This window comes from Lycium ferocissimum, chromosome 2 (assembly GCF_029784015.1).
Source record: "Lycium ferocissimum isolate CSIRO_LF1 chromosome 2, AGI_CSIRO_Lferr_CH_V1, whole genome shotgun sequence".
Classification (NCBI taxonomy): Eukaryota; Viridiplantae; Streptophyta; class Magnoliopsida; order Solanales; family Solanaceae; genus Lycium; species Lycium ferocissimum.
In genome coordinates this window covers 40501291-40573379 of record NC_081343.1, presented here as the reverse complement: position 1 = coordinate 40573379, position 72089 = coordinate 40501291, and the positions used below count along the sequence as shown (strand labels likewise).

The 72089-nt window shown below is 34.8% G+C and overlaps 3 protein-coding genes and 1 long non-coding RNA gene across 5 annotated transcripts; 3 read left to right on the top strand and 1 right to left on the bottom strand.

Annotated features, from left to right (window-relative positions):
- Positions 1–10397: 10397 nt before the first annotated feature.
- Positions 10398–15570, top strand: LOC132037528 (KH domain-containing protein HEN4-like). 2 transcript variants are annotated; one of them, XM_059428063.1, is made up of 8 exons: positions 10398–10551; positions 11555–12150; positions 12616–13044; positions 13138–13395; positions 13986–14249; positions 14403–14494; positions 14846–14914; positions 15095–15570. In XM_059428063.1, exons 2-7 carry the CDS (start codon positions 11575–11577, stop codon positions 14892–14894), a joined length of 1668 nt encoding a protein of 555 aa, XP_059284046.1. In that variant the 5' UTR covers positions 10398–10551; positions 11555–11574; the 3' UTR covers positions 14895–14914; positions 15095–15570. The 2 variants fall into 2 exon arrangements, with proteins under 2 accessions (XP_059284046.1, XP_059284039.1); XM_059428056.1 differs by having other exon boundaries at positions 10416–10539.
- Positions 15571–37898: 22328 nt separating this feature from the next.
- LOC132037518 (pentatricopeptide repeat-containing protein At5g15280, mitochondrial) lies at positions 37899–41895 on the top strand. The gene has a single exon (XM_059428047.1). It carries the CDS (start codon positions 37959–37961, stop codon positions 41661–41663), a length of 3705 nt encoding a protein of 1234 aa, XP_059284030.1. The 5' UTR covers positions 37899–37958; the 3' UTR covers positions 41664–41895.
- A 2096-nt stretch (positions 41896–43991) lies between these two features.
- Positions 43992–46534, bottom strand: LOC132048047 (casparian strip membrane protein 1). Its single transcript, XM_059438993.1, has 3 exons — positions 46254–46534; positions 46046–46169; positions 43992–44448 (listed from the first exon to the last, which is right to left on the bottom strand). Exons 1-3 carry the CDS (start codon positions 46463–46465, stop codon positions 44233–44235), a joined length of 552 nt encoding a protein of 183 aa, XP_059294976.1. The 5' UTR covers positions 46466–46534; the 3' UTR covers positions 43992–44232.
- Positions 46535–52888: 6354 nt separating this feature from the next.
- On the top strand, positions 52889–53495 carry LOC132048046 (uncharacterized). Its single transcript, XR_009412885.1, has 2 exons — positions 52889–53193; positions 53306–53495. It is a non-coding gene; the product is annotated as an uncharacterized LOC132048046 (long non-coding RNA).
- The last annotated feature ends 18594 nt before the right edge of the window (positions 53496–72089 follow it).

Below are 72089 nucleotides of genomic sequence, written 5' to 3'. Positions count from 1 at the left end.
GGTCTGGTTTGACAGCTTGGAATAGTTTTTATTTTATTATTTTTTAAATCTTTGGACTAAAATGTATTGTTTTAAAACTTGGGGGCTTATTTTGACGCCCCAATAACTTATCTCCGCTTAATTAGCTTTAATTCTAAATGGGGTCCAATTACCTAATAATTAAAATTTGGGGTCTGTTGTAAAATTAAGCTAAAAGAGTAATAATAGTAAAAGATGAAAACAATAGAAATAGAGAGACAAGAGAGGAGAGATTTCTTATTCATCCAAATGTGTTCAAGTGTAAATACATCACATATTATATCTCTATATATACTACTACATAGAGGATAGTCAAAAGGTGCCAATAAACAAGATAATAACTATGAAGGTTACGGGGGAAGGTTACGGAGGTATGGAAATTAATATTTACATAATGAAGATAGGAGGTGGGAGATTTAATAGCTACATCATAGAGAAAGTAGTAGGAGTAACTTCTTAGGAGTTATGGACATCCACCACAATATATATAATATTTCATAACACTCCCCCTTGGATGTCCATAGATAGTAGATAATGTGCCTCGTTAAAACCTTACTAGGAAAAACGCAGTGGGGAAAAATACTAGTGAAGGAAAAAGAGTACACATATCTTCTAATACGCATTGCTTGCTGCCTCGTTAAAAACCTTGCAAGGAAAACCCAGTGGGATAAAACCTCGGCTAAGGGAAAAAGAGTACAACGCATATTATACTCCCCCTGATTAAAATATCTCTTCATTCCGGGAGACGACACAGCCAAATCTTGTATACCAGCTTCTTTCTGTCGAAGATCGTGTCTGGAAAAGAACTTTGACGAAATGTGTTGTATTATGTCTCCTTTGCTATATCCTTCTTTCAATTGAGCTATGCAAGCTTCGTATAATAATATTGTTGAAATCTTCATTTCCAAATAAACATCATACTATTGCAAAATGTGTTGAATTATTGGTCTCAGCTAGACACGTATTCCTGACTTCCTTTGTAAGTAGCTATCACCTTGGCAGGACTTGAATAAGTATCAATAATTGACTGGCATATAGAACGTCATAATGTGCAGTATCCTTACATGCAAATCGATAACTCGCTTTGAAGAACAAACTTCATATAATAATAAAAATAATGTCCTGCATTTTACATAACCAACAAAACCTTGATAATATTTGTTAGGATAAACAAATCCATATTAATAATTTCTTCTGCAGTATGCAATACAATATACTCATCATTAGAATGAGGTCAAAATGATGTTTATTTACATTTAGCGACATCACAACCATTGGGGTACTCAATGGAATCGCTTTAACCTATATAAAGATTTGTTGAAGCTTTATTTTCGTAAACCTTAAATGCTTCAAACCAATTTAAATCCCTACGGATTTTCTTTCGTTGTCTATATAGCCATATTGACAACAATTAATTATAGGCATTCAAAATTTTCATATATTGCCAGACTGATAAGAAACCCCATTGCATCCACCACAGGAGAATACATACATCTCCATACAATAATGTCAGGACTTTTGCGAAAAATCTTTATGCCCCAAGGCACAAGCCGTACTTTATATTTACGGTTTTTATTTCTCATTTTACTTTTCGCACAAGAATCCATTTGTACCCCACTGACATTATACCTTGAGGTCCTTGGACTATAGGTCCAAAACATCACTATTCCAAGTGGAAAAAAATATACTTTAACTGCGTATTTTATTTGGCCAATCATTATATCCGTCCACATTCTTTGACAGATTTGAATTCAAGGTCCTCATCACCATTATAATGTTGAGCGCTACATTATTTCAAAGATACCGTCGACGGTCATTTGATATCGGTTCCAATGGGACATAACTTATCGAGATCTCTTCATTTTTTATCAATTTCAGGTACCTAAACCTTTCCCAAGGTTTTATGAAGGTTATGTCGTGGTGCTCTTTAAAGCAATTGCCTCATTATATGACCATCTTAATCATTTGCTCCTCTCCTTCTTCAAGGAATTTTACTTTTGGAACCGATTGGTCTATCGCTATAGAATATGTCCTTCGAGGATTTTAATTCTAATTGGAGCATTTGCAGCTGGAATATGGAATATAATATTCACTTTTGGGTCAGCAAATGTGTCTGGCAATCGACTTGAATTATATTTTGAACGAGGATCATACCAGTGATAATTCATTACATATACCTTATTTTCCAGCCGCTTATCATCCCTCCCCCTAATGCTAGGTAATCTAACATTTACCTCCCAACCTTATTTGGGACCCATCTATGTGCGTTGTGGTGGAGCAATTAAATCATATACCGCACATTCAAATTTCTAGATGGGAATTACTTGGTTCCTGACCCTGAACCAATTGTGATAGGGGAAGTTATCATAACTTGTTGGCTTGATGCATACAAAAGCTGCTTCATATTAAATAACATATCTCATCCCAATTTCTTTTTGGGAGTTTTGTTCTCTTAACCAATTGTTTAGCTATAATTGGAGGCATACAATTTCTACTAAACCAACTTTGATATAAACCAACATATCAATATACTTTTCATAGTTTGGAACTGTGCTCTTTATTTAATAATTTGAGCAAACAACCTTGCAAAAATCAAATTGCAAGTTGATATCAATGCACATGAGACCATAACATAGATGCATCTATTAAAACCATATAATTATAAACTCGTCCACATGGCAAGTGACTGGGGGCCATATATATATCACCTTTTATACGTTCCAAAATCATGGGATACAATCCCAACCTTAGCTGGTAAATTAATCAATTTGTTATCATGAGAACAAGCAAAGACAAGAGAATTCTTGAAGAATCTCTTTATTTCTTCAAAATATAACCACATAAATTCTCAATTATTTTCACATCACATTTAAACTGGGATGGTCAACAGGTCATGCCAACCTTCATAGCATGTGATTCCATCATGCTTAGATTTATGTGGTACAAATATAGAAACATTTCACATACATTTTGTTTCCCCGCTATAGTTGTAGTAATATGAAGATATTAAAACTTCCCATAATGTATAGTCTCAATATAATTCATTTCTGGCCAATGCCTTTGAAACTTAAAAAGTTTCTTTTGAGACTTACTACAACACCAATATTATGGACAATTTCATTCTTCCGGGTAAAACATATTAGCTTTTCCAGAGCTCCCAATTAATTATGTACACATATTTCATAATACCATCCATATGGTGAACATCTCCTTTTAGGGAGTAATTGACTATAGTCATGGCCAAAACCTTCATAAGCAAGATTTATTTCTTGCTTTTACCCTTTGGTAATTCATGATAAAACACACCACAATATTTGTGACGTACTTGTTATACCTCGCATTTCGCACGTCGGAATATTTTTAAGTTGGTTGCGAAGAATTATGGACAAGGTTATCTCTCGACTTTGTGTTACGACAATTGGTTTATGATTTTGTTGGAAGGAAGCATTAAGGAAAAATTTGGGACTAAGAATGCATTATGGAAAAATTTAAAATTCATGAAATGAAAATGAGGTGGGCCATGGCCACATGGAAGTTTGAAATATAAATGTATGGAATTAGATGACATGTGATCATATAAGTCATCTTATATTATTGTAAGGAAATTCTAGAATTATGAAGAAAAATTTGGAGAAAAAAAAAATAATAAAAGAAGAGAGGAGGGGCACATGACCGGCCATGTGCCCCTATGTATATATATATATGTGAGTTATTATAAGACAAGGCATATTTCATCATTTCATGTTCTAGAGAAATCAAGAGAAAGGAAAGAAAAGATGAAGAAAGAAAGAGAAAGGGGCACGGCCAGGGGTCGGCCGAAATCGCCCTTGATTTTGGTCTTGGAAAAATATTCTCTCCTTGTTTCTCTACTAATTGGAAGGCCCCCGTCGACGTGGAATAATCGTTGAAGCAAGAAAAACACTCCCCTTGTCAACCATGTTCTAGCCGAGAAAGGGAGGAGATGGAATGAAAGGTATGGTGCAATTCTTTTTTGCATGTTTTGTGGCTGCCTTGGACGTGTTATATTGCATGGAAATGGATAAAAATCATGAAGAGTTGTGTGTTGTAAGTTGTGGCCGTATGTAGTATGTTTTGGCCGTGTGAATGTGTTGTTGTGTAGAAGTGATGAACTACTTGTATTTAGCATGTTTTGAGTGTTGTTGTAATGTGTTGAAATGGATGAAAAGCATGAAGTTGTGTGTGTTGAAGGGCTGGCCGAATGGTGGTTTTGTGTGGAAGAGATGGACTAGTTGTATTTGATATGATTTGGTTGTTGAATCGTGAATTCTACAATGTGAAATGAAGGTTTAATGACTTATGTTGATGTTGCAATTGTTGTGGGCTGTTTTGAAAGTTAGTATGGTTCTAATATGTTCTCTTATATTTATGAAGCTAGTGTGGAAATGTATGGAATTGTTGACGTAGTATGAGAATTGGAAAGAAAGAAACGCATTATTGTCGTATTCATTAAGTTGAAGATTTCGGGTTGCATAGCATATTGTTGAGTTGTCTTGAAATATTGTGCGAATTGCTTAGAATGCGTTATGAATTGATTATGGATGTTGTCTTTATGATTATTGGTTTGGTTGTTGTTGAAAATTGGCCGAGTTAAATTCTCGGGGTTGATGGATTTATAGGGGAGGTCTTTAAAAATTTCCGTAGAAAAAGTAATGGCTTGGAATTGGAATCTTCAATGCTTATGGTTAATGTCGGACATCTTATGACATTATTGTAGAACGTAGAAGCTAAGACGTAAGGTTGGAATAGCTCGGAGGGCGACCAAGGTATGTAAAGCTCACCTTTCTTTCTTTGGCATGTCTTAGTATGAATAGGCTATGATATGCTCCCCGGGTAACTTTCTTTCCTACGGAGCATGTCCGTGATTCTTATTTGTTTCTTGACCTCCGTGTGCCTAATGTAGTCAAATTATGGTTTCTATGCCTTTGTATGATTTGAATAAGAATATGCTTAAAAGAATATATTCATAAAACGAAACTACGAACGTCCCTAACTTTTGACTAAGGGCTCGGATCGCTCCGAAACGCTCGTGGGAGGTTCCCTAATGTATAACATCCCCGACCTTCATAAGCGGGCCCGGGTCGGTTTGGTACTTGCCCGTGGGCCCGCAAGACGTTCCGTTGTACAGTTTCGACAACTTGTTGATGTAACTTAATATGGCTAATAATCTAACTTCCGAACATGATTACTTACTTATCTGTTAAGTTTAGAATAAGGATTTATATATATATATATATATGATTCTGATACGTGATTGTGATGCCTAAAAGTTTTATTTGATATGTTCCGAATAATATCCGCAAGAGAGTTGGTATGATTAATGCTATGGGATTGTGAACGATAAATTGTCTGACTATTCATCCGTTAGTGTTTGAATGGCATATAGATCCCATTGTCATCCGTTTGTTACTTCCTCCGCCGAGTCCCGGCCGGTACTATCGTGCGCACATATAATGGTGTTATGATGTGTCGCCGCGCCCTTTTGGCCGGGTATGGTTTTATGATTTGATGTGTGACGGGGATGCGGAGATCGAAAACTTTCGAAGTATGATGTGTTGTGGCGCCCGGGCGGGGAGGGCGACCACGTTCCGTCCGTCGGGTCCCATCCATATGATATGCTATTCTGTTTGATCTGATGATATAATGATTTGACATTGTGGAAATCTGACAATATAATGAGTTTGCTCTGATGATGCGGCAGTCTGGTAAGGTGACGATCTGATGCTACGACAATCTGACGATATGATAATTTGATGCCACGTTATGTGTGACGTGTATATGTAAGACGTAAATGTTTTTCGAAAGAAAAGAAAATTAAGCTAAGCCTTTTGACGTCCTGATTACTAAATCCATTTTCTGTATTTCGCTTATGGTTCCCGAAATAATATGATTATGATATGTTTTGCTCACCGGTGTGTGTATGTTCAGGATAAGTGCTGCTCAGGCAAGTTATGACTTTCCAGTTCCTATACTTGTTTTTCGTGGTTCTCCTTTCCGTTATGATTACGTTATTGGATTTCTTGCTTTACATACTCGGTACATATTCCGTACCGACCCCTTTCTTCGGGGGTAACGTTTCATGCGCGCGGTACAACCCAGGTGAGCTAAAGATTTTAGCAGATGATGTTCCAGCGGAGTTGGCGAACTCCAATTGCTCCGGAGTGCTGCCGAGTCAGAGTCTGTTCGCGTTATGATATCCGAGTCATGTTAGAGACTTTGCAGACAGGGTCGTGTATATAAGATGTCCGTTGTGAGCGGCTCCATAAGCCGTAGTATTGTTATATGTGGTTTTACAGATATTGTACGGTTATAGGTTTTGTGTAATTTGAAAATGATATAAAGTATGTTTGGTTGTCGAAAATTTTATTATGTATTTATGATTTGGTCAAGGGCCCAATGAGAGTACGAGTATTACGATAGTCTGAGGGTTCGCTCGGCCCTAGATAAGGGTCGGGTGCCCATCACACCCTATCGGAAATTGGGGTGTGACAGTACTAAAAGTACGTGACCAAATTAAATGACCATTTATGCCAAAATATTTTCTTTTTATTTCTCTCAAACCTTCCGTAGAGGTGAGTTGTGGTATTTGTTCAACCATACATGAGCATGTCCTTATCCATAATTTTTATCGCATCTTGACGGAATCACTTTCACGATGCTTATTACAAGTCACATTCTCGTCAAGGAATTGACTATAACCATTTGTTCGTGCTTCATAAATTTTCCTTATAAAGCCCATTGTCATGCCTTGACATTTATCATATATATGTATGACTCACGTCGACATCACTTTAAAATTGTATTCCTTTCTTTTGATGGAGGATTTATAAAATTTTATCAAATTAGGTCACAGACAACCTCGTGTCCAATAACCTTTCATACCACATTGAGGCAAAAGTTACCTTCACCTTTGGAAGGACCAATTTAAGGACTCATAATGTTCTTCCTTTTATAACTACCAAAATGATGATGATTATTATTTTGTCCCTCCATACCAACATTTAACCATTTGTCTTCTTTCAGACTTATATACACTGCTACAACACTCCTTTCAGTGAACGGAGCAAATTCAGTGTGACGAGCTTCACAATTTTTCATCAAATGCACATTATTTTGCCTTAGTCATCATTACATCATCAATATAGTGCATCGGGACTCAAACCCAACGTCTTATCCATACAAAGGCGTGTTAGGCCGTAAATCGATGGGACTTGAACCCAATATCCTTATATTATCATCATAGTGCATCAGGATTGAAACTCGATGTCTTATCATCTTGATGTGACCATACGTCTTAACCTCAATCAATGGCATAATAGGTCAAAGTGCAATAAGACTCACCCACGAGCCTTAAAAATATTACCACTTTACATAACCATGTGGCCCTTCGAGTTCTTTGCCCTTGTATTTACAGAATGAACTTCTATAATTAAGGATTCAAATCTTTGAAATCATTTTCAAATAAACCAACTATCTACAATAACAACAACGCAAATATTATTAGCATAAATAACATAAACAACTTAATGATCCATGATGCAAATGGGGGAAACGAAGGGTTACAGCAACCAACGATCCCACAGTTGGTGTGTATCAACATATGGAACTCCAATAATAATTATACAACATCAATTAAATGAGTATTGTTGATAACATTATGCAACTTTTAGAACTAAATGAGACCATATCTTTAGTTGGAAAAACTGTTAGAAAAGTACTGCATAGACGACTACTAGAAAATTAATCCCATTACTTTATGCTTATACTTTATAGAATTCAATATATGAATTAAGTTTAAACTATTGTAACCTACCAGCAAAATTAAAGTAAAAATAAATTGAGATCACATACCTCATACTCCCTTTATAATAATACTATTATTTAATAAGATCCATACCAAATGCTCAAGCTTACTACTAAACTGATCACGGCCCAAAAAGGTATAAACAAGCAGTGAAAGTTAAAAAGCACCTATCACCGTTCTTGACAAAGAGTGAGCATTTCGTGTTGATAACGTGTTGTAAAATTAAGCTAAAAGAGTAATAATAGTAAAGGATGAAAATAATAGAAATAGAGAGACAAGAGAGGAGAAGTACATCACATATTATATCTCTATATATACTACTACATAGAGGATAGTCAAAAGGTGGCAATAAACAAGATAATAACTATGAAGGTATGGGGAAGATCATGGAGGTATGAGAATTAATATTTACATAATGAAGATAGGAGGTGGGAGATTTAATAGCTACATCATGGAGAAAGTAGAGGAAGTAACTTCTTAGGAGTTATGGACATCCACCACAATATACATAATATTTCATAACAGGGTCCAACTTCCTAATAAAAACTTGCTTGGGGCCCTGTCACCGCACTGTCCCAAGTTAGGAGAAGCTCTTTGTTAGTTTATTATCTTTAGAACAACCAATCCAATTCCTGAAAGATGTTTTTGGTGTCCTTCTGAAAAGTTAATTGGATTGGTTGTTCTAAATACAATAAACTAACAAAGAGATGAATGAACGACAAAAGAATTCAAATTATAATAACGGGGAGAGAAAAATAAGCAATACCATATAATACGAAAAAGAGGATAAAATTAAAATGGTATTCTCTACTCAGAAAAGAATAACTTGGATTACGAGAGTCAGTTTTAGGATGTGTTCGGTATGAAGGAAAACATTTTTCGAAAAATATTTTTCAATTTTCTCATGTTTGTTTGGTCAAAACTTTTGGAAAACATTTTTTTTTTGGGAAAACGTGTTCCTTAAAAATGGAGAAAATGACTTCCTTAATCAACGTAAGGAATACAAGTCCATAATTGACATATCACCAACCACCTTACCACCCCTCAACCACCAAACCCCAACAACTCCCACAACCCCACGCACATCCCCCACCCAAAGATCCCCACCACCCACCCTATCCCCAATTTTTTTTTTTTTTGGGTTTTCTCCACCACCCATCCCGCCTCCAAAAAATATTTATTTTTTCTTTAAAAAAAAGTTTTAAAAGGTTTTTTTGTTTGGTTTTTTTATACCACCCACCCCCTTTGGTACTCCCAACCGCTCCTCAAAAAAAATATTTTTTTAAAAAGGTAGTTTTTTTTTTTTTTTTTTGGGTTTTCTACGACACCCCACCCCTCACCCCGCCCCAACACCCCACCACCCCCTCCAAGAAAAGTAATTTTTTTTTAAAAAAAAAACAAAGTTTTGAAAAGCTTTTTTAAAAAAAAAAAAAAATTTGGTTTTCTACGACACCCCCCCGCCCCCGGCGCACCCCTTACCCTCTCCCGAATTTTCTATTTCATTTTTGATTTTACCTTTATAGATAAGGAAAATTTGCGTGGTTAAATTTGGTGTGGGGCGGGTGGTGGTGGGGCGGATTTATAAAAGTTAAATAAAATATATGAAGTATTTAATTTGGGAGGGGGTGGGTGGGTGGGAGGGTTGGATAGAATGGTGGTGTTGGGCTGGGGTAGGTGGTGGTGTGGGGTAGAGTGGGGGTGGAATTTGGTTGGCGTGTGGGTGGGTGCTTGGAGTGGGTGGATGGTGGTGGGGCATGGGTGGTATTTTTCGGAAAATATTTTCTACCAACCAACTGAACATGAAAAATTAAGTAAGAAATTCACTTATTTTCCCACTACCTAACCGAACATGAGAAAATAAGTAGAAATTCACTTATTTTTCCAGAAAACATTTTCCTCCATACCGAACACACCCTAGTCTTAATTCGAAAATAAATTTTAACACTAAGCTCCTGTATGGCCATAAGTATTTTTCATTTTTTTGTTCAAAAATATTTTGAAAATATTGTTTGGTCATAATAGCTCCTTAGTTTTTTAAGAAGGATTTCAGAAGTTTCAAAAGTGATTTAGACTAGTTTTTCAAGTTTTCGAAGCTTTCTATTCACAAAAATTTCGACTTCTTTTCAAGTAAAATGTATATTCATATAATTTCAACTTTCAAAAATTATTTTTCATCTCATCTTCAAAAACTCTTTTTTTCAAGTTTCAACCAAATTCATGTCCAAACGCTAGCGAAGGGTTCTTCATCTCTAGAAAGATAATGTCCGATCGGGTGATCTAAGCTTTTAAAATGCAATTTATCTATTTAAAAACTAGATAAAAGATAACTATAAATAAGATATTCAAACTGTATATGTAGGAAGTTAAGATAAAAAAATAAAGTTATTTGATAATAATAATAATCAAGATATTCAAAATGTATATGTAAGAAGTTAAGATAAAAAAATAAAGTTGTTTGATGATAATAATATATAATAATAATAATAGTGATTTTTTTTTCCTTGCATATTTGCTATTTTGGGAAAAGAAAAGGAGGAAAATCCAGCAGATATTAATACATACATACACGACGTGGCCCGTTAGAAACGAATAAAGGAGCCCTTAACCCTGTTGGGGTCAAAAACCCTAGCGCTATTAATCAACAAAGACGACCACACTATTCTCTTTGCTGGATTCTACTCTTCCATACCTCCTTACCAGTTTTTTCCCAGGTTATTTTCTAACAAATCATGTACTGTTAGCCTATTACATATCTTATTATCTCTAAATTGATTCAAATCTTGTTTTTCTTTGTTAAATTGAGTGTTGAAATTAATTGGGGTAACCAGAATGGATACAGAGGATTTGTATGTAGTTTGGATTTGTACATAGTTATTGTAGTTCCATAAATCTCTGAATTAGAAATCCTGTTGAAATTAATTTTCAGATCTATGTTTTTTCGTTCTTTGTTTTTTCCTGAAGATATTTTTATACTTTCGAGAGATTATTCTAGAATAAAGTAACTATTTTGTCTTTGGCGCAATTAATGTATTTGAAGAAAAAAGAAAAAAGGGGTTTCTAGAATTGACCATGTACTCGATCTAGATTTTGTGAATTGGTCACTTGTGTATATGCTCGGATGATATGTGTTATCGGTTTGAGTATCTTGTGCTTCCGTTGTGTACGAGGAATTCATAATTTTTAGTCTGATAAGGAACTGTACACGCATCCAAGCTATGTTGCTCGGACTTTCCAAAAATGCTGCCACACCATGTCGGATCCTCCAAAAAATGTACTACTTTTGGGAGGATTTGACACACACCCGGCTACATTTTTGAAGAGTCTGAGCAACATATTTTCTTGCTGTCAGAATCTCTTTTTTTATTTCCGTCTAGAAGAACTTTAGAAATTTGGAAATCCTGCTGATGTATGATGTATATGTAGAACACATTGTGTCATGGCTATATGCCGAGTATTTGAGGAAATATGACATGAAATTGGATGAAAGTTGAATAATTTTTTTTTTGATAAGAAAAGTGATGTATCTCCAAGTTTTCAACTTTGGCATTTATAACGTATTCTAGTTTCTTAGGCTGGACTGGGATAGGGTTACGGGAGATGACACACTTGTGATGATGGAAAGCTATTTTGTATCTGAATTATTAGAAGTTTTAGGAAGTGGATGTACTCTTTATGGATTTATGACTTTTGTTTGCAATTTTTCAATGATAGCAGTGTTTAGTCCATATTTTGTAATGGCTGGTCGACGGGATAGCTACGGGAAACGGTCTCATTCTCAGTCAGATTATGGTGAAAACGGGTCAAACAAAAGGAGAAGTACTAGAAATGATAAGGATCCTTTCTCTATTGGCCCCGATGACACAGTATATCGATACTTGTGTCCAGTAAAGAAGATTGGCAGTATCATAGGTAAAGGTGGGGAGATTGTTAAACAATTAAGGGTGGACACTAAAGCAAAAATTAGAATTGGTGAGACAGTACCTGACTGTGATGAGCGTGTTGTCACCATCTACAGCTCAAGCGAAGAAACAAATGAGATTGATGGCTCTGAAGATCGTGTTTGTCCATCTCAGGATGCCCTTCTTAGAGTATATGATAAAATCATTAACGATGACACTATGGACGAGGACTCTGACGGAGCAGCACAGGTTACTGTTAAGCTTCTAGTACCTTCAGATCAGATTGGATGTATTATTGGAAAAGGGGGACAGATAGTTCAGGACATTCGAAGTGAAACTGGCGCTCAGATTCGTATTTTGAAAGATAGGCATTTGCCTGCATGCGCATTGAGCTCAGATGAACTTGTGCAGGTAATGCAGGATCACCTTCCTATCTCTCCACTTGTGTTGCTTCTGCACCATCAAACTTGCAATGTTGTTTCAATAAATTTCTTGGTTAGTAAGCTTGATTAAGTGCTTGTTCTTCATGCTTGAACTTGCTGGCTATCCCATTTTAGCCTAATTACTTCGGGAATCTTCTTTTACAAATTGGTTGACTGTCTGATTTAGAATTTAAAGGGATTAATCATGCTGCACTTCTATTTCACACTACCTCTTGAAATTTATTTTTGACGGCCCATATTGCATGATTATACACACACGCATATGGATGGCTCAGTTTCTTTAGGTATAAATGTATGGCCAATTTTCTTCGTAGTTGTCGGTCTATCAAGCTGAGACTCAATTTTTTTATCTCATTGCTCTTAGCAGTGGCGAATTGTAAAATAAATTTGGCTGAATTAACGTCATGGCTGATTTTTGGGTACTTGGTTTTAGATATCTGGTGAAGTTGCTGTAGTGAGGAAGGCTCTCTATGAAATTGCAACTCGTCTTCACAATAATCCATCCCGTACTCAACATATTCTAGCCTCTGATGCACCAACCGTCTACTCTTCGAGCAGTTCACTTATAGGTCATGCTGGTGGTGCTCCAATAGTGGGAATAGCTCCGTTAGTGGGGCCGTATGGGGGTTACAAAGGGGAGAGTGGTGACTGGTCAAGGTCTTTCTATACAGCTCCAAGGGATGAATCATCTTCAAAGGAATTTTCTCTTCGTCTAGTGTGTCCTACTGCAAATATTGGGGGTGTTATTGGGAAAGGTGGTGTTATAATAAACCAAATTAGACAAGAGTCTGGTGCAGTAATCAAGGTTGATAGTTCTAACGCTGAAGGTGACAATTGTGTGATTTCTGTTTCTGCAAAAGAGGTACACATTTTCTATCTAAATGGATGTTTATTGGGATATGCAACTTGAGGATTTTTGTTCTCTTAGTAAAGATGCGTTTTATGTTTTGACTAGTTTTTTGAGGACACATATTCTCCCACAATTGAAGCAGCAGTGCGCTTGCAACCAAGGTGCCGTGAGGAAGTGGAACGGGATTCAGGTCTTATATCATATACCACAAGGTTGCTGGTTCCGGCATCTCGAATTGGCTGTCTTATTGGGAAAGGAGGATCCATAATTAATGAGATGAGGAAAATCACGAAATCTAATATTCGCATTCTCTCGAAAGAAGACCTTCCGAAGGTTGCATCTGAAGATGATGAGATGGTTCAGGTATATTCATTATTAATAGTTATTGGGTACTTTGTCTATGTCAAGGATATCCGTCACTAATCAAAAGAGTAAAAAAGTCCGTCGTTTCTCCCTTCCTCTTTACAAATCCGGCTAGTGAAGTGTGAATGAGGGGTCTCTGATGTAGATGTTGACATATTTGAAAGGCATAAGTTGCTTTTGCCTTTGGATCCGTATCTGTTCTTGATTAGTTCTGGGGCTATGGGTCTGCGTGGATGGAACTATTGTTTCATAGGGTTTTTCCTTTTCCCTATTTGTTTTCTTCTATCCCTTTGCTGTACCCATGTTAGCCAAAATAAAACCTCCAGAGAGGGGGTAAAAAGAAGCAGAAAGATCAATATGTCATTATTAAAAGATAAGGATGCTGATGCAACTACTTTGTATAGTAGTTCCTTTTCTTTCTTGTCATTCCTGTTTATTTATACTATCATACTTACTCTCCACATTTTCTCTATTTTATTTTGGAACTTCCTTCATGCTCTTTTATTTATTATACTTGTTATTTTACTGTGAAGAAGTGCTTTGTTATTTTTCTTAACTGAACCCAATTATATACTTCCAACATTCATCAGATTTCAGGAGATCCCGACGCCTCAAAGGATGCACTCATGCAAGTAACATCACGTTTAAGGGCAAATTTTTTTGAAAAAGAGGGGCCCATGTCTGCTTTTGTGCCAGTTCTTCCCTACCTCCCCATGTCAACAGATTCAGATACCTTGAAATATGAAAACAGAGATACTAGGAGACATGCACGTGAACATTCCTACTCAACTGCGTATGGTGGTGCTAGTGATCTTCCACATGCTGATGGTTTTGGAAGTTATGGTACTCTCCAGGTAAAACCTTGTTTCATTGGTTAGTACAAAGGAGTTATTGGAAGAGGCAGTGCTCTCCAGAAGTCTGGGATTTGTTTGTTTCTGTTGCTTTTTACTACTTCTGTGGAATGTCTATGTTCAGCTTTCGTTATTAATATCTAATTCCATTTGCAGAGTAGTAGTAGTGTAGGATATGGGGCATATGAAGGATATTCCCCTGCTTATCCAAAAGAAGGATATTCCCATGGGCGTTCCGGTGGATCTGGGTGAGTTCTTCTTGCCTTCCCTTCACCAATCTTGAGTAGGTTTGGTGTCCTATGTACTGGTGTGATCATGCTGCCTCTAGATTTTCTTGAAAGAAAAAAAATAATGAGCTCGTAGTTTCATTCTTTCTAATTGTAATGCTTATCAAGAAGCTAAATGTTTTGGTCACGTATTTGGCTTTTGCACGTTTATGTCTGGCCTAACAACATTCTGGTTTGAAGTTGTTGTCGGTGATTTTGTTCTTCCCATTTGTTGCAGAGGATATCTTATTTAGCTCGTTTACTTTCAACTGCTCTAAAGAGGCCAAACTTGCTTCTCCAATTCTATTCATTATGTTAATTTCATGTTACCAGGTCTTCAAGGCAAAGCTCTGCTCCCCGGAGAAAAAGTTATGGTTACTAGAGCTTGTAACTGGACCACAGGTAGCTCATGAATTATATTTCTATCGCATTGCATTTTTCATTTGATTCACTGGTTTTACATACCTAGCCCCACTCATACAAATATTCTAAACATGTTGGTAAGATGACCTTAACCGATCTGCCAATTATGAAACTAATGGTATTCTTTTCCCTTTGTTTCCTTTCCCTCCCTACAAACAGCCGAGATATCTGAAGCCTGAAGCCAGCCTACTGTCACCTTTGATGAAGCCTCATGCCTAAACCAGATGACCAGATGAATGCGGACATTGAAAATCATTGCCTACCTTGATGTTTTCCCTAGCAGGACCATATCCGAAGATTTTACCTACTATCAAAATTTGCCATGCCCTGATACCATATATTTCCGAGCTCAAACCAAGAACCTGTGTCGCCAGCGGCCTCATCCTTTCTTCCCTTTTGTAGTTGTACTATAGATGAATTCAACTCTCAAATCTCGGCCATGTGTCCTGATGTCTTGCTTTCAGTTTATTGTTATTTGTATGAATCTACTGTTAGTTGGACTTGCCTTTTTGATGTTCTAGATGCTAGACCTGGTGCAGATTTCCGAGTGTCTTTCTACTTTTGGTTATGATGCAATGTTGGACAGGAGCCCTTTCAAAATATCTTTAAACTATTGCTATGTTGCTTACTAGAAAGCCTACATGTTTCTTTATTATCTGTGATAATATTCAATCATGATTTTCTGTGTGTCCTTGTCATTTTATTGGCAAAAGTTCTTGCTCTTCTGAAGAGGATGTCGTGGATATGGAATGTGCATACAGCTTAAGCTACAGGGTTCCCTGCAGTTCTCTGTAGACCCTGGATCTTCAATGCAATGATCTCTGTGATTTAGTAGTGCAAGATGTATCTGTATGCCAAAATGCAGTTATATAATTTTCACTGCCAAATGCCAATCACTGTGGAATCTGATAGCTTTTGGGAGTACTGGTTGGAATTAATTGAAGCAGGTAAAATCTTATGGTAAGTCTCATATTCTTGTCATCACATGCTTACTTTTGTTGTATGATTCACATATCAAACCCCAAAAAAAAAAAAAAAAAAAAAAAAACAAAAACAAACTTTTGTTAGATGATTTAATATGCAAGCTCTTATATTATCGCCAATGAATCAGCATGTTTAGTGGAATTTACTCGTGTATGCTAGGAGGTTGTATTTTCTTTGCATTTGTTTGACGGGGATCTCTTCTTTGTTCCATTGGATAGTGTCTTTATTTCTTTTGCTGATGCCTTTTCTTATTGCTCATCTTATGCAATGCTCCATTATTTGTTCGTTCTTGTTGAGAGTGGTGGGGGTTGAGTTGAAAGGGTGGCTGTGTCTTGAAGAATAGTGTGGTTAAATGGTATGAGAGGATACTTGTTTACAAAGATAAATCAATCATGGGGTATGAGGAGTTGATCTGGAGTTGGAATTGGTCTTTTATAAGTACTTGCACCAAGTTGAGACTTAGTAGATGTTGATTTCCTACAACTAATCACGTCAAGTTAGAAGTTGCTCTCCTATTGCATGGAATATAGATTTTGTATTATTTGTCATGTGTTACTTCCCACACCCACATCAAACAAACTGGTGCGGTAAATTGCCCTCCTTATATGATCCAGTTTTTTTTTAGGGCCGTAGATCTTTGATTTTTGTAAATATTTTGATATATTCATCAAGTATTTGTAAATGTGGCCATTTGGACGTAGTAACTTGCCTAAGATTGGGAAGTTTTGTTTCCCTTAAAAGAGGCCTAATGACAACAGTATCTAATTTCACGGCATTATCCTATATCATCAGAACTTCCGTTGTAGGCAAGTTATTACCTCATTCTCGAAGATAGATGTAGAGCCCGTTTGGCTTAGCTTATAAGCCATTTTGTGCTTAAAATAAACCTAAAAAAATAGTTAGGCCGGTTTGGCTAAGCTTAATCCCAACTTATTTTTTTTTTGACTTATAAGTTGTTGTCAGCTTATAAGCTGCCTTTTTTAAACCCATCCACTCGACTACTTCACGGTTTACTATACGTTGTTTGGTGATCAAAAATGGTTTGTGGAAGGGACCGTTGAACAACTAAAAAATAGATAATTAAATTTTAATTTTTCTAAAGCTTGGGCTCTGATATTTAGAAAATGACAATCGATTAGTGATCCTGAATGGTTTCGTTTTGGTTTAATCGATAAGAAAATACTTCTCTATAATTTTTCGAATTTGGTTGACTCCAATCGATTACTCATCCTTTTGCTCAAGCAATAGCTATACATGATTAATTGTAATTGGCTTTAATTTTTAAGTGACATATTTATGTAATTGGCTTGAGAAGATGTCCATTATAACATCCTTTGGGAGTGCTGTGCAGTTGATTATCTTCTCTGCTTTGGAAGAAGATGATGATAAAGCCCTTCTTGATTTTGACGTTTTGAAGGTTTTCTTCTTCTTCTTCTTCATTTCTTTGTGGTGTTGCGTTCTCTGTTTGATGAAAGAACTATATTTTTCAGCTGTGATTAGAAAGTTTAGTTAATAAAGAAAACTGAGAAAATGACCAAAATAGTATAGTATTATCTTTGGTTTAGACGTAAAACTATACATGTTCTTTTATTTGGAGCATTAATATTCCATTATGTTTGCATAAGTGGTGCGCTTTTAATCAATTACCGAATATTTTATAAAAAATTTAACGGAAAAGGGCAAAAATGTCCTAGAACTATTAGAAAAGATTTAAAAATTCCCCCATTCATTTATTTTGCTAAAAATACTCTTCAGTTCAACTTTTTAGCTCATTTATGCCCTTTGACTAACGGTTAATACTAATTGTTTTTAAAAAAAATTTAAATTTACACATAGCAGTTTATTACTGAAAAATTAATTTTTTTAAAAAAAAAAATCATATCAGGAAAAATGATTTTTGAAAACTCGTTTAAAAAAAATGAAAATGGAAAACGTGATTTTTTAATTAAAATATCTGGAAAAATGTTTTTTTTTTTTTTAAAAATTAGAAAAATTGATTTTTTTTGACCTAAAAAATTTAGATTTCATGATTTTATTTTTAGGACACTTAAAAAAAAAAGAAAAAGGAAAAAGTGGATTTTTTTTCAAAATTTGAAAAACTGAATTCTTATAAAAATCTGGAAAAAATGATTTTTTTTACAAAAAGTGTGCAAAGACCGTGTAAAAAAAAAAAATCCAGAAGCCAATTTTTTTAAATCTAGAAGAAAATTATGGAGTACTAGTTTTTCACATTTCACTTAAAAATTTCAGTTTTCAGACTTTAAAAAACCAATTTTTTTTTTTAAAAAATAATTCAATCTTCCATATTTTTTATTTAAAAAATGGGTTTTCCAGATTTAAAAAAATTCCACATTTGTTAATGAAAATCCAATCCTTATTATTTTTATTTTTTTTTAAAAAGGGGGGCTTACCACATTTAAAAAAAAAAAATAGTTTTTCCAGTTTTTAGCAGAATTTAATTTTTCAGATTTAGAAAATCGGACTAGTATAAAATGCCATGTGTAATTTAAATATATATTTTTTAATTTAGTGTTGACCGGTAGTCATAGAGCATAAATGAGCCAAAAAGTTAAACTGAGGGTTTTTTTTAGCAAAATAGATGGATGAAGGTATTTTTAGACCTTTTGTAATAGTTTAGGGACATTTTTGTCTTTTTTCGTTAAATTTTTAACAGAATGTTTAGGAATTGACTAGAGTGCACTACTTATGCAAATATAATGGACTCTTAATGTTCTATGTAAAAGAACATGTACTATTGGTACAACATTCAATCCAAACAACTAACAAATTTGAATTTTTAATTTTATATAACTTATGTTTTTGGCTTTTAGGTATGTACAGCGATGCAGTTGGTTTTGGTGTTATTCATTGTGCAAGGATAAGTTTTGGGTTTGTAGCGTCTATTCATATACATGTTGGAAGTATCAAGTCAGATTTGTTTTATGCCTTGTGAAATTTTACCAATCGTCATTGCTATATGAAGGTTGGGCTAAGGAACGAAAACAAATTCTAAGTTATATATAAAGTGGGCCAAACTAGATAAGAAGGTAAAACATAGACCAATTTTGATAGCATTATTGCTTCGACAGTTAGAGGAATTTTCCCTAAGGAATTTCTCATAACCAGATAGAATAATTTGCCATAGGCAATTTTCAACTAATAATAGATGAAAAAAATATTTTTTTTTTTTATATTTGGATTTATAAAAATCAACGGTAATGTCATATATAATATATCATTAAAAAACTATCGATTTACCTTAAACAATTCTAAATTGACACTTCTAAAGGACGATGCTTGCTGATGTATTTTTTTTAATTATAATTATATTTTTCCACTTGGGGATATATTTTCCTTTTGAGAAAAATAACATAGGGTACCTATTTAAGACTCTTTATTGTAAAATATACAGATAGTTTTCTTTATTGAAAAAATATAACGATATTTTAAGAAACATGATGGATCTTTATATTTTTTCGTTTTTTTTTTAAATAATTTTTTTTAAAATAATTTTTTAAATTTTATTAAAATTAATTTTAATTTTTTTTTAAAAAATTGCCTTTTTAATTTGAAGAAATTAATTTTTTTTTAAAAAAATTTATGAAAAAATATAAAAAAATGTGATGAAATTTTAATACTTGAGTGAGATAGAAATTTCATACCATTTTAATACATAATTTTGATAGAAATTTCATACCATTTTAATACATAATTTTGAACAAATTTTTTAAACTTTGAATGAGATACACTTTTCATACACTTAAATTAAAAATGTCATTCACCCTTTACTTTTTTAGTTTTTTCTTATGCGGATATTAATTATTCTTTTGATGCATTTTTCTCTTTCACATAAAATATTATGTCACGTTGCTCAATATATAATATTATACAATATTACTCTCTCCGTCTCAATCTATATAACCTTATTTTTTTTTAGTCAGTGAAAAAAGAATGATTCTTGCTATAGTTAGTAACAATTCAAGTTTAAATTTATCGTTTTACCCTTAATGAAATTATTTTAATCCAAATAAATTTCTATGGTTTGTTTTAGATCACAAATTTCAAAAGTCTTTCTTTATTTTTTAGACTTCGTGTCCTATCAAACTCCCTCATATAAATGGGACAGAGGGAGCATACAACATTATACCTGGGGAAAGCATTACATATAGTAGGCGTTTGGCCATAGGATTTGGGACTCCAATTTCAAGTTTTGATTTGAAATTAGCATTTGTTTATGAAATATGCACAAAACTTCAATTTCAGTTTAAAATCCTAAATTCTCCAGAAAGTAGGATTTCAAATTTCAAGTTTTGATCTCAATATTTTTAAGATGTAAAACTTCACCAATAAGTTTATATTTTATAAAAAAAAAAAAAAACTATCATTTTAAATTTTGCGGAAAAAAAAATCACATTGTTGGATGTGAAAAAATTGTCCGTACAAAACATGCACGATCATAGGCTTGCGAGAGGTCTAGGAGAGGTTTGAGGAAGTGCACAGATAGCCACTCTCAGTACTTTTATTTAAAGTAAATTTCATAAATTTTCGTAGATCGAGCAATTTTAAAATCAACTTTAAACTTCCAAATCTAAAATTTCAAAAACTTTAGTAAGTCTGAAGTTCACTACACATGTACTAATTGTTCAAAAGATCATTCTAGATTACTGTAAACAATTTGCTTGAAGTATAAGTTTTGCGTAGGGATGACAAAACTAGCTCAAATTCATTTGATCCGCCCAATCCGTTCAAGCTTTGATGGGTTTGGGCTAGAGCGATTTTAAAGATGGGCTGGTTTGGGCTAATTCAAGTTAACCCATCACTCATAAGTATAAAAGTTACAAAACATGATTCACTTCTTTTTTTAATTATTATTTAAATGTATTTTTGTAATTAATTTTATTTTTTAAAATGTTTATTTTTAACTTTTTTAGAAAAAGATATGTTTATTTTTTATTCTTTTTAGATTTTTAAATTTTTTTACTAGTAATTTTTTAAGTTTTTATTTTTTTTTCCTGAGGGTTATGCTTATCCATTTTTGTTTAACCTAATTTTTAACTCACCCATATCCGGCACACGTTTGACACTCTTAGTTATGTACAAGATAACCATAAAAATATTTAAATAAGACAAGAGATAAAAGAGAGGAACCTGACAAAATCACTTTTCATTACGTCAATTAACATTTAATTTTATTTTGGGAACAATTTCGGATATAATTTATATATTGGGTAACTTATGAGGAAATATTTACGGTGAATATCTTTAATGTTTTGAGTAAAAACATACGCTTGAGTTTTTTTATATCCAAAAAGTATTTAAATTTGATTTTTTAAAACACTGTCTATTTAAAAAAGCATGAGCGAGAGAATATTTGCAATCAAAGAATATCGATATTTTCAGTTTCTCAAAATGTTGAAAAGGTGGGTTAAGTTGGGCAGTTCAGGGGCGGATCCACCCTTTAGGGTGGGGGTGGTATGGCACCCCTTCGATTAATAAATTTTTTATATACTTATGTTGTAATTTGCTTAAATTAGGCTAAATATTTGATCCTGCCACCTCCAGTCGTAAATTAGACAAAGGTGCCACGGCTGGTAGACACAAGTTTGAATCTATCTTGAATATTTTTCGACTTCCTTTTTTTTTTTTTTTTTTGCGCTTTTTACTTCCTTTGTACAAGTAATTCTCTTTTAGGCCCTCCCAATTTTCTATTTATCTTTTTATTATTTATATTGTCTTTCCTCTTTTTTATTATTTTATTTGAGGAGAAATCACACAAATAGAAACTTCAAAATTCCTTGCATTTCTCTTAATCTCAAATTTGTGAGTATTTAAATTGAAAAACTTAGGTCTCAATGGGAATTTTAGATTGAGATCAATTTTTTTTTAAAAATAATTTCTTTTGTTTATTACTCTCTCTACCCATGTTTACTTGTCTATATTTGACGTGGGGCACTCTTAATAAGCAATAAATAAAATGAGAAATGAATTAGAGTACTTAATAATAAGGGTAAAATAGGTATAAAATGATAAATTATGTCTTGATTTTTCAAACTATATAACTTATAAGTAAAAGTAGACATATATTTTTAGTATATTGGACAAATAAAAATGGACGGAGGGAGTGTATTATAAAAATTTATGCTATTTTATAATTGTTAAATTCAATTTAAATCACTTTACTACTTAAATTTTGATGAAAATTTCGTAAGCACTGCTTAGAAAAAATATGAAATTTATGATTTATTTTTGAGATTTCGTAGTTTATCTAATTCTAAAGAACTTGTAGTTTATCTAATTCTACATCTACTAATGGGGTGTATTTACCTATTGAAGAGTTTTTCTATTATTTTTCTTATTTTGATTGGTGTAATTCCCTTATTGAAGATGTTATTTTACTTGTGCAAATTCGTTTTTTAATATACATAAGAGATGCAAGTCCTTTAGTGGAAATGTTGATTTTACTTTTGTTGTTAATAGGAGTTAATGAGTGTGATTTCTTGTTTAAGATGCTAATTATGTTCGTTTCTTGATTTTTGAGATGTAATTTTCATATTTTCAAATTAAAAAAAAAACTTATTAAGTTGACCCGAATAAACTAAAAAGGGATGGACCCGACCCAAACACACGTTCCTAACAAGATATACATTGAAGAAAATTATGGCACCTACCACCTTCAAATCCTAGATCCGCCTCTGGGGGTTGAGTTATGACCTTTCATTTAACCCATCTTAGCCCAATGGGCAGGGTTGGGCTTTGACCTATCTATAGGCTTAACTTATCTTGATTCGCCCCAACTTTAGCCCAAATGGCCAATTTGCCACCCTTAGTTTTACGCAAATGTCTGCAATTGGCTGCAACTTCTACTCAGTTCTTATGCTGTATGTTTCGATCTAACCGTCCTCAAATCTCAGAAAATTACGCTCGATGACCTTGATAATTGGTGGTCTTGAACTTGACCCCCACTTGCCCATGCACAAATTTTCAAGGTTAAAAGTGCTGCCTATTTATAAAATTTGTTAAACTTGAAATTTTACCCTTGGGACAAACGATATCAAAAGTTCAAGACACCCACCTTCAAAATATTTTTACAGATCACCACTCAAATCTTGTTTACCCGGAAAACGGTTCAGTTGAATTTATGTTCGTTCAAGGGCACGTGGATCAAATTGACCAGTAAAGCAAATATAATACACTATTAGAATTGATATAAACGAAATATAAGCAAAGTAAAGTCAAGAATAGCTTGAGCTTTGATGAAGCCTGATGCTTATTCCCCCGACCAAGCTTGTGATCCGAAGCGTAATATAGTAAAGAAGAACTTAAAATGGAGCAATTGTGTAATGTATGCTATGTATTTCTCTTAGATTTAGTGTCCTTTACAATGAAATGACAAGTCCTATTTATAAATAGGATATGGGGTACACATTCATGAATTGTGCCCCTGATAATAATGTGTATTAAAATCATAATAATGATAGACAATTAAGACGACAATAAAGCTTACTAATGCTCCGTGCAAGGCGTAGAGCCTGATATATAATGGTTGACCGTTCGTCTATCTTCCGGAGCTGTTCCAACGGACCTGGTTGTATCTTTGGTAACCCCATGCTTTTTGTATGGAAGGTTGCCTGAAGCAATGCCGTCATTCTATTTCTCCTAAGGCATTCAACTGTAAGTTAATTTGTTCAACTGAACGTCGCTATTTTTCTATTTAACAATTCTCTATTTAAAGTTAATGTAACTTATTCTATGACTTATTATTTTTTAACAAATTCTTATCAGATGAGAAGCTAATGAGATCAAGCTGCTTGGATGAATGTGCAACACGATATTGCAAGGGCATGTAAACTTTTAGCTAATTAAAGCAAAGAATTACAAGCAAATTAGAAAAGATGTTCTATCTTGATGACTCCATTTGTAATCAAGATTTATACTTTTAATGAAGTAACATTTTTGTGACAACTCCGTGTTTTTGATTTTTCGCCTCCTTTACCCGTGTCACCTCTGATTAAGAGAAATTAGTTAACTTATATATTAATGCATGATTTGCTCTCTTTCTAAGAGGCTAGATATCTAATATGGTGTCGATCAAACTTGATGCTAAAAATTAGGCAACAAGCCTCAGCTGATGTGAATTTGGATTACTTAGAGTCTCAAAGAATGCACCACGCACCGTGTGAAGATGTTTTTTGAAAAAAAGAACACGTGTTGGTCAAACTTGATGCTAAAAATTAAGCAACAAGCTTCAGGTGACGCGAATTTGAATTAATTAGAGTCTCAAAGAACGTACCACGCACCGTGTGAAAATGTTTTTTTTTTTTAAAAAAGAACAAGCGTCTTATTTCTTCTAAGATTTGACTAGACTAAGTTGACTTCTTAAATTTAAGATACATATCAAATAAAGATAGGTATATTAATTTGGTCTATAGGAAAAATCAATGTTTGTTTGTGATGGTAGCTGAATTGGAAAATATTGCTATGACATGATTAGTGTTTGAGAAATGTTAAGGTGGAGAAGGGTTGAAATTATTGCATTGTTCTGCCACTTTTGTTAATTATTAAATTTCTAGTGTATAAAATAAATAAGAGAGCTGAATTATATGAATACTGACATAAAATGAATCAAGGTCCCTAGATTTTCATTATACATGTGGCATTGTGGCTTGTATCTAATAACAGATTGAGAACATGAAATTACTTGAGGTGGTTCCATGCTATTTTTTATCAACAACATGGCGTCACTAATTAATAGAATTTCCTTTTTATTCTAGTGTAGTACGTAGTTATTGGAAGCGTGTTAGACGGATAGAAGGAAATATTAATTAGAAGAGAAATATACTATTAGATTTCACAAGACAAGACAAAATTTACGTTTATCTACTCCACAGCAATAGAGAGAATAGTTTAACAACAATAACAACAACATATCCAGTGAAATCTCACAATGTGGGGTCTAGAGAGAGTAAAGTGTACGTAGATCTTACCTCTATCTCGGAAGGTAGAGAAATTTTTAAAAAGACATTTCTACCGAAAAAGAGAAAGCGTGACAAAAAAAAGTTAATAGAGAGAATAGTTTTATTATTAAATAAAGAAGAATGTTGATGGGATATATGATCTACAATTGAGGAGGGGATACATGTTTATAGCCGGAGGGAGATCAACCCAAAGGTTCCTCTAATTAGATGTGAATATGCAGAAGAAAAGTTTGCAAGGCATCACAATTGTGTGCCAATACTTTTTTTTTTCGGCTGATTACATACATAGCCCCTTAAACTTGTCTGAATTTTTCATTTAGATACTTAATCTTGTTTCTATTGAATCCCTGAACTCAAATTAAACTGTGTCTATTAGACACATATTTTGCATCTCCAAGCAAACTAAAGCCTTCTTCTCCATTTTTAGTTTTCCTCGCACTACAAAAAATAGGCAAGTTTATAAAAGTACCCTTGAAGTAGCATCAATCTAAGCTTGTGATAATGAGCACCAGTCAGAAGCTCAACTCCAAATAAGCAAACGAACAATTCTACCATTCGTCTTCTCTTAGTTTCTTTCGTTCTACAACCCCAAGAATGGTAGAATGCTTTATATCGATACAAGTTTATAAAAGTTCACTTGAAATTATAAATTATTAATTAAGAAAAAAAATATAAAATACTGTCAAAGGTCTTCACTCTGATTTGAATTTCATTGTAAAGGAGAGCTCTTGACCAACAAAAAAAAAAAAACAGTCGGAGTAAATCTTCCCAATTAAAGTCGTTAGGTGCCTCAAGGGGAAATCAGTGCATCCTCTGTTTTACAATATTTCGGCTTTCAAAATCTATCGAAGCGCGCTGGCTTGTATGAGATAAAACCTGCAAATCCTATTCAAAGTGCTTTACTGGCTACTTCTTTGTCTTCATTCTAAGAGGAGAACGAAAAAAATTATTAAAAGAAAGTGTAGAAAATGGAGAAGGAATTAAAAAAGAGCAAACACAAAAGTTTCAACGCGCAGATAAGGAGTGGAAGATACGCACTTTGCCAAATCAGCATATCGTGTCTAATAGACGCAATTTGATTAGGTGCTCAAGGTTGAACAAAATTAAGTTCAAATGTCTAAATGTAAAATTCGGACACGTTTAAAGGGGCAGCATATGTATTCAGCCGTTTTTTTTCTTTCTCTCTCAGACTTTGCATTCTTATCTGACATTTACTTTCTTTATTGGTCTTCCTCTCTCTTTGTTTTTATTTGTCTTTCTTCCTTTTTTGATTTCTTCTTTTCTTTGTCTTTTTTCTTTTAGTTGAGGAGTACTAACTGACGTGGAGGGCATTTTTTACATATAAATTCTCATGTTCTCTCTCTAACTATTGACATTATAAGCCCTGTAAGTGAGTATGATCAGTTCTGTATCAATTTCTTATTATCACGAGCAGTTTAGGACCATATCAGTCTCATATGATCATGAGAATTCTATAGTTTTTGCATTTATTAAATCATATTAGTATTTTATATGAGCAATCAGGCATCACAATAACAGTGCAACTCTTAGATGATGTTTTAAAAAAGTTAACGAAAAATTATTGAACCACACTGATACTGAAAAAAAAAAACCGAGAAGATTGTAACGGGTTTGAAGAGTCTAAAATTATGCATAGTAGAGTAATCAAAAATCAGCAAGGTATTTTGTACAAAAATTACTGAGCGAACCGTACAATTAACTCCCCCACTAGCGAGGGGTCCAAAAGAAGGGTCTGCTGAAAATTGCAGAAATAATATTTACTGGCCATTTCTTAACCTTGTCTTTGAAAAATAATACTTTTTCCATCTAAATTTATGTGATGGTATTTAATTAGACATTAAATTATCAAAAGATTTTTTTTTAAAATTTGTGATTCAAAATAATTTATAGATATTTGTGGAGCTATAAATTATTTTATTAATGCTAAAATAGATATTTTAAAGTTAAATTGTTACTAAACATAAAAATATATCTTCTGTTTGGAACTAATCATTGTAAAGTTTCAAATAAATTAGCATAATTATAGGAAATTGAAGGAAAACTTACATGGTGTAGCCACTTACTTATACATTGTATTTATCACTCATAGCTATACTTTTAGAAAATCACTATTCGTAGCTATATTTTGAATTTTATAGCAAATCCACCCAAATTCAATACCTAGCAGCAGTGATAAGAATTCAACAAAAAGCTTCTTCAATTCTTACTGACCCATCGCTGTTGAACAAGTCCAGATTGAGAATCCATTCTAGTTTTATTTACTTATTCATAATTTGGGCCTTCATTTCTCCACTAGCGTGCAATCGATTCCTAGGAGGAAGCCAGCGAAGCTTGATGATGTTCGATCCAAAGCGAGTTCGCATAAGTTAACTGAGCAAATAAACTCACCGAAATCCGACCAGATCTAAAAGAATCAAACATCTGTAGATCTGTATGAAATACAATGTATGTTTTGAGTTGATTCTTCATTTTCTTACTGTAAATATAGTGTGATTACATTATCCAACAAGACAGCATTTGTATGATCTCCGAGGAAGTTATTGCAGATGTGTATGAATTGCAGATGTGTATGAATACAGTGTGTCTTACATTTTTTTTTTTTTAAAGTAAATACAAGGTATTTTAAAAGGATTTGAATATATTCTTTCATTTTTTTTTTTTAGTGTAAATACAATGTTATTTTGCATATATTTAGCCGGAGATCCGACCTATTTTGATTGTATTCTTCCTTTTTTAAATACAGTATATTTTGTATTTTCGTAGGAGATTTGATCGGTTTTGACTGTATTTTTCATTTCATCATATTTTTAGCGTAAATACAGTTGAATACATTCAAACTTGCGACGTCCGCAGTGACCTTGCTGATTGGAGCTCGAATACATTCATATACATCCAAAACAAAAGGATAGATCAATATATAAACACGCTAAAATACACAGCTCCGTCATGTATTTAAATGCATTGGAATACAATCATTTTGAATACACATGTATTCAGAGAAACTAGGGTTGCATGTATTCAAATATACACGCGACATCAGATAAGATTGAATACAATTAAATAGTGTATTCGAATATACTCAAATACAGCAAATTGACATTAACTAGCCACAAATTGTAAATTAAAAAAAAAAAGGTAGCTACGGATGGTTAGAAACTCCTAAACTATAGCTATTTGTGTAAGTTATCCAAAATTAAAAGTAAAATTTTCACAAACGTACTACCTTTTAACTCTTTCTAACAACCTATAACTACATATTCTATATTTACAATTCGTAACTAGAGGAGCCTATATTTATCTAGTAGTCGGGTATACCAAAATATAGCATAAATATAGCGGAAATACGTACGCGAGTTTTACCGACAAGCTATATTTATGGAAACAAAATCATTTCAATTTTAATTAGAATCGGTTATATTGTTCCCCGATTCACGCAAATATCCTCCCATTCCATATCTCGATTCCATATCTCATTCAAACATGCCTAACAAATTCAAACAAATTTGAATTCAAACAAGACAATCATATTTTTAACCAAAAATAAAAAGGTTGAAAAACCTTTGAAAAATAACAATATCAAAACAAGGAACATAGCTTGATTATCACGACGAATATATATTTGATTTCATCAAGTTGAGTTCATAATTGAGGTAACGATTTTTTCGCTGCAAACTTTTTTTTTTTTTTTGTTCGTCTTTTCCGAAATTGTTTTAGCTAAATTGAATTTAACACATTGCTGTATTCGAAAACAACAGGATAATGACAAGCGTAACTGCGTTGATCCGTCATTCTGGTTTTTGGAACGATCAGAACTGTTTTGTGAATTACAAAATTGATGCTGTTGTGTTCATTGATAATTGCAATTACGATGAGTTAGTTTGTACGATTATAAATCAATTAGGCGTGGATACTGTTAGGAAAACTATTTCAATAAAATATACTGTTGAAGGCGATTTTCAACCAATTGAAATACACAACGATATGGGAGTTCGTGTGTACGTTGAGCTTAAGAGAGAAAACAGAGTTTTGGGGATGTATCCGATGTGCGTTAGTATTCATGATTTGGATGTTGAGGATTGTGCAACGGTAATCGTATTATTGGAGATGATGTCTTTAAATTGGATATAGCGAGAATCGGGATGATATGAAAGTTTGTGATTCTACTGTAAACACTGTTGTTTTGTTTGGGAATGATAACAATTTGATAATTTCGAAGAGAAAGGAGTTTTTGTCGATCAAATTTACCAGGATAAGGAAACTTTGAAAATTGCGATGACGAAATACGCAATTCGTGAAAGATTCAATTTCAAAACAGAGAGATCGAATGCTATAAGGTATGATTTTCTAAATGTATTCGCATCGAAAGTGCGGATGTATTTTTGTTATATTTGTACCGTATTTATATGATCTCGTTAACTTATTTAGCACACCGTTAATTTTAAAAATGTTTGATGCAATATATTCGATATATTTTTTTTATATATTTATACCGTATTTAATTGATTCAATATGTACTATTTGAATTGTATTATGTAGCTACACTACGCCGGTCGCCGAATGTAAATGGAAATTCGAGCGTCGAGAATTGGGGATTCGAAATGTTCGAGGTTAGAGCTTTCGATGACGAACATACATGTCCGTTGAAGGACAAGGTGTATTCACAAAGGCGAGCAACAAGTTGGTTTATTGGAGAAGCGGTTGTGAAGGCGAAAATAACTAACCATAAAAGGAAGGTCACACCTGGGGATATAATAGATGATGTTAAGAATGAATTCGGCGTAGATGTTTCTTATATGATGGCATGGAGAGCTAGAGAGAAGGCTATAAAAGATTTCAGAGGTGATCCGGCTGATTCATACAAGAAGTTGCCGGCATATATATACATACTTGATAAAACGTATCTGGATCGCTCGTTAAAATGCATAAATCACCGGAAAATGAGTTTATGTATTTGTTTGTAGCACTCAAAGCATTCATAAAGGGATTCGAGTGTTGTAGATCAATAGTTGTAGTGGATGGTGCACACCTTAAATCAACGTATAATGGTACATTTGTGTCGGCAAGTACTTTGGATGGAGCAGGTATGTGTAATTCTATTCTACGAATGTTTTTTTTTTATAAATACAACATTATGCATATTGATTTGCAAATAAAGCTGCTAAAAACATACTCTGGATGTATTGCTGGTGTAAATTTGTGAATATTATATGATGAAATACACTGTAAATATGAGGTAAATATATTGTAAATATATACCGTTGTTTTATAAATGATGGTGCTAAAAATACGGTGTGAGATCAAATTCGCTTGAAATATGTTTTGAATATAATATAAATATAAACCGATTTTTGTAGGTAATATCCTACCACTAGCGTATGGTGTGATAGATTCGAGAATAATAAGTCGTGGACGTGGTTCTTTGAACTCGTTCAAGTGCTTATGGTGTTAGGCAAAATATGTGTGTCGTGTCCGATAGACATGAAAGCATAATACACGCGAGCTTTCTAAGGTGTATCCTATCGTTCCTCATTTGGCTTGTGTATGGCATTTGTGGAAAAATGTGACAAAGCAATACACAACAAACGAGTGAGGTGTTGAGTCCTATATTTTATTCACTAGCGAAAGCATACAGGCCAGATGAGTTCGATAAATTGATGGAGAAGATTGGGAATGTTGATATTCGGGTAAAACGATACCTAGAAGATGCTGAAGAGATAAATGGTCTAGGCTTTATTCACCCGTTAATAGAGGATGGACAATGACTTCGAATATAGCCGAATGTATTAATGGAAAAGCAAGTTTCTTTAAGAGAGTTACATATTTTTGATTTCCTTGAAGAAGTGAGGAAGATGTTTGGTAGATGGAATTGCACAAATAGAAAAAATGGTACCTATACATTCACAACACGATGAGGCGGTATCAAGAGATGTTGTCGATCAACGAGTACAAATCAATACGAATGAGGGTAACTTTGTTTGCAACACAAAAATTTAATCTACATTTTTACTATATGTAATGTATATTTATATATATTCCTAATATGGTAAAACTGCTCGGTAATGCTTGTTTATTTGTTAAATGGTTCTCGAAGTTGAAGCGTCAATCGAATATGTGTACACAAAGAATGATGGACCGAGGCGTTTCATAATAGATTTGAAGAAGAAAACTTGCAATACCGCAGGATGTTCCAACTAGACGAGATACCGTGTTCTCATGCATAGGCGGTATTGAAGAATAAAAATTTGATTTGCCGATGTATATTGTTCGATTTATTCAAGCCGAAAACAGTTGTGAACACATATGATGTGCCGCCGATCCTCTTCCCGATGAGACCGAGTGGAATGTTCCTAAAAGTATATTAGATGAAGTTGTTATGCCACCGATCTATAAGAGACCCCCCGGGAGGCCAAAAAAGAAGAGGGACAAGCCATTACGAGGAGTTGATGATTGGTAAACGCAAATTCGTGCGGTAAATGTGGACGTCTTGGTCATAATAGGCGTTCGTGTGATAATCCGCCGCTCAATAAGAAGAATAAATAAGTCCATTTTGATTTTATTTGTTAAGACAATTCTACTTTAAATTTCGATTAAAAATAAAAAATGAATTCATCTTGAATTCATATCGTTCTAGTATGATTGTATTTCACATCGTTGAACATCCGATGTTTTTCAATGTAATGCTATATTGGTGGTTAAATGGCATTTGGAAAGTCTACTCTATGTTAACTTATTAGACCTTTTGTTTTGGATTTATGATTTAATAGTTGTATTTCGTATATATTTTGGCTATATTTTAGTTGTATTTTGTATGATCTGGTAGATAATACTTATTCTTTCTTTTATCGTTAACTATATTTGATATATATTTTACATATATTTGAAGTGTATTTAGTTGAAATTTTAAATTTTGTAACAAACCGTAATTTTAAAAATGATCTTATGGAATATATACGAGTTATATTTTACGTATATATATCGACCGTATTTAAATGGTTATATATACTACTTTGTTAAATTAATACATTTCACGTATAATGAAAAATGGAATTTATGCATTGAAAAGATAACATACTTGAAAGAAACAACAATATAAAAACCATAAGGTGGTGTTCAATATTAATCATCCTAAAAAAGATTGCTGCACATGAAACAACATATTTTTGCACGGATTGCCCTTCTTTTTGGGGTGGTTTTTAAATTTTGCCCCTCATATTTGTGTTCTTTAAGTTTTGCCCTTCGCTTGGATACCGAGGTTACCGGGTTCGAACCCCGCTCGGCATAAAATAAAAAAATAATTTCGCAAGAGACAAATGGCTGGGGAGAGTGTATGCCGGATCCAGCATACAATCCTTAAGGAAAAACCAAAGTTATGCCGGAGGGGGCAGACTTTGCCTTGAGACATTTTTTTTTTTTTTTAAACTTTTTAAGGCACACTTTTAGTTAAGGCATACTTTTGGTTATGCCTTAATTAAAAGTATGCCCCATAAGGCATAGTTCCTTAAGGAAAAATTTTGCCCCATAAGGCAAAACTAAATTATGCCTTGAGGAAAAGTTATGCCCTCCGGCATAACTTTAGTTTTTCCTTAAGGAAGTTATGCTTGGGAGGGCGACTTTGCCTTGAGACATTTTTTTTTTTTTTTTTTTTTTTTTAACTTTTCAAGGCACACTTTTAGTTAAGGCATACTTTTGGTTATACCTTAATTAAAAGTCTCGCCTAAAGGCGAAATTCCTTAAGGAAAAGTTTTGCTCCATAAGGCAAAACTAAATTATGCCTTGAGGAAAAGTTATGCCCCTCCGGCATAACTTTAGTTTTCCTTAAGGAAGTTATGCCGGAGGGGGCAGACTTTGCCTTGAGACATTTTTTTTTTTTTAAACTTTTCAAGGCACACTTTTAGTTAAGGCATACTTTTGGTTATACCTTAATTAAAAAGTCGCCCCCATAAGGCATAATTCCTTAAGGAAAAATTTTGCCCCATAAGGCAAAACTAAATTATGCCTTGAGGAAAAGTTATGCCCCTCCGCATAACTTTAGTTTTTCCTTAAGGAAGTTATGCGGAGGGCGGACTTTGCCTTGAGACATTTTTTTTTTTTAAACTTTTCAAGGCACACTTTTAGTTAAGGCATACTTTTGGTTATGCCTTAATTAAAAGTCCGCCCATAAGGCATAGTTCCTTAAGGAAAAGTTTTGCTCCATAAGGAATAACTAAACTATGTCTTGAGGAAAAGTTATGCCCCTCCGCATAACTTTAGTTTTTCCTTAAGAAGTTATGCGAGGGGCGACACTCCCTCCACCGCCTTGCGAAATTATTTCTTTATTTTATGCTTGAGCGGGGGTTCGAACCCAAAACCTCGTATCCAAGCTAAGGGCAAAACTTAAAGACCACAAATATGAGGGGCAAAATTTAAAGACCGCAAATATGAGGGGCAAAATTTAAAGACCACCCCAAAAGAAGGGCAATTCTGCGAATTGCCCATGAAACAATATGTCCAAAATGAAAAAACAGCAACAAAAGTCGCAACCAACTATGCTATTGTTCAACATGAAAATGAAAAAACACAAATGAATTGGTGGCCTAATCAAGATCCTCTTTATCAATCGCATCATAATCAATCTGCCGGTCTAATTGGTCTTGGAGGGTCGCTCGTTATCACTTGACGCATTGTTGTTTGACTTATCCCATGCATAGTCGCATAAAAGGGCGCCGTATCTCATACGGAGTAACTTTGCATCGAATTCGGTTGGGATGACCGCACTTGAGCTCGGTATTCGAAATGGCGGCCACATACACACCACAATCCCGGAACAAAAATGATCAAAAAATTTACTTATCAAAAAACCACGAAAAAAAAGATGTATTTATTGTGTTTTTTATTGGAAGAGATTCTTACATGCTAGATGGAGCTTGTTGCGGGAGATTGTCTACATTCACAATGTCAAAGTTGTCGGTTTGTTCTCTATTTCGTAAGAAGGATGTGTGGCAAAATCTATATCCGCCTTCTCTCATGTAAAATCGGTCATTTGTGAATTTGTGTGTCACTAGAGTAGCCAACATTTTCACTCCGACTCTAACGACGATCATGCCTGCTGACTCGGTATGAGTTGTATACGTAGATGGACCCGTTTGTAAAAAAAGAAAAAATAAGAAAAAAACAAACATATAAAATTTGTAGAAAAATGAATGATCTTTTCATTGGATGAGAGCAGACTGCCGTCGATGAATGATATCACAACCAAAATCCAAGTGATTTTCCTCTTTTATGTTGACGAGAATTAGTACGTTGTCAACAGTATACCATGGTACATTAGCCAACAGCCTGTGCCCGTTAATGTACTCACACAGTTCACATGTAAATATACTTTTCATAAACAAAATCATTTTCATCAGATACACAATCTAGCCCAGTGATCAGTGCAAATTCTCTAAGGCCAAAACGCAGAACTTTACCATTTATTTCAAATGTAAAGCACCTATATACTTGCCCTAAGTTCTTTGACCATAAAGCACCGAAAAATCTGTCTTGCTTGTACATCCAATTGCTTTGCATTCGAGATATTTACCAAAACAAGAATTCCTAAACATATCCATCTGTGGATCTGTTAGTTTGCCTCTAATATCTTGCATTACATTAACATTCGTGTATCTACACATAGATGGTGCCACAGTAGGGTGCTTGGTAACCAAAAATTTAGATACCTGAAACAACATGCCAAAAAACACGTATGATTAACATATATTGACTAAATGTACTTAAAAATATACACAAAATAACTCACAACAAAATAATAACTGAATGTACTTAAAAATCTTAAAAATCACTGTAATAACTGTCAACAAAATATACACAAAAATAACTGAATGTACTTAAAAATCTTAAAAATCACAGTTATGGTGAAGAAAAATACGCACGAAATAACTGAAGAAACAAGTGTAAAAAAAAGAGAAAAGACATCATTTCCCCCTGGAACTTGGCAGCAAAACTCACTTTAGCAACTAAACTTAACTGGTAATTATTTACCCCCCTAAACAACTTAACTGATAATTATTTACCCCCCTTAACGGGTGACGTGGCAAGAAAGTGTACTCAATCTCTTAAAAGCGCGTGGGAGGAAAAAATAAACACTAAAAGTGATCCCAACTGTACAGATGTCATCTTCTAATTGGATGATATATTAAGATTTTCTTAATATTTTATTTTCTATTTTAAATTAACTTTTTCCTTTTCTTTCTTATTCTTTTCCCTTCTCTTTCTGCGTTCTACTTCAACAGTTCCCACTATTTTTTCTTCTTCTTTGTTTCTTTGTATATAGATTTAATTTATGGGTTTGATTTGACACAAATAAAGAGATTAAATTTGTTGAGTTAACAAACCCAGTCAAATTCGACCCACCGTGAAACGCTCATTCAAATGCATAAAGTTGACATTTGCATAAAATTGACATTTGCTTTGTTCTTTGTGTTGGTTTCTCTCTCTAGTGTTGTTCGGGTTTTGTTATTAAGCTCTAGTTACTTTAATTTCTTATTACATATTCAAGGAACAATCTTCACTGTCGAAATTACAATTCTTGTCTTCCGAAAAATATTATTGTTATCAATTGAATGCACCCACCGTCCGTAAGAAGAGGGGCGGGACAGGTCGCTACTATTGTTATTTGTGTTAACAATAACAATGACAATTGTTATTGTTATTCAAACGGTGGATTTGGAATTATGGGTTGCATTGTCTCAAGTCAATTCATACTTATGTTAATTGTTGTTAATTTGTAAACCGAGATTAAGCATGTGAGTTGGAACATTATCTCGTAAGAAGATTAAAATGCAAGCTCGATCCGAGGCATACTTTCTTAGAAATGCAAGCCGAATATCTTTGGAGGGGGCGACTTTTAGTTATATTTAGTTATCTGGATCCGAAGAGACTTTTAGTTGTGTTTAACTAAAAGTCCGCCGGGGGCGACTTTTAGTTATGTTTAGTTATGCGGGGTCCCAAGCGAGACTTTTAGTTGTGTTTAACTAAAAGTCTGCCGGAGAAAACGTACTTTTAGTTATGTTTAGTTATGCCCGTCCGTTCTCATATCGTTTCTTATATTGTTGTATTGTCGGTTATTAGTATTAGGAAAACTTAATACATTGATACGTGGTGATTTTCGAGGTTCAAGAGGAGTTGAGTATTTTGGAAAGGAAAGCATCACGATAGAGGAAATAACAAAAGAAAATATGAAAATGCGGGGAGTTAGCCGTATATCCTTGAATGCTTATTGTTTGGGCTCCTTCTACTCGAAAGTTAATTATTTATTAGATTAGCTCATTGTGGAGGAGAAATGAATCTACTCACTCCCCTATACTTCCTAAAGAACAAATGTAATGGAAGTTTGTACAATGAAACGTGCTTTCACCACAAGGATAGTTGTATTTCGTTCTTTCACCGTTTATGGCATTGCTAAAGAAGACAGCTTAATGTACTTGCCTCTGATATCCTAATGAAATTGTGTGTATATGAAGGCTTCAACCTAATCAATTTCTTGTTTGACACCTTAAACGGTGAAGTTCTGTGATGTAATACGGTGGACTTCGACTTCAATATGGTGGTGGTGGTGTTCTTCAATAATGAAGAAATCACAATGCGGGCGGGGTGGGGGTGGAGGGCGGAAGAAGGTGGGCGGCGGCGGTGTTGGTGGCGGGCGGCGGTGTTGGTGAGAATGAGGAGAAAGTAAAGAAAGAGAAAAAATAATAAAAGAAAAATAAAAAATGAAGAGTTGGTAATTTTTGACGTGGCAATGACCGGCAATGATGTGGCAATGACGTGGCGCGAGTGTAATACACTCAACCGGTCCGGCCGCTAAGGGGGTAAATAATTATCGCTTAAGTTGTTTAGGGGGGTAAATAATTACCGGTTAAGTTTAGTTGCTAAAGTGAGTTTTGCGCCAAGTTCCAGGGGGAAATGATGTCTTTTCTCTAAAAAAAACACAGAAAATATACTTAAAATGCACACAAAATATAAATCTGTTTAATTCATAGATCTGTAATAACTGAACAAAAAAAAAAAAAGAACTAAATATACTGAAAATACAACAAAAATATACCTCTTCATCATCATCCTCATCCACATTACGTTTGGCTTTAGCAATTTTCTTGCCCTTAACATTAACAACATTGTCACCACCTTTCTCTTCTTTTGTTTCTCCATTTGAGAAACATTTTTCAATTTTCTTGTTGTTTACTCTTCGAATCAACATATTCCTTATAACGCCTAGGATCGTTAATTCTTTTTGAACGATTCTCGCATAAGAGCCTCGCAATGGAAGTTTCATGTTGAGAAATTCCCAAAGAAAAATTAGGAATCGCACATTCGGGTTCTATACCTGTATTTCTCATCGGAGTAGCAGCTTTTTTAGTCATTCCAATTGAATCTAAGAAAAAACAACCAAGAACAAACACTGATAGTTACTTACTTAGACTTGCATTCCCGATTCAAACGAAAAAAAAAAAACACCCAAAATATAGGTTAAATACAAGGTAAAAAATAAAAATCTGTATAGAATCTTACTTTATTTTGGGAATTAGATTTGAAACGTGAGAGAAATCAATGAGTAGTTAATTAGAGATAAAAAAGGAAGTTGAATAATTAAAAAACTGATTTGAAATTGGATGAAAGTAATGGATATGGTGAATAATGGCGTCTATTTAGGATGAAGGAGAGAGACACGTTTTTTTTTTTTGCTTAAATTTAGGGAGTGGGAAGTTATCGATGAGTGGTAAAAACATGGTAGCTATGTGAAGTAAATATGATATATTTTAGCTATTAAATATAATTATTGAAAAGTTTAGTTATGTTCCATAAATAGGTAATAATGGAACCTATGCCAAGTAAATTTTACAAATTAAAAATAGCTATTTATGAGCCACTAAAATTTTGAGGTAGGCTTTATCACCTTTCACAGCCCATAATCATAAGCCCACAAATCATACAGGACCTTTAAAGAAGCCCAAAGACAACAGCCTAGATCAAGAACAGAACTAGGGGAGTATCATCCTCAAACAGGTCGAATGCTTCAAGCTCTCCTTAATTCCATCAAACACAAACCTCAAATCAAACAGGTTGGTTCACTTCTCTTACATCTTTCTTCTTTTCCTAGAAAATTTCAACTTTCTTCATACTCTACAAAAGCAACAATATATACTAGCCAATATTCATCTGCAGCTATAAAATCAGGGAGTTTAAGCTTGTTGGTTAACAAAGGTGAGATTTTGCACAACCCCATCATTAAAGATTACCTTCTTAGTCTATCTGAGATCTCCCCTGCAACTATTCGTAGATTTTGGAGAGTTTCTGTATTGAATCCTAATGATTTTCTTGAAATATTATTCGGTTTTCAAAATGATAGTGGAAATATTGAGGTTGAGGTTAAAAAGATTAAATCTTTATGGGAAATTTATATGTGGGCTAGTAAGCAAAATAAGAATTTTAAGCATCTTACTGAGGCCTCTAGGATCATTGCCTCAATGCTTGTTCGTGCCGATTTATTTAAAGAAGTTGAATGTTTGGTTTCATTGTTGGATAGCCAAGGAATTTTCTTGGATAATCATGAGATTTACAGTAATCTAATTGAAGTGATTGTGGATGATCGTCGATTAGATAAAGCTATTGCATATTATGATCGAATGAGGATGCGAGGTTTATCCCCATCGATTTCATGTTACAGGATGCTTGTGGAGTTTTTGATTCAAATAAATGAAACGCGATTGGCATTTCAAGTTTATGCTGATGCTTTAGATACTGGCTTGGGGAGGAGTGTATCTGAAGGGGGAATTTATGAGGGTGTCATTAGACTGTTATGTGCTGATGCTAAAGTTCAGGACGCGAGGGATCTGGTTAAGAAGGCCCTGGCTTTTGGACTTGAACCTAATTATTTAATCCTCAATTCTGTTGCTTCTGGTTATTGTGATAAAAGAGATTATGATGATTTGCTGAGTTTCTTTGTCGAGATTAGTTGTATGCCTGATGTAACCATAGTCAATAAGCTTATCCAGTCTGTCTGTGAACAGTTTGGTGTTGCAAGTGGGAACTCATACGTGCTGAAGTTAGATCAACTCGGATTCTATATGAATGAAATAACATTTGGGATTTTGATTGGATGGGCTTGTCGTGAAGGAAAACTGAAGGATGCGTTCTTTTATCTCTCAGAGATCCTGTCGAGAAATCTAAAGCCCCATATATTTTCATATGATGCTATTCTTAGTGGGCTTTTCAAGGAGGGTATGTGGAAGCACTATCGAGACATTCTTCAAGAAATGGAAGATCAGGGAGTAGAGCCCGAATTATCGACGTTCAGGGTTCTTTTAGCTGGATTTTGTAAAGCTAGGCAATTTGATGAAGTGAACACAGTGGTTTCTAAGATGGTAGATCGTGGCTTGATCCAACTATCGCCTACGGAAGATCCACTTTCCAGAGCATTCAGATTCTTAGGTCTCGATTCTTCTGCTGTGAAAATCAGAAGAGACAATGATATAAGATTTCATAAAGGAGAATTTTTTGATAATCTTGGGAATGGGCTTTATCTGGATACAGATGTGGAAGAGTATGAGAGAACTATTGACAAAGTCCTTCATGATGCCATGCTTCCTGATTTTAACTCCTTTGTATGGAAAGATTACATGAAAAAAGACATGAAAAATGCTGTGATGATGGTGGATCAAATGACTTGTTGGGGGCAAGAAATATCTCCGGGTGTTCTGGATGCCTTATTGAAAGGGCTGTGTGTATCCAGCATTTGTATTAAGACCATTTCTGGTCTATTGGAAAAAGTTCCAAATTTGACATGTCAGCTTGAACAAGAAACTTTGAATATGCTTGTTCAGAAATACAGCAAAAAGGGAACTGTGGACAGGGCAAGAGCAATTTTGCATGGCATGCTAAGAAGAAACCTAAGAATTGACAGTGACACTCATACTGCTCTTCTGATGGGCTTATGCAAGAAAGGTGATCTCAGAGGTCTAACTTCCCACTGGAAGCTTGCACAAACTAATAGCTGGTTACCTAATTTGAAGGATGGAAAAACACTTTTCGGTCGCCTATGCAGGCGAAGACGGTTTAATGAAGTACTGGAGCTTTTTAATGCCTTGCTGGCGCTCTACCCTAATGAAGTATGTGATGCTTTTCATGTGTTCCTTGAAGAGCTCAGTGCCAAAGGATTCACAAGCCTGGCCAAGGTTCTGGCAAAGGAAATCTTAAGCCAGGGCTGTATTTCGAGTCGGTTGGCTCATCGCCATCTTATTGAGGAGTTTTGCAAATGGAAAAGTTTTGGAGAAGCTGCTGTCATCTGTGATACCATGCTTGCTAAGGACTGGGTCCCACCCTTGGATGCGTCTCTTCAATTAATTCCTCAGCTATGTAGATCTGGTAATTTTGACAAAGCTCTTGAGCTGAAAAATATTTGTTTAGGAGACGAGCCTTCTGCTTTGCTTCCTTTACACTGTGCTTTAATTCACGGGTATTTCAAGTCTGGGAGGATCGGAGAAGCAACCAGTCTCTTCCAAGAAACAATGGAAAACGAGCCATTTCTGAGTGTTGAAATTTGTGATGTTCTGTTTCAAGGATACTGTCAAGTTAACAAGAGGAAGAAAGTCGAGGAGCTACTTGGTGTCGTGATAAGTAAGAACTTAGGTATCAGCATTGCAAGTTACCGCAATATAGTGCGGTTGATGTGTACAGAAAGCAAGGTATCTACAGCATTACACCTGAAAGAGCATATGCTTAAACAAAGAAACCCTCCTACTGCTGTGATATATAATATTTTGATTTATTCCCTTTTCTCAATTAATAAAACATCAGTTGTCAATACGCTTGTACATGAGCTCCAAGGTAAAGGACTGCAACTAGATGAGGTGGCTTACAACTATCTCATTCAGGGGTTCTGTTGGTGTAAAGATTTGTCGTCTGCCACTCGATATCTAAAATCTACGATGGAGAAAGATTTGAGGCCAAGTAACCGTAGTTTGAGAGAGGTGATCAAATGCCTTTGTTGTAATGGGGAGCTTGAAGAAGCTTTAACCTTGAGCAAAGAAATGGAGTTCAGAGGTTGGAGTCATGGTTCTGTTATTCAACACAATATAGTGGAGACCCTTCTTTCTCATGGTAAGCTAAGTGAAGCCGTAAACTTTTTGGACCGGATGGCAATAAAATGCCTCATTCCTAAAAATATTGATTATAATTATCTTATCAAGCGACTTTGTCAGCATGGAAGGGTAGATAAATCAATAAATCTTATGGACATTATGTTGAGAAAAGGGAATGTGCCAGAGTCTAGCAGTTTTGATTACGTGATTCAAAGTTTCTGTACTTGGCGTAAACTGGATGTAGCGCTGAATTTCCATGCAGAGATGTTATGTAGAAATCAAAGGCCAAGCATAAACACTTGGAGCATTCTGATCAAGAGCTTAACTGAAGGTGGACAACTTGCAGAGGCAGAAAAACAACTTGATTCGATGGTTCAGCTTGGTGAAATCCCGAGGAGGGAAACGTATTCTTTGATGATTAATAGGTATCGCTCCCAAAACAATCTTAACAACGCATCTGAGCTGCTACGTTCCATGCAACGTTGTGGATATGAACCTGACTTTGAAACTCACTGGTCTTTGATAAGCAATTTGAGGGATTCAAGTGATAATATAAATGATGGCAAGCAGAGTGGGGGATTTTTGTCTAAATTTCTTTCTGAAATTGGATTTGTTAGGAGGAATAAAGGGGGATGACATATCTTGTACCATAGTTTGTGATTGTATAAGCTTCTTGTTGATTGTATAAGCTTCTTGTTTGTTATTCTCTAATAAGCTATATGTATTTTTCGTTTTAGTTGGTCAAAGTTTAGTTGCCTTTCCTTCTTGTATATCTATATCTCATTTACATGAACACCCAAATGTTGGGCTGTGCATACTTTGGTATATACTGAAATACGGTATTGAAATTGAAATTTTTGGCACCACAGTTTCGGTATTTGGTATGAATTTTTAAAAAGTTTGGTATTCAGTATTTAAAAGAAAAATATCGAATTACTTTGGTATGATAATGGTGTACATATAGTATTTTTCAAAAATCGAAAACCGGTTCCCGTACCGAAGTTCCCTATAGCGTACCAAGATTTAGTAGGCACTTGGACAAATATTTGGTTGAAGTTTCAAATGATATTTGACATTGAAGATGAAAATGAGTATTTGGAAGTAAGTTGTGCCTGGATATGAACTTCAAGTTGAAAGAGTTCTGAATTAAAATCAGTAATTCAATTCAAATATTACTCAAATAAGTTTTCCGATTCCACTAGCATTTGCAAATACTGATAGTCAAACTGATATTTGCAAAAACTGAACTACAATATTTGCAAATAATTTAGAGGTCAACATGCTTCCCCCAAAAAGTGATATTATGGTATTATTATAGGTACACTATACAACAACAACAACAACCCAGTGAAATCCCACAACGTGAGGATTATAGGTACACTATGAAAGGAAGAAAAAATTCAGACACAAAGCTAGATACATATAACATACCAAAAGTATGGTTAATATATTGTAGTAGTCTTCAACATGCTACGTATATGGTTAATATATTTTAGTAGTCTTCAACATGCTACGTCCTCGCAATGAATATGCCGTCAAGGATAAAAATAGAATGTCAAATGAAAAAAAAGTTACAAATGTGAGAGGCGTTAATCTTTCAAAACAAGTCAAAAAATTTGCAATCTTCTATTTGAGTGTACACACTGTACACACAAATAATATACATACACACATGACACACTCTAGATAAAATGGTGATTAATTTTCTCTACCATAGTAATAACATTCGAATATTAGCTGATAATTAGATAATACACTCTCCGCAGATTTGCAGCCATTGAAGGTGTTATTATAGACCACCAAGGTAAACTGGTGATAGGATTTCTCCAAAAGTTTCATAACTAATATATCTGCAGAGTTGCATGTCGTAAAATTAAACGAGGCATAAAACTTGATCTCCAATGGAATCTACTGCTTATTGAAATCAATATTGACTCTGAGTTAACAACTGATATGATTAAAAATGCAAATAACAAGTTCTCACATGTTATTTCAAATATTGCGGTCCTCATTCTCTACTAGCCTTAGTTAGCCGGAGATGATCGTGTCTTCGAGGAGACGAACCAAAACATATTCACATTAGGACCAAAACATATTCACATTCGGTGCTTACATTAAATCAATTAATATAAATTACTATGTGTTTTTCATACATGGATTTATCACTTAACCATGGTTAAATAATATGTATTTTCACTTTAATGTTTAACTGCTACATTTAAATTGCTTTGATTTACTTTAAACACTCATTGCAGTAAAGCAAGTCGCAGATCAACTTTGTGAAGATGCACGGTTCGAGGCCGAATTGGGAGGAGTTCTTTTTTATTTTCAAGCCCCTCCGTTTTGTAACTAAATACTACTATATAATATGTACAAAGACTTTTAACTTTTAAGTCAACCAGGCTAGTTCCTAATTAAAAGTTGTGTAATTTTATTTTTCAAGGAATATAAATATTATCTTGTTTTTTTGGCAAAGAATTAAAGGTATTCGAATATTAGCTGGCTCTAACTAATCATTGAAACGTACATGGTAGTACCAAAACCAAGCCGGGATTCTCCTTAGATCTCGGAGAGATGTTGTGTTTTAATTTTTGTGAGAAGAAAATGAGTTGAGTGCTTGTTAAAAGGTAAAGTCGTAGTAAGATTTTTAACATATGAACAACATGAGCAACTTAAATGGCACTTCAATAAAAACGGAACTTGTGTGTATACTAGAAGAAGGAGACCTATCGCTACTTATTCCATTTTGGCATCCTGCTCCCCTTATTTCGTGAAATTTCATCCAAAACACTTATAGTTATTAAACAACAATATAATACTAACATATCACACAAGTAGAGTCTAGGAGGGTGGTGTACCCGGCACCCGCAGCCTTAACCCAGCTTTGCGATCTATAGTTACTAAAAACTGATAGTTATTAAAACACACTATTTTCTTAACACACAAAAAAAGAAGCAATATATGAATCCATAATGCAAACCATTCAATAATTTCTTGTACAGAAGAATCATCGATTACACATCATAAATAGAAACTTACAAATACAAGGAGAGCGAAAGAGACCATGATACAAAGAAATTAGACAACAAGTACAATGGAATTGACCATCTTAAACATGACAATACAAGGTGGTACGTAAACTCAAATCTTGAGAATAAAACATACAGAACGAACACACATTTTTTAAATTAAATCGACAAATGAATCAACGACGAGAAAGGGCAAGAGCAGAGAGCAAGACCAAGAGTATGAAGAGTATAACTCCTGCAAAGGACCCAACTAAAGATCCTGATGTTCGATGGCAAAACAAGTCGAATTGTTGGCAAATTGGGAACCAGTTTGTCTTTGTATTTCCCTTGTGTGCTAAGTAAACTATTGCTGCTGCTGCTGATGCTCCCGTTGACAATAGCGCCAACATAGCCTTCATTCATTTCAACCACACAACAAGTTTAATTTAAACAACTTGATTGCTTCTATGTATTGATGGTTGATATAAAAAGTATATACATAATTAGGGTGTGTTTGGTATGAACGAAAATGTTCTTTTTGGAAATTAAAATGTTTTTCTTTTGAAAATAATCCTGAAAACATTTGTATATAATATTTTCATGGGTCGGTTTTGTTAAATTCACAAGTAAAAAAAATATTAAAATCAAAAAACATATCCATTGTATATAATCTAGACAAATATTTCTCTCTTTCATGGGAAGGGCGGGGAGGGGGGGGGGGGGTATATTTCGTTATTTCCCTTTTATTGTGGCTATAGTTTTCTTGGAATATGGAGAAAATGTTTGGGGATGGGTTTTAATTAAGTGAATAAAGTTTATAAAAAATACAAAAAATAAATCTAGGTAAATCTCATAGTGTTAATAAGTTTGAATTCATGGATTTCTTTTTAAAGAGGGTGGAGGTAGGATAAGAGATAAATAAAATTTTACTTAAAAGAAATTTTACTTAAAAAGTATATAAATTATTTAAAAGTATTTATAAAAATTAATTTTATATATATATATATATATATATATATATATATATATATATATATATATATATAATTTTAAAAAATATTTATAAAATTTGTCGGTTCGGTTCGGTTTTTTCTTCAGTTTGCTTTTAGTAAAACCAAAACCAAAACCAAACCATATATTATCGATTTTTAAAAATTTAGAACCAAACCAAACGCAACCCAAGTAAATATCGGTTTGGGTTTGGTTTGGTTTCTTACCTCACTACTTAAGCAGCCGTGAACACCCAACAGGTAGGGCGTGGGGTGGTGGGGATGGGGTGAAGATGAGGTGTGTGTTGGAGGGTGGAAAGGATACAATTAATGTGAAATATCACTTGTGGATTGTTTTTCCAACTTCCACTAGGAAATCCATTTTCCTCACTACTTTTAAGGAGCTTGTTTTCTTAGAGAAAATATTTTCCAAAATTTTTGACCAACGGAACATGCGAAATTGAACAACATTATATTTTTCACCATACATAACACCCTAAAGAAAATTACAGATAAATCTATATGCTGATAATTTGGTACAAAATGTAACTAACCTAGTACTATCACAATTCAAGCTACATTAATTACTGGTAGTGTAATAAACATTACACAAAAAACAGGAATCAACGATGGACAACTTTTGTTGGTAAAGAAAAAATCCATCGCTAATCCTATTCAAAGAACGGATTATCAAAAAATCATATTATCTATGAGTTATTTAGTGATTGATTAACAACGAATTTTACAACTAATTTCTATTTTTTAAATTTTTTTGTAGTGAAATGATTACAATGCTAGCATATACTTTAAGTTAAATCCTAATTTACATATTCATTTAATCCAACCGGCATATAAAAAGAAGAGTTTAAGTTAATTCTATGCAAGTTTACAAAATTGGTTAGTCATAGGGTAATTACATCTAAATTTTTATGATACAAATTTTGATGACCTGGTAAAATTGGTATTATTAACCTACTATCACAAATTAAAAATTCACTGATAACATAAAAATAAATTATACCGCGTCAAAGAATATTAAGGCAATCCTGCTCCCTTGTGCTCGGCTCCTCATGATGTGGAAGATGGACAGCCCCAGAGAAAGTACCAAATATGCACTTACTATGGCATTTGCCACCACAAAGAACCTGTAAATAATATCAATATGTGAACATTACTAAGGTCTATGCATATATGATACATTAAATTGATGCAAATATATACGTGCTTACGTGAAGGTGGGAAGATCGTTATACTTGGCCCTGAAACGAATGGCCTGTGTGGAAAAGGGTAGTGTTTCATTAGTAGTTCCCATGGCAATGGCACTTCCTAATGTGGCAATTATGGCAATTATCCTTATAAAAAAGTCTAGTATAGACATTCCTCTATTCACCCCACTTGTAACCTTTGAAGCATGTCCAACTTCAAGAGTAGCTGCCTTCATTTTTCTTGAAGAGTTGCTAAAAATATTGTAAAGAAAAGAAGAGGAGGAATAAGATGGTGGTTTTAGTTATGGTATTTGTGTGATTGGTTTAGAGGACTAACATGCCAATTTATAAGCGAAACACATTCTAGGGAACACCTTTTTTATTTTTTTCCACAACATACCAGCTCACCGTACATGTTAGCCAAGTGGCATTTCATCATTAGCCAATATATTCCTCTTTGGAATTTAATAATTTATGTGTAATTCTCTTTCTATTTTCTAATGGTTACTCGTATTTATATCTGATTTAATCGCCATTTCTATAATTTCACGACATAAAAAGGAGCTCTTTTATTGCGAAATTAGATCTGCTATTAGTGTCAGCTTATCTATCAATTACACTGGGCACACATCGCAACATGCACAGCCATTATCTACATCAAACAGAGATTACCTAGTTGAATTTAGCTAGAGAAATGACTATATATATATATATATATATAGTGTTGAATTGTGTGACCATACTTTTATTTATTTAATTATATGTTTGATATTTTCTTTGAATGTTGGTCTAATATCTTTTCATGGGCTAAAGGCGTTAATTTTTCTTTTGGTAAATATGGTTGATAGTGAGAATTAAACTAAAGACCTCTATCTCTGCTATGATATTTTGTTAATTAAGTTTTGTAACCACATCATCTAAACACTTCGGTTAATTAGAGAAGAAACATTACTTTTATTTACATAATTATATCTTTAACACACATAATGCCATTTCCAATTAGATGTGATTAGTAGTCTTAATTTAGAAACTCAGGTGTCAAATTAAAATTCAAATATACATTGGTTCTGTTTTAATTACATCGAACTTGTAAATAGGTTGTTGCTAATATATTGGGGCCATTTTAACATTAATCACAAGTTTTAGCCTCTGTTAAAGTACTACTAATATTCCAGTCAAATATCAAAATTTCTTTAAAATAGACAGCATTTCATATCTAGTTAAATTGTTTATCAGCAAAGATCGTAGTGTAGTGGTAGTACTCTCAATTATTAACCAGTAATTTCGGATTCGAATCTTAACAAAGTCATTTTTAGTAAGAAAAGTTTTCCCCTAAGTAGTGTTTTTCGGTGCAAATTCAAATTAGTTTTTAGTAGGAAGAGTTTTTCCCAAAAAGGACTTTTCTGTGCAAATTTAAATTAGTTGGGATCTAAAACAATACCAGATGTCATGTTTGAAACAAAAAGAAAAGAGCCAGACTGTTCACAACCTACTCTTTTAACTTTTTAATAATGCCCACCTGCCGTACTTGCTCTTCGTCAATGAATGTACTTGAGGATTCCTACCCCATTATTATTTTTTCCCATAAAAGGAAAACTTTAAGTTGATAGCTTGTTTGAAGAAAATAGACTGAAAAGTGTAGCTTGCATGTGTGTGGTAAGATCCACTTCTTCTTATACCAATTTCTAAAGCCTTTTATGAATTTAAGTATCATATCCTTGTGCACATTAGGCAGTTGGAATTGGCCTCATAAAAGCATCTTCCCTTTTGGAGATAATAAACAAATTAATGAAGGTTGAGTAGTTGGATTATCGTGGCCTAGCTCTGTGAATATTGTATCTTGCTAACCAATCCAATTTGTTCCAGATATAAATCCTTGGATCAAAAGATATGCTATTATATTATTATGGGAACCTCTGGAATGAATTAGCCCGCATCAACCAAGGTAATTAACTTTTTTTTTTATTGCATTGAATGAACGAATTTGGTGTTAAAAAAGTTCATATGCGTCATTCTTAATTAATTACTGACATTTCCTAAGTCCTAGCTCCCAACCGTAAATCCCTAGTATAGAGCGCTTCTCCCTTTAAGCGGATCTCACGCAACAACGAAGTTAGATTTCTAATTACGAATTTGGCAAAAGCCAATAGTTTTGGGTAGAACTTCACTTAATATGTATATATATTTTATTCGAATCCAATACGTTGACTTTTCTAAAGTCCAAAATTTATAAACTCAAAATTCAGAATCTGCTTCTAATCTTACACGATATGAATCTAAATTAGTCGGACCAGTTTTTCAAATATCGCATGATTTAATTTTAAACAATAAAGTCCAAGCCACCAATTAGTATGCAATAAAGAAAGATGGATTGGTTGAAATACAAACTTTGGATATTGTAGTACCAACTAACCTCACTTTATTTTCCTAAAGTTGCATCGCCGAACCATCTTTATATCTGTTCTATTTTTTCCCAATATGGGAATATGCTTAGTTAGGTAGGTGCCAAAGGTATGGCGAGATGCCAAATGTCATAAGAGTTCAATTACGACTACCATATTCAACGGAAGGGTACTTGCTATCTAGCTGAGGTGACAACATAACATATACTCCACTAGCATACATATATAAACTGTGTAAAATATCTTTTACTATATAATTACTGCAGCTTCAATATTTTTAACAGATTACTTGTCTAATTTTTCAGATTTCCAAATCGCATATACACTATACACAATTAACGGGGTGTGTACATATGTTTCTTTTTTATTTTTTGGTCATAAGTATGTATGTTTCAATCAGACATTAATTAGCCCTAATTTCTAACTGTAATGGGTACTTGTCTCCCAGCTGATGAATTATTTTAATTTTATTAGATAAGTAATGTTTCCATTACTAACCGTTCCACGTACCACTTGGTCAAAATATTTATGTGAAGTAGTTTGATTCGACATGAAACTTAAAGGGCAAAGGTAGATTTTTGAAATTTATGTTATTAAAAATTTCATAATATTTGTATAATCAGAAGACTTTTAAAACTTATGGTGAGTTAAACATGTCATATTTGTATGGATATAAAGTACACTCCTTCCGTCCCTTATTAGTTGTCATGTTTCTGAGTTAATTCTTTAAATGATCACTTACCTTGGTGAATATTTGTCTTGTAAAAAACTTTTTTTTTTTAGTATAATAACATCACTCATGTTTGAAGATATATCCCACAAAATCACTTTAGCCGGAATAGTCATTATCTCACCGGGAAAGCCTTTTCTATTTGTGCTATTATTCCTTTCAATTAATGTATAATTTTTTTTTTTCATGAACATGCCTTTTAACAGTCACCACCAACTTAAGCTCAAATTTTTGTTGTTTTTGATGAACAGTTGTAGCGTCACATAAATCGAGATAGAGAGAGTATCATAGGTAAATTCAAATTTTAAATTTGACAAGTTTAATTTTTATATTCTTAACACTCATCCCATTACACTTTGAAATTATAGGTTCATAATCTGTTATTTATTAGAATTCTAGTGATTTTTTGCATAATTTTATGTTCAGCATCGAAAAAGACCTGATACATTTGAAGAGTCCGGAACCTAAATGATGGGATAAACATTCAAATCGAGAAATTAACGGTGATAAATCTCAATCTAGTTCTTAATCTTTTCAAACAAGTTCTGGGATTTCTTATGGTCTATGAATATTAAAAACAAATATAAATATTTCATTAATGTATTCTGCATGTGCTTCATGTTAACCAAGTTGTTTCAAAAAGATGAAGACATACTTGTGATGTGTGTAAGGTTTGTGGTATAGAAAGTAAAACTATTGATCATATGCTTTGTAGATGCCCTAAATTAAAGCACAATTAGTTCGGAAAATATGCCTCATTAATTGGCCTAATATTGAAAATATAATGGATTTTGCTCGATGGTGGAATGATATTTTTGTTCATGTTAATCAATATCCCGATTCTATTGATCTTGCTAAGTTAAGTGTGTCTATCATGTGGCAAATTTGGAAGACAAGAAACTCATTGAGCTTTAATGGGAATATTTGTGAACCCAATGAAATTGTAAACAAGGCGCTCTTTGATTTCCATGAATATGTAAACAATTTGCTTATTACCTTTTCTCCTACGCTTGTACCTGATTGTACTACTGACAGAAATATTATTGTGGCACAAGATGGTGTTGTTTGCATATGCTAGTTTACAAAAGGAGAAGAGTTGGCAAGCATAGGAGTGACTGCTATGGATAGTTGTAAGCAATTTTCTTCAAGCCTTTGGTACCCCAATTCAACTTGTTGGAAGGCCATTACTGCTGAAGCACTAGCAATTCATGAAGCATTGAAAAACGCTATAAAAAATGGATGGTCAAAGGTGTAAATCTGCCTGATGCAAAAAATGTGGTGGATATTATATTGAAAAGGAGTGTAGATTCATGGGAGATAGAGACTACTTGTGAAGATATTTGGAAACTTATGAGTCTTTTTGAAGATGTAAATGTTGTACATATTCTTAGATCTTGAATATGCCAACGCACAATTTAACCAGTTTTTTGTTTCGTTATTATATAAGGTTGTTTGGGTTTCTGTTTTTCCGAGTTGGATTGTAACTGATGTTGTTGCATCTTTTAACTCTTTGAGACCGTTTATGCATTAAAGAAATATGTTCATCCTCGACAATACGCACGTGATAATACCCCGACAATCAAAAGCATAATATGAATTCCAAACATTCATGATCTGGATCTTTCCGTGTTCCATATTCGCCTATGTTAAAGGAGTAAGATTGTTCGTTGTCAAAAAAAATGTTTAAAGAACCATATATAGTGGCTCCGTAATGCTGTTAATTTTATTTTATTTTTAAGGAAAAAACACATTCAAGCCTGTTTATACAGTTTATTTAGCTTATTACTGCTATTATAGGAGCAAGACTTTCAGCAGCTTCCCATTGTCCTCCTTCCCGACATGGAGATGCTTTTGGTATTACATGTTTTATGTGCTTCCATCTGTTGTACTTGATTGGTTTTACGGGTGTATTTTTATCTATTTGAACGAAAAAACAGGACATTTTAGTTTAATTTCGTTTGTACTATGGATGGGTACAACTTTCTGAAAAGAGGGTCCCACTGAAATCTTCTTTCCACCTTATTGAGCAACTGCCATCATTTCCTGGCCCGCCACTGTATTTACTTTTTAGTTTTGTTGTATAGTACTGCTATTTTATTTACTACTACTATTACTATTTATTTACATTTCAATTGGTTGTATAATGGATAAAAGTGTCAATTTCAACTACGTGTGAAGATGTTTGGGATCTTAAGGTACGTTCCTAAAAACATAGGTTTTCATTGTAGGTTGTGGATTGAATTTTCCTCCTATTTTATTTCTATTTGCTTTTGTATAAATGAACTCTTGAAGAAAAATATTACATAACCAAATTTTTTTTGAATTGCCAATTTTTCTGGGAATAATTAAGGTTAAAAAAATATATTACTTATAAACATAGTATCTTAATTGATAAATTGGAGAGAAATTGCTATAATATAAAGAAATAAATGGGATTTATGAGAATTGATCAGAAAACGTTCTAAATGTCCAAATGTGCTTCTTATATTTGTAGTCAAATAAAAAGGATAAAATGTTAAAAATATATTTTCCTGCACTTAGTGAGATCACCAAAGAAAAAAGGGGCAACATTTTTGGTTGCAGAGAATTGATTTCCAAGAAAATCAAAAGAAAAAATATTGAGGTGAAGAATAAATAGAATAAAGTATTCCATCATTTTATATAAATGTATATTACTTTCCTTGTTTGTTTGTTTAAAAAATGTCACGTTTTATATTTAGTAACTCTTTAAATTCAGTATCTTACATGACATATTTACAACCACAATATTCATAAGGATTTTTGGTACATTACAAACATTTTTAATTTAAGACCACAAGATTTAATAGTCTCATTTACTTACTTAAACTCAAAATCCATTCAAACTTACACATATATTAAAATAAAGGAAATATCAGTAATTGAACAATATTGAAAATGGATATAGGAGTAGATCTATATATATTTACAACATTAAATAGTCTTCTACATTTTAGTAATGCTGAGGTATATATTTTATCTCTGAGTACGTCTAAATAGTTTGAAATGTATTTTTCTAAAGTTGCATCTAGCTGGAGCTTTGTCTAAAGCAGTTTCCCAAGCATAAGTGACCACTGCAATGGGTTCTAATTGCTCGAAGCAATTTCACAGGAGAAAAAGAAACTTCTCAGCAATTGGGCACGGGCTCAGCCGGGCCCCACTAGTAAATTAAAATAGAAAACATTAAGTACGACGTACAAAACGCTTTTAATTATTGTAAATTAAATAACTTCAATAACTTTCAAATTAATTATAATTTCTTATAAATAGATATATTTGTTTTTCACACGTTGTTGTAGTTCGGTCAAATTTTTATTTGTGAATGTTTGATGTTACATTTACATAATATGATAATCTAAATGTTTTATATTGACTTTAGATTGTACTATATTTATTTGGGTGTAATCTTAATTTTTATTAGCAAGTAGTATTAATTGTAACTTGACTTAATTTAATTCAAGAAATTTTTGGTTATAAATAGTGTTGCTTTGCTTTCATCTAGCATCTCATATAAAAATTAAATCTAAAAAATTACATATATTTTACTCAATTAAGGAGAGGAAGTGCATTATCTTGCAGATCATGAATTTCAAAAAAGTTCTAGTTGCAGTATTTTTCATTGTGATTTTTGCAACAAATATTGAAGCTAATGGAGAGATGAAATTGTCTTGTAAAGCAAAATGTAAAATTTTATGTATCTACAATCCTTTTTGCATGGAAAAGTGCCTGAAGGAATGTGATCGTTCTATTTCTCCCAAAAACCTGAATTGTCAGTTAAGTTGTTCAACTGAACGTTGCTCCGAGTTTAAAGAAGGTATAATTCGTTTTATATCTTTCTCTGTTCAATAATTTTACATTTTTTCTAACAAATAAAGTTAATATAACTTAATCTATGACTTATAAGTTTTTTAGCATATTCTTTCCAGATGAGAAGTTAATGCGAAGCTGCTTGGATGAATGTGCAACAAAATATTGCAATGGCATGTAATTTATGTTATTGGTCTTTGGCTAACTAAAGCAAAGCATTGAAAACAAACTAGAAAAAAATATGCTATCTTGATGACTCTAATTGTAATCAAGATTTGAAGTTTTAATAAAATAATATGTTTGTGACAACTTTATCTTTTGATTTTCAGTTTTCTTTATCAAATGTTTGTCACCTCTACTAAAGAGAAATTAGTTAACTTATACATTAATGCATGATTTGCTCTAATTTCTATGAGGCCAGGTATCCAATATGGTGTGTATAAACTTGACACTAAAAGTTACACACGTGACATGAATTTTGATTAATTAAAGTTTTAAAGAGAATACCAAACACTGATAGTGAAAATCAAAGAAAATAATGAACACACGCATTTTATTTCTTCTCAGATCTGACAAGAATGAGGTAACTTCCTAGATTTATTATAAACAAACTGTAGACTTCGAAATTTTACCGGATTTAAAATAGGACTCTACAAGACGAGTCTAATCCATCTTCAAACTCTAAAGTCCGTTAGGATTTCTTGGAGGCTACTCTACCCTAAACTCTAGCTCACGCCTATATAAAGAGACACATATTCTTTTGAAAAGGGATCTCGAAAATCTCATAAACTTCCCGAGATAATCACAAAGAGATCAGTATGTAGCCAGATATTTCCTGACAATCAATTACTTCAAGAAGATCCACAATATCCTTTCATGGTGATCAAATACACCCCAAGAAATTCCATATCCAAATTATCCTACGTTCGAGAAATATGCTATTAACAGCCCGCGGATCGTGAAGAAAATTTATGAGAGAAGAATCAAGGGAATGCACAGATTTGTACTCACAATCCTGATAAATAAAATCACTTTTATTTATTTATTTTGTGATTGCAGTTTATTTTTTGTATCTTGAGAAAATTTGTTGCAAACATATAGTATTTATTATTTTAGTTTACCTCTGTTTCCCAACACCTTATATTAGTAAATATATTTAAAAGATTTTACTTCTCTTCTCTCTAATATTTGTTCTTTTCCGCTATTCAAATATAACTATTCAATTATGATAATTATCATATATGACGCAATCAAATAATCAGACGAAAAAAAAAAAACGAACCAGTAAAGAGAAAAATTGAACCAAACTAAACTTATTTTGGTTCGAATTGGATTTTACATTATTAAAATAAAAAATCAAACAATGTAAATTCGGATCGAAAAACTCAACTCGTGAATCGTGAGGGCACCCACACAATCCCCCTGGAAGGCGAATCCTTCCCTTACTTATTTTATTTAAAAGAAAACATGTAGAAATTAAGATAATTACTAAAGCAGTCACGATATAATAATACTGAAATAAGGTGTGGAATACAACAAACACCCCCAAAGACCTGGTCTGAGCCATAGCACAAGAGCCACTAATCATAAAAGCAAGTCTAAGGAATACTAAGTCTTGAAATACATAAATAGAATCTGTCTGTGGAATCAAATAGACAGATAAGCATTCCGGGATGCGAATCTGGCAATACTTACCCTGGAATCTCCTGGCAATAGGCCTCGGGGTCACCCACAAGGCTGAAACGTGGATCCTGTAACAACCTCTGCACTCAAAGAAAGAGTACAACAAGAGCAGTATCAGTACAACACTAGTACTGGTAAGCATCATAGGCCGACAATGATTAGATAACCCATGAAGAAGTGGAAACTAACAAGTAGCACACAGAGCAAAATCAGGTATGGTCACGTATCATAGACAAGTAAAATGTCAAAGAATCATGAAATTAACCAAGGACAAACATGAGCCACCAAATGATCAGTCAAAACATATGAGTGGATCAATGCAATGCAATGCAATTGTCACCTCTCTAGCTCCACTCTCGTTCTCTGGCAAAGACCTCAGAGTCTCTCTGTCACTCTCAATCTCCAGCAAAGACGTCGGAGTCACTCGATAACTCTCAATCTCCGGCAAAGACCTTAGAGTCACGCGATCATTCTCAATCTCCGGCAAAGACCTCGGAGTCACTCGATCACTCTCAATCACCATCAGGACAATAGACAATATGGGAAGCAAGTCATACATGATATCAATCTCAACCATATCACCAATAAATAATAAACAAGTACAAGTCATATTACTATCCATGGTGCAATTATCAATATTACTCTTCCCTTTCATGTGATGAGTGAGCTAGTACGTGACAGAGATACAAATAGGTGATAATCACAGAAAATAGACATATGCCGACAAGCCCACATAACAGCTGATGGAACCAACCTAATTGAAATTCACCTCAACTTTATGCCCGAAGGCCTATCATGCTATCCCCGTCACCTTCTACAACTACATACGATCCTCTAATCAAAGTCTAACTAAAGCAAGCCATAACCTACCTCAATACCGAACAAGTGCCACAAACCCTCACGCCAAAGCTTAACCCTTCTGAAGTTCTTCTGAATGGTCGAAGTCTAACAAACACAACTTTTTATATTAAAATATGAATCTAGGGTAACTCAATATGAAATAAAAGGATTCGAGTCCGAAAAATCAACCCTAAAGCCCAAATCCCTAACCCGAAGATCCAAAAAGGTAAAAAGGTCATTTATTACGATATTGTACTCAACAAGATCAAATTGGTGGTCTACACAGTTATACAAGCCTATCAATACCCATATTGCTACTAAAAATGGACTCAAATTACCAAACCAAAGCCCTAAGGGCCAAATTGGAATTTGAAAATAAAATTTGTTTACCCAAAGTCTAAATAGTAGGAATCTCGAAAATCGTTGAAACCCATTCACAAATTGACCTTCAATTTGATAATTTACTTGAAAACTCCATAGGAACCCAATTCCTAAGATCAAATCATGATTTATATGATGAAATTTCCTAATAATCGAAGGTAGAATGGTAAAAGGGATGCTAGAAACTTACCCCATGAAGAAACTTGAAGAACTCCCTTGAAATCTCCCAAATCCGAGCTCCCAAAATTGAAATATGAACGATGAATCACGAAATGGGGTTATATTCTGTCTAGGCCCCAAAACTTTCTTCGCGAAGGCGAAGGACCATCGCGAACGCAAAGGGTTGCCCCGACCCGGGTCCATTGCGAATGCGACCTCTCTCAAAATTAATCCTTCACGAACACAAAGATAGCCCCGCGAACGCGAAGAGCAAAACCAGCAACTGAAACACCATTCCCAAACTTGGAACCGACACCCGAAACCTCTTGGACACAAACCAAATATGCATTCTGAGTATAAACGACGCTACGAACTCACTCACGCACCAAAATTCCCAAAAGAGGTCATATTGACCCAGTTAACCCTTAATCAGCCAAAACAAAGTTTCCAACCAAAGGCCCAAAATACCCCCGAGTGCCTCGGGAATCGAACCAATCATCCTACCAAGTCATAATCGACTAGATGAACTTAATGGAATCGATGAAAATCCCCAAAAGACACAAATACCCAAAAGTCAACTATTGGTCAATACTTTTTCGCTGATTCAACTTAAGGGCTCTAAACTCCTCAAACCAATCCCGATCACCTCGAGAATCGCGCTACCCATCCCCACCAATCAAAACCACTCTAACGAAGCCGGAAAAAGGGACAATAAGGGTAACAGAGGTAAAAAAAATCCTAAAATGACCAAACTGGTCGTTACATCAGATACCAATCAAACAATCGTTAGTCCTTGAACGAAAAAAAAGGTACAAAAATCGACGAGAATCCAAGGAACCCCTATTATAACCTCAAGGAAGCCTCCATAGGGAAGAAGTACACTGATAGTACTGCTAGTTCACCTTATCAATCAAAACAATCTTTAACTTAGCTCAAATACCCAATTTTCCATTCTTTTATACCTAAAATTTCTTTCCCAGTTGTTCCTCGAATATACTGACTGTCCCCACCCGAATTACTTGATTCTGACTATAACCATACCACTGAATAAATTGGTTGATTCCACAATACCGTCATAGACACCACAACCCTCTGACCGCCGTCACAATCCATTTCCAAACCTGAACCGCTAGAGTACTCTTATTTTGCTAATCCTTCATTCACATCTTCCAAGTCGTCGTCATCACCAAGGTTCCTAGAAACACATTGACACATGCCACGAGTCCAAATCATGACTTCCTCTCGCCAGGAAGGAATCCTTATCTGAGCAAATTCTAAGTATCGATCTTATCAAGAGCTTATTGCGCTAATTCGAATCTCGTTACTTCAGTATCCGGAAGTTGGAACCACTTAGTCAAAACCAATCCTCCAATCCTTCTCAAATTTTCAAATCACCAAACTTTACGCAAACCTACTGATTGCTTTGCCAAGCCAAATCCGTAGAAAACCATCTGATCACGCTAAAGACTTCCTATAACCATTTGTACCTCTTTGATATACCGCCAATACCGGTGTAAACCATTAGAACTGCTCGAATAGCTGCCATTAATAAAATATTATCAAATCCCTTTGCCAATCTCTAATAAAGATCGATAACACTGTCATACCTCCATTATTAACTGAAAACCTATCAAATCTTCCAAAATGGGTTACCAGATTACCATAAATCTTCTAGTAATATATCCATAAGACACCCGACATTACATAAACAATTCTGACCCGGTATGAGATGCATAATTCTCTGAATATCACTGATAGTCACCGTAAAATGATTCTGAATCTTTACAAAATGAATAATAATTCTCATATAAGTCTGTGGTTACCGATTCTAATCCTTTGCTCGTGGATACTCATACTCGTGCTGCCATTTATGACTTCAAAAACTGAAATATTGACCAACTCATCAACTTAGTACCAAAGAACTATATCTCATGACTTAAGTCTTCCTGTTTCTCAATTCACACTAGCCACACAAATCTGATAAATCACAACGCCTCGAATTCTCCTTCTTGTGCTTTCACTGAACTCTTTCACCACTTTGAAAGCCTCGACGCAAAGCCTGCAACCTCGTACTCCCACTCCACAACCATTGGATCTCTGATTGAAATATCTTTTTACTTCTTTAGAAAATCCAAAGTACCAATTCTTGCAATCCATGTGCCTTACCATGCACATTTTCTCCCAAGTCATTCCTATCTAAAATACTCACCCACGCTATCTAGCCAGCAACACTTCCACACAATCTACTAGCACAGACACAATTCACCTCAAAAATATGTCTTTAACTCTCAAAATTAAGAGATTTCAAGATTTCTTCTCATTAATAAACTCTAGACCATTCGTTCAAGAATGCTATGAAATTATTCACCTTAGTAGAATGCAATTCACCTTCCCATTAATCTTATCACATCAGTCATCTGAAATTTGCACCTCACTGTCGTCAATCGCAAAACTCCATGGCACTTCGCCATAACACTCCGTCAAATTCCGCAGATTTTCTTCTTCAAGCATACTTAACAATTACACCCCCTCCAAAAGATGCAAGATAACGCCACCATAATTCATACTTGACTCAAGTAAATCTCGTTGCTTCGAATTCAAATCCTTTCCTTTTCTGAAGATGTACTTTACTCCTTCCAATTGAAGATCAACATGTCTTTATCTCAATTCTTCTTTTTTCGTATTCCATTTACAATCCATTCACCACTATCGATCGAAAATCACCCAAACCCACTCGTGAGATGTATCGAGTTATCATAATTCTTGTAGAATATCTAAGCCAATCCATAGAGATAGTAGAAATCCACAACTCGAACAATTGAAAGTTTTCCTTGTCTCAGTCGAATCTCAAATCTGAATACTTATCTAAATCAAGTGCATCATATGAATAATCCTTCACGAATCCTTTCCACTAAAAGGTATCGACCAACATCTGGTTATCCCAACAAAAGTCAATAATTGCCAATGTAATATCCCAAACCACCACTGCACTAGTCCATAATCTGTAGAGCGATCCTTACTTACCATTCACACAATCCTGCAAACATTCTCATATGACCCCAAACATTCCCATAGATCCCTTAACTGGAAAATCCTCCTTCTAACTTGGCTTTCAAGCTTACCAAACCGATATTAATACACAAATGTACTATAGCGAATTTACTTCTCTTGGTTTCAACTGGTATTACTGATCCTTACTTCAATTTTTGAAATGCACTTCAAAATTGAGTTAGTTAACATCTACCATTGATCTACCAGTTTAAATGTCCTTATTGACTAACATCTCACTCAAGGGTCCTTAAACAATGTTTGCCCGAGAAGAACCACCTCTCTCGTTGTTTTGCCAAATAAAAATGCCCCAAAAAATCATGCGATTATCCTTCGCATTTCATCAACTCCACAGAGTCACATCACAGTAATTGCCGAAACTTGTTGAGCCCTAAGCAACCGATACAATGCCCACATCCCTTCACCAACATTAGGTGCAACATTCGATAACTCCTTATGTAATAGATCTTCACACTTTTCCATTGCTAGGGTCATTTCCATAAGTCGATCACTGTTCCTCCAGTAGCTTACTATGTAGTCAACATACCGACCAATCCATATTCCTCTAACATTCACTTCCTAAATGGAATACCCTCGTCTCATGACAACTTAATGAATTCATTCCACTTATGATACCATAAACCTTGAAAGATGCCATGCTAGTATCACTCATCATCCTTGCACATCAAATAATTGTCGCATATAACTCAAAGTCAAACAAGCTCTCAGCCCAAATAACCTCTTTTATCTCTAACCTCGAAATATCAAGCAGACCTACGAACACACCCTTCAATGAAGAACCACAACTGTTTATTCCCTTAAATTTCACTCGTCATAGATAACATTGCCACCTGACCTAGAATAGATAGTCATTTCCTAAAGGAACCCTTAAGCCATTAGCTATTGCTCCACCACTACAATTCTGTCGTAATGAAGCCCAAGTTAACTTTTCATAACCTTATACGACATCCACCCTTGCACATCTGGCAACCTTATCCTAACGAGCACATCAGATACCAATTATTCCCTTCATATAACGGATATTGATCCATCCAAATTCTCTTCCTTGCGCCTCCGTCCCATAGGACAATAAAGTCCTTTTACCATAAAACCTTAAGAAATCTTACTTCCTCACGCCTTAATCATACAAATCGCCTCTCACATCCTTATCCTCACTTTTCTTCATCAATATAACACGGTCACTATCCTCTTATCAAATCTGATGATCCTTCCCAAGCTTACACTTGTTTCTATATATCGACATCTATATTCTGCCACTGCTGAACCGTTAATTTGCCATTGATACACTCGTGCCACCTAACTATCATAATAACTTGACGAAATTAAAACTTTCCCAACCAAACATACCCCAAAGAAACCATTCTTGTTAAGTCATAATTACACTTCTGCGACTTCCAAGTAACTAATCGCTGAAGACATGAAGATCATGCAGCCCTTTGTATTACCACTTCGCCTTCCCATACCGAACTAAAGAGTCTCAATTACAGCTGGAAACTGAACTTGGTCATATGTCTGTATCAAAATGACACACCTCATACCATACCATGCCACGTCATATCAACCTCCTTATTTACGAATTCAAGAACGTGTTCTCACCATCAGTGAGAGAATAGAAAGTGAAGTCAGATACCAATCTAGAAAACGTGAGTGAAGAAGATAGAAGTTTCCTAAATGTCTTATAGCCTCTCGCAGATGAGTATGGAGCTTTTCATACCGATCCGCGAGACTCTACTAGACATGCTCTTGTACTTGTAAGGCCAGGTAACCTAGGGCTCTGATACCAACTTCTCACGACCTAACTCGTGAATCGTGAGGGCACCCACATAATCCCCTCTAGTGGGCGAACCCTTCCCTTACTCATTTTATTTAAAAGAAAACGTGTGAAAATTAAGATAATTACTAAAGCAGTCTCGATATAATAATACTAAAAATAGTGCAGAATACAACAAACACCCCAACGACCTAGTCTGAGCCATAACACAAGAGCCACTAATCATAAAAGCAAGTATAAGGAATACTAAGTCTTGAAATGCATAAATAGAATCTATCTGTGGATTCGAATAAACAGATAAGCAAGGGAGGGGATTCCGGTACGAATTCAATGCTAACCCCGGGAATCTCGAATCCGGCGAGTACTCACGAGTCCGAAACGTGATTCTCAGTAACAACCTCTCGTGTTACACCCCGTATTTTGCGCGTTGATAGTTGGGATAATTGTGTTAAGTTAGGGACAACGCAATGAATTGGTATCGTTTGGTTCTATAAGTTGTTGTCTTACGGGAGAAGACTTTTAATTTCCCGCTTTGTTGATTTGGTCTCAATGCATAAGTCGCATATTCATCTTTTGTCACTAAAAATGAATTAAAAGTTGGCCATTATATGAAATTTCCCACACGTGATGTGGGCCATGGCCACTGGGAGCTTATTACATGTTATAAAAAGCATGACAAGGGATCATTTTTCATCATTCTTCATCTCCTAGAAAAATCAAGAAACATTGAGAAAGAGAGGAGTAAGAGTATTTACACCCAGCATGGCCGAATTGGCCATGAGATTTTGATGAAAAAAAATTATTCTCTTCCATGTTTTCTACTCTTTGGAAGGTGCTAAACAACATCAAGTAGTTGTTGAACCAAGCCAAACTCTTGTTCTTGCAAAACCTTGTCTCCCAGCTAAGTGAAGGAGTCAAAGGTAAGATTTAATCTTGTTTTTTATGTGTTATGAATGGTTGGTGTATGTTGTAGTATGTGGAAATGGACAAAAATCATGAAAATATGGATGTTAAAGTTGAGTTGTGATAGGGTTGGCCGTGTGTTATAGTGATTTAATTGTATACAAAAAATGTGTAGAAAGTGAATGAAACTTATGGAATGGTGTATAGGGGCTGTTTGGTATGTAAGAAATGAGTTGACGTTACCCAAATTTTATGACGTAGGAAAATTTAGTGGTTCAAGATTAGAGTTGTAGTTTCTCGGGTCAAGTTTGGCTAGCCAATGAGAATAAAAATATGCAGCCTTATATTTATGGTAATAAAGTTATTAAATGTGCGGATTGTTGGTGTCGTTGATTAAATTGGAAGAAGAAAATGTGATAGTGTTGTTCTAAGTGATTTCGGGTAAGTTGAGCTTTATTTGGGTTGTTTAAAATATCGTATGAATCGTTTAAAGCATTCTCGAATATTGGCTAAATGGGTTCGGATTAGTAATTGAACGTATGGATGGTTATGTTGATTTGAATGCATTGAATTGAAAATAATGAAATGTAGTATGTGAGAAAGAGTTATTAATGTTAGAGTGCATTCGAGATTGATTATCGATATTGTTATTATGTTTGTTGGTATTGTTGTTGATTGTTTTGAGCCGAGTTTAATTCTGGGTGTCATGTTTATAGGGAGGTGCGGGAATCTCAAGAGACGTATTAATTCAAGATTGAATTTTAAGTCTTATGAATAGTAATTGGTAAAGGTGACCATTTGCCGAAACGGATTTGAGTTTAATCGTCCGTAAGGTATGTAAAGCTTGCTCTTTCCTTCTCTTGGCATGTCCTAAGTATGTTAGGCCGAGATTCGAGCTTTGAGGACGATTCTACTCCTCGGAATCCGAGCTTCACTTTGATCCTTTTTCATTCAAGAAAACGAAAACCTTTTTGTCGAAATATTTGCTCAAACACCCGTAGTTCGCCTAAATGATATCGAGGGCCTTGATCCTTTGTCCGTGACCCTCGCTGTGCCTAACGACCATAGTCCGGGTACAAATCTCCTTATGTCGCTCCGTTTGGTATATTTGTGTGATTTTGGAAAAGAACTTTTGCTATCGCTCCGATTACTATAAAATAGTTATTTTAACTACCTCATTGAGTTGATAATACATTTTGACACATAAGAACGATTTCGAAGATTTTAACTATTGTATACTACAACACTTACCGATGTTAATAAATATATTTGGTCATCGAATTTGGAAGGCAACTTAATTATTTATTTACTCATATGCATCCGGACACGTGATTATGATCTCTCGAAGTTCGATATGTTTTCAATGATTTGATAAGGAATGGTGTGCGGGTTGTTCGTTGAGTTTGTAATAAAAGGAAATTATATACGTATGGTCGCTACGATTCTCGCTCGTGTGTATTGTTATTACCTTTTTCGCCGAGTCCCGGCCGGACGCGTGATATCGTCCGCCGGTAAAGCACGACCGCCGGATACTTGGCATAGAACAAATCCGCGGTATGTACGTGTAGCCGTGTATATTTGTGATATTAACCGCCGGGTGCCTGGCCGCGGTATACTTACATCCGCCGGGTTCCCGTGTGCATGATTGGTCACGTATCATATTTCGTCGTACAAGTACAATGTTAAGAAATCATGGTTAAATTCTATTTGATTTGAAAAGATGAAAGGCAACATGTTAACATGGCGGCTACGAGTCATCACACCCTATCAGAAATTGGGGTGTGACACTCTGCACTCAAAGAAAGAGTACAACAAGAGTAGTATCAGTACAACACTAAGTACTGGTAAGCATCATAGGACGACAATGATTTGATAACGCATGAAGAAGTGGAAACTGACAAGTAGCACATAGAACAAAATCAGGTATGGTCACGTATCATATACAAGTACAATGTTAAGAAATCATGAAATCAACCAAGGACAAACATGAGTCACCAAATGATCAGTCAAACCATATGAGTGGATGAATGCAATGCAATGTAATAGCCATCTCTCCCGCTCCACTCTCATTCTCTGGAAAAGACCTCGGAGTCTCTCTGTCACTCTCAATCTCCGACAAAGACCTCGAAGTCACTCGATCACCCTCAATCTCTGGCAAAGACCTCGGAGTCACTCGATCACTCTCAATATCCAGCAAAGACCTCGGAGTATCTCGATCACTCTCAATCTCTGGCAAAGACCTCAGAGTCACTCGATCACTCTCAATCTCCGGAAAAGACCTCGGAGCCACTCCATCACTCTCAATCACCATCAAGACAATATAAGAGCAGTATGGGAAGCAAGCCATGCATGATATCAATCTCAACCATATCGCTAATAAATAATCAACAAGTACAAGTCATATTACTATCCATGGAGCAATTATCAATATTACTCTTCCCCTTCATGTGATGAGTGACCTAGTACGTGACAAAGATACCAATAAGTGATAATCACAGAAAATACACATACAGCGACAAGCCCACATAACAGCTAACAGAACTAACCTAATTGCAATTCACCTCCACTTCATGCCCGAAGACCTATCATGCTATCCCTGTCACTTTCTATAACTACATACGATTCTCTAATCAGAGTCTAACTAAAGTAAGCCATAACCTACCTCAATACCGATGTAACGACCCGTTTGGCTGTTATGGTACTTTTGACCTTGTTGACTTTTTTTTTTGAGCTTCTTTAGCTTATATTAGGCTTGCGGGGACGGGTGGTATGATTTTCGAGGTCATCGGGCGAATATTAGATTGGTCATGTGATAATAAGCCTTTAAGTGAAAAATATTTGACCCAAAGTTGACTTTTGGTTAAACGGACCTTTTTTGAAAATTCGTCGATTTCGAGAGGTTCGGATGGTCATTTGTGACTTGCGAATATGTTCAGTTCGTTTCCCAATGCATTAGAGCGTGTCTTGGGACTTGGGTTGGAAATTTGATTTTGAGGTATTAGGGGTTGACTTGATCAATGAAACCCCCGTTGGGAAATCCGAGGCCACGGGTGAGTGCGTAATGCATTTTTATGTATGTTTACATGTTTGTTTTGTATCTGTAGGTCCTCAGGTGATAGTCAGATTTCGGGTTGGGACTTGTGGAATTGTGTAATTTTCTGGTGACTGGTGTCCGCAGCAGTGGTATTGCCATGGCGATGGCCCTGCTGCTACAACGGCTTAGCGAGATTATGAGTGACCGCCGTAGTGGTCATGTCATCGCTGCAAAGATTTTCGCCATAGCGGACTGCAGACCGCTGTAGCGGTCGACGGGGACTTAAATGCCTTAAATCGTTTTTCAAACCTTATCACTCCTTATTCATTACCCTCGGTTCTAGAACTATATTAGGAACAAAACAAGAGATTTTGAGGCAATTCTTCATTGGGGTAAGTTCATCTAACCCTATACTTCATTTATGAATCATAATCCACCTTAGAAACTCCCTAATTCATGCTAGAGTCTTCCTATAACATAAGGATTAAAGAGGGTTCTCAGGGTTTTTTTCTTGAATGAACTTTTGGGTATCAAACCTTGATTTTTTGATGGAATAAGCTTTGATTTGCATGGTATTGATGAGTAATAACTTTATAAACATGATTCCTTCATTAATAGTAACTAATTTATGAAATTGAGAGTTAGAGATCATACCCAAAATTGGGGGTTTCTCTTTAAATACGATTTTCGCTTAATATTGAGTTGTTATAGAAATTGATTGGTGGGTTTTGATCACCTAGACTTGAATTGCATGTTTCACTTTTGAATTTTCCGTTTTGCCCTTGTGGGCCAGTTTCCCCAAATCCCATAGGCTTAAGTTGACCGAATTGAAAGCCTAGCAATATGGGTACCGTTCTTTATGATTTCTAATCTGTATTACATTATAAATAGACCTTGAGTATTTGGAGGCATTGAGGAAGGGCAAGGCGCTCGCGTGATTTGTTTGGCACTCCAGGTAGGTTATGAATTACCTTTTTTGTTAGACTTTGGTCAGCGACTCTTATGTAATACTAGGAAATTGTTGGAGACATCATGTAAACCTTCGGGTATGAAGTTGGGATGGAATTCTTAGGTTGCTACTGTTGTGTGACTTGTGTTTTCGGGCTTGTGGCCTGTCTAGGTTTATGCTTGGCTTTTCTTATATGAATTGGTGGTTGCTATGTATTATGGAAGATTGGTTGGAAGGAACAGATTCATGTGATACGTATTATGATAGCTGTCCTTAGACGAATTGATTGGAGTCCATGTGTTATTATGATATTCTCATTGCATGACATACTTTCTCATATCCATGATATATTTGTATTGATCTTGATATTGGGAAATGGTGATGACAAACGTAAGTATGATTCATGCGACATTACTATATTTGCGTAGCCATCTCTATGTTATGTGATTCAGAGTGGTTAGCAATGATGTTGGACGGAGGAGTCATTCTAGGCTGTGTGATACGGAATGACGGTACGTGAACTTAGCGGTCCCCATGGGTCATGACTGTCGAGAGGTGGACATCGTCCCCCCGGAGCATGTGTGTATCATTGCATTGCATTTTATATGCATTCACATTATATGTTCTTAGTGTCATTTGGATTGATATTGATCTTCGGTGATATTTGAGTTATTGGGTGATTATTAGTTATGTTTGGATTCGTGAAATGTTTGAGACATTGTTGGGAATTGATTGTACTACTTGGACTTGTTTACTTGTACCTGTATGTGAACATGATTATCTTTCCATTTCCTTATTTTCATGCGTGATCTAACCGTTGTCTCCTATGATGTTTACCTCCGCACCGTGTTTTGTATCGATGCTACCTTGCCGTATTTTTTTTTTTTGGCGAGTGCGCAGGTCGCCGTTTGGGAGACTTCCACACCTCGCGACTGATCCCGAGGCGGCGTTTCTATGGTTCTGAGGGTGAGCTACTGATGATCCATGCAGCCCGAGACTGTATCTTCTTTATTGTCCCATTTGTAATTCGAGACAATATGTATTTCAGATGATGTATTGACTATTCAGACTTGTAGTAGTATTTAGTAGCTCTTGTACGACTTAGACCAGATTCATTGGGCATGTATTATTCCGCACTTATTATTATTATTATTATTATTATTATTATTATTATTATTATTATTATTATTATTATTATTATTATTATTTATGTCAGACTAACTTATTTTATGGTTGGGAGTTGATTTCATTATTTGTTTGGATGTTGGTTAACGGACGGGTTCGCCTACCGAGGTGAAAAAATGGTAGGTTCCCGCACGTTCCCAAGTAGGAATCCCGAAAATCGTTGAAACCCATTCACAAATTGACCTTCAATTTTATAATTTACTTGAAAATCCATTTCCATAGAAAACCCCAATTTCTAAGATCAAATCATGATTTCTATGATGAAATTCCGTAATAATCGAAGGTAGAATGGTAAAAAGGATGTTAGAAACTTACCCCCGCGAAGAAACTTAAAGAACGCCCTTGAAATCTCCCAAATCCGAGCTCCTGAGTTCCCAACCTCCCAAAACTAAAATACGAACAATGAATCACGAAATGGGGTTATATTCTGTCCAGGCCCCAAAACGTTCTTCGCGAACGCGAAGGGTTGCCCTGAATCGGGAACATCATGAACACGAGGTATACTCGCGAACGCGACCCCTCTAAAAATTAAGCCTTCGCGAACACGGCCTAGCCCCGTAAACACGACGAGCAAAAACAGCAACTGAAACACCAGAATTTTCTAGTGTTTCCAAACTTGGAACCGATACCCGAAACCACCCTGGAACCTCCCGGACACAAACCAAATATGCATACTGAGTGCCTCGGGAACCGAACCAATCATCCTACCCAATCAAAATCGACCAGTTGTACTTAATGGAACCGACAAAAATCCTAAAATGAGACAAATACCCAAAATTCAACTATTGGTCAATACTTTTTTGCTTATTCAACTTAAGGACTTCTAAACTCCTCAAACCAATCCCAATCACTTCGAGAACTGCGCAACCCATCCCTACGAGTCAAAACCACTCTAAAAAAGTAGAGGAAAGGGTCAACAAGCGTAAAAGCGATAAAAATACCTAAAATGACCAAATGGGTCATTACAATTATGCCATGCAATTCAAGGTCAAAAGCAAATTTTCACCAATCAGCTTTCCTCTTCTATGAAAGAACCTAGCTATACTATTATAAATTTGGTTATGATTTCTCTTTTTTCCCCAATCTATGAAACAATTCTGAGATTCTTGCCAAAATGCTCTTTTCTTTTTAACACCAAGGGAATACAACCACTACTCTTTGGGTGCGCACTGGGTAAGTGATGGATTCTAGGTCCAAGTTGAAGGATATTTTGGCCTCATAAGGTGGGTTGTAAGGTATTTGGACTCTTAAGGTCGGTTGCATGGTATTTTGGACACTTATAGTCGATTGCATGATCATTGGCCTCTTAAGGTCAGTTTCCTAATGTGATCTGGAAGATCTGGTATTCCAGATGTTATATGGACTTAGCGGTCCCCCATGGGTCACGTCTCTCACACAGTCCCGTGGAGCTCTGTGTGTATACGGAGCATACTGCATTGCATTGCCTTTCATTATTCACTTCTTAACTAGTTACCTGATTGGTTGTTTATTTGATTATATGATTAACTGATTATCTGAGTACGTGGCTTTGGTTGATACTTTTACATTCTTTACCGGGGGTTCTGAGTTAAGGCAATTGGTAAGGTTAAAAGGGAACTTTTCTAATACTTCTTCACTACTTCTTTTGTTGTCGGTCTTTGAGATATACTGTGTACACGTGTTTCCCGTGCTCATACTACACTTGCTGCACTCTTTGTGGTGCAGATTCGGTCCTGAGTATGAATGGGTTCCGCGAAGCTATTTGAGTTGTTTGATTGATCTGCAACACCCATCTCCTTCTATCCTTTATTTATTCCTGTCTTTCCTTTGTATCCCAAATAGTGTATTAGTGAATTTCAGACTTATATTTTTTGTGGTAGCTCTTGTACTTATGACACCAATCTTGGGTTTATTTGGATGTTTTTGCATTTTCTTATATAAAAGACTTGGTATTTGGACATTCGGCATTTCTCTTTACTTTTTTGCTTTTTCAATTTTATTGAAAACGTAAATGGCTGGGTTAGCTTACCTATCAGGTGGGAATAGGTGATAAGTTGGTATTTTACCAACTTATCTCTTCTTTAATCTTAGATTTTTCTATGTCTAATTGATAAAATAGTGCATTTAATGTTGTTTACTTCCATTTTATAGGTTTTATGTAATCCAAATAAGAGTCAAATTGAAGAACCTGTGAAAAGTAGCTAAAAAATGCAAAAATGGCCAAAACTGAAATTCTGTAAATTGGGTGCTACTTTGGTCATATTTTGAGTTGAGAAAAATTAGGGAATTATAAGAGCAAGACTTGAGAAAATATATTTCATCTTTGGCCATTCGTACAAGTCTTGGAGAGTTAGGGTTCTTACACCTACACTTGGGGATTGAAGATTTGAAGACTTTGATGAGAAATTTCTTAATACTTTACTCATTTATTCAATTCCTTGTTGTGTATCGACTATTTAAGTGTGTAGTTGTAACGACCTATTTGGTCGTTATTGCATTATTGACCTTTTTACCCTGTTGACTTTTCCCCTAGCATCGTTAGAGCGTGTTTGACTTGTGGGGATGGGTAGCACAGTTCCCATAGAGATCAGGCGAACCTGGTTTGATTTTGAGGAAGTTCTAAGTTCTAAATTGAATATGTGAAAACGTTTGACCAATAGTTGACTTTTGGATAAACAGACTTTTGGAGGGTTGTGGAGTCTGTGACGGTATTATGGAATCAACCAATTCGTTCAGTGGTAGGGTCACAGTCAGAATCATGTAATACGAGTTGGGGCGGTCAGTTTATTCGAGGATCAACTAGAAAGAAATTTTGGGTATGGAAGAATGGAAAATTTGGGTATTTGAGCTAAGTTAAGGGTGGTTTTGATTGATAAGGTGAACTAGCGGTACTATCGGTGTACTTCTTCCTTGTGGAGGCTTCCTTAAGGCTATAGTAGAGATTTTTTGGCTTCCCGTCGATTTTCGTACTCTTTATTCTTCTCCGTTCAAGGACGAACGATTGTTTAATTGCGTTTTTGACCCTTATACCCCAATTGACTTTTCCCCTAGAATTGTTAAAGCGTGTTTGATTTGTGGGAATGGTTAGCACGGTTCCTCCCGAGAGATGGGGGGGGGGGGGGGGCATGTTTGATTTTGAGGAAGTTAGAAGTTCTAAGTTGAATATATGAAAATGTTTGACCAATAGTTGACTTTTGGGTAAACAGACTTTTTTTTTGGAATTCTGTAGATTTCGTGAGGATCGAAGGGTCGTTTATGACTTGGTGGGGTGGATGGTTTGGTTCCCAAGGCTTCCGGGGGCGATTCAGGTATTTGATTGGAAACTTGACTTTAGCCGATTCGGGGTGGACCTAGTCAAGGTGACCTCCGTTGGGAATTTCGAGGTCACAGATGGGTTCGTAACATGTTTTTACTCATGTATGCATGTTTGGTTTGTATCCAAGAGGTCTGGGATAGATGTCGGGATTTTGGGTTGAACTTGGTGAAAATAAGATTTTTTGTTGGTTTCTAGTGTCTCGCCTCAACGAGAATTATTGCGCCTCTCCGGGACTTGGACCACAGGCACGAGTTCTGAGTCTTTTAATAAGGTCCGCCTCAGCGGATGGTTAAACGCCGAGGCGAGATCGCATAAGGGGACTTTTACCGTTGAAACGCATAGCGCTAAATCATATTTCTCTTTTTTATTCCAACTCTTAAGCCATTATTTCCCATTCACTAAGTTCTTGACCTAAGATCTCTAATTGCGATTTGAGGAGTATTTGGGGTTGAATCTTCATAAGGGTAAGTTCCTTTATTTCTTTTTATGTTTATGGCATAATTGTGAAGGAAATCTATGGTGGTTAAAGAGGCTAATTGGGGAAGATGAGTTCTTAGACCCTAGATTGATGATTATCGATTCTCTTTTCAATCTTGTGGGGTTTTTATGTTAATTCTTGTTGATTCGTACCATTTAATCATTAGGAAAGTAGTTCTATGCTTGATGCTTCCTTATATCTCCAGAATTAAAGTAAAGGAAAGCTACGGTTATACCTAAATTGGAGGTTTTTGATGTAATGATGAAATTGATGACTAATTGAGCCTAATTAGCAATTCGGGAGTAGTATTAGTATTGAACTTTTAGAACGTTGGGTTACCATTTTCAATCTTGAATTTCCCATTTTCCCTTGATGGCCCTATTTCCCCTTTTAAAGATTGATTTTCAATTTGAACGAGTTTATAGCAATATGGATATCATTAGTCTCCTTTTCTAACTTAGATAACATGTTGACTAGACTTTGATTATTTGGAAGCTCTTCGGATGGGCAAGGCTCACGTTTGACGATTCGTGGTACCCGCTTGGCATTGAGGTAGGTTACGGCTTGCTTTAGTTAGACTTATTAGTGAAACGTATGTATGCGTAGAATTGACTGGAGAAAGCATGATTAGGTCTTTGGACATGATGTTGGTATGGATATACTCTTAGGTTGGTATGACTTCTGATTATGTGAGCTTGTCGGCGTTATTTTACGCATTGTGACTTATGGTGTACCTGTTATGTTTGGAAGTGAAGTGATACGATAGATTCAACATGGTGATTGAACTAGATTGTTGATTCCATTTCCATGGTTAATGTGATTTATCTAAGTCCTGATGTGGCTTATAGTGTTTGTGACTTTCATAGCATGTTCATTAGCGTTGACAGCATTGATTTAGCATTCTTGCATTCATTCACTCATACATGATGGAAATGGTTTGAAAATGATTTAATGGAAGAAATATGGTACCGATGATGAAAGACTTATAGCAACTATGAAAGAAAATGTAACACTTTTGATGTAAGTATTGTTGACACCCAATTTTGTCCCTCCTTTATTCTAATTTATTTCTTCGGGCTTCTAAATTTATCGGCGAGTTAAATATTTTATTTTCACTGCTATTTCCACTACTATTAATATCATTATTTTCATTTTT

Bases quoted from the DNA above. Each gene is read 5' to 3' on its own strand.
- LOC132048047 (XM_059438993.1), bottom strand. From the start codon at position 46,465: ATGAAGGCAGCTACTCTTGAAGTTGGACATGCTTCAAAGGTTACAAGT. The intron at 46,170-46,253 runs GTAAGCACGTAT...TATTATTTACAG, and splicing joins AACGATCTTCCCACCTTCAC to GTTCTTTGTGGTGGCAAATG. The intron at 44,449-46,045 runs GTATAATTTATT...AAATGAATGAAG, and splicing joins CCTTAATATTCTTTGACGCG to GCTATGTTGGCGCTATTGTC.
- LOC132037518 (XM_059428047.1), top strand. From the start codon at position 37,959: ATGCTTCAAGCTCTCCTTAATTCCATCAAACACAAACCTCAAATCAAA.
- LOC132037528 (XM_059428056.1), top strand. The intron at 13,045-13,137 runs GTACACATTTTC...TGTTTTGACTAG, and splicing joins TTTCTGTTTCTGCAAAAGAG to TTTTTTGAGGACACATATTC. The intron at 14,250-14,402 runs GTAAAACCTTGT...TTCCATTTGCAG, and splicing joins GAAGTTATGGTACTCTCCAG to AGTAGTAGTAGTGTAGGATA.